The sequence below is a fragment of the Xyrauchen texanus genome, chromosome 12 (genome assembly GCF_025860055.1).
Source record: "Xyrauchen texanus isolate HMW12.3.18 chromosome 12, RBS_HiC_50CHRs, whole genome shotgun sequence".
Lineage (NCBI taxonomy): Eukaryota > Metazoa > Chordata > Actinopteri > Cypriniformes > Catostomidae > Xyrauchen > Xyrauchen texanus.
In genome coordinates this window covers 4,523,579-4,595,667 of record NC_068287.1, presented here as the reverse complement: position 1 = coordinate 4,595,667, position 72,089 = coordinate 4,523,579, and the positions used below count along the sequence as shown (strand labels likewise).

The 72,089-nt window shown below is 39.1% G+C and overlaps 1 protein-coding gene across 1 annotated transcript; it reads right to left on the bottom strand.

The window, feature by feature from the left end:
• Positions 1-50,072: 50,072 nt before the first annotated feature.
• fscn2a (fascin actin-bundling protein 2a, retinal) lies at positions 50,073-58,249 on the bottom strand. Its single transcript, XM_052139338.1, has 5 exons — positions 57,128-58,249; positions 54,665-54,821; positions 54,042-54,163; positions 53,767-53,934; positions 50,073-52,438 (listed from the first exon to the last, which is right to left on the bottom strand). Exons 1-5 carry the CDS (start codon positions 57,945-57,947, stop codon positions 52,233-52,235), a joined length of 1,473 nt encoding a protein of 490 aa, XP_051995298.1. The 5' UTR covers positions 57,948-58,249; the 3' UTR covers positions 50,073-52,232.
• Positions 58,250-72,089: the final 13,840 nt, after the last annotated feature.

Here is a 72,089-nt window from a genome sequence, read left to right as displayed (position 1 = left end):
CTTAAACCCCGTCGTTTCCTCTCTCCGTTGTCGATCGTTACCATTTCATGTTTGTTCCCGAGTGTATGCTGCTGCCTTGATGTTCGCTCTGCTCCCCGTCTTGCCAGGTTTATCCGTTCGGTGTTCCTTTGATGTCTCCCTGTTTTAGTTTCGTTTTACCCACCGTGGTTGTTTTATTTGCTCATGTCTGTTTGCCCTCACCATTGTGTTCATTAATAAAAACCGCATTTGGATCCGCACCTCTTGTCTTCCCATTCTTCAACTGTGACAGAATGACGCCAGTGAATTTACGAGGCGGATGCCGCTGTATATGAATGACGCCAGTGAATTTACGAGGCAGATGCCGCTGTATATGAATGACGCCAGTGAATTTACGAGGCAGATGCCGCTGTATATGAATGACTCCAGTGAATTTACGAGGCGGATGCCGCTGTATATGAATGACGCCAGTGAATTTACGAGGCGGATGCCGCTGTATATATGAATGACGCCAGTGAATTCACGAGGCAGATGCCGCTGTATATGAATGACGCCAGTGAATTTACGAGGCGGATGCCGCTGTATATGAATGACGCCAGTGAATTTACGAGGCAGATGCCGCTGTATATGAATGACGCCAGTGAATTTACGAGGCGGATGCCGCTGTATATGAATGACGCCAGTGAATTCACGAGGCAGATGCCGCTGTATATGAATGACGCCAGTGAATTTACATGGCAGATGCAGCTGTATATGAATGACGCCAGTGAATTTACGAGGCGGATGCCGCTGTATATGAATGACGCCAGTGAATTTACGAGGCGGATGCCGCTGTATATGAATGACGACAGTGAATTTACGAGGCGGATGCCGCTGTATATGAATGAAGCCAGTGAATTTACGAGGCGGATGCCGCTGTATATGAATGACGCCAGTGAATTTACATGGCAGATGCCGCTGTATATGAATGACGACAGTGAATTTACGAGGCGGATGCCGCTGTATATGAATGACGCCAGTGAATTTACGAGGCAGATGCCGCTGTATATGAATGACGCCAGTGAATTTACGAGGCAGATGCCGCTGTATATGAATGACTCCAGTGAATTTACGAGGCAGGTGCCGCTGTATATGAATGACACCAGTGAATTTACGAGGCGGATGCCGCTGTATATGAATGACGCTAGTGAATTTACGAGACAGGTGCCGCTGTATATGAATGACGGCAGTGAATTTACGAGGCGGATGCCGCTGTATATGAATGTGTCACGATTCCCCATTGTCCTCACTGTGTTCTCTGTTTCTCTTGTCACGTCTCCATGTGGTCCGTCCCGTGTTTTCTGTTTCACCCTCGCCAGTCACGTTCCGTGTCGCCCTTCCTTGTTATCCGTCCCATGTTTTCTGTTTCACCTAACACGCTCCCTGTCATTTCTTCCTTGTTGTCCGCCTGTGTTTCTCTGTCTCTGTTAAAAACTACACTTCCCTTCTTCCTCACTCCTCATCACCGCTGTCACAGCGTTATTGTCCGCACCTGTCGCTTGTTTTGTTATCACTGTGTCTGTCTACTTAAACCCGTCGTTTCCTCTCTCCGTTGTCGATCGTTACCATTTCATGTTTGTTCCCGAGTGTATGCTGCTGCCTTGATGTTCGCTCTGCTCCCCGTCTTGCCAGGTTTATTCGTTCGGTGTTCCTTTGATGTCTCCCTGTTTTAGTTTCGTTTTACCCACCGTGGTTGTTTTATTTGCTCATGTCTGTTTGCCCTCACCATTGTGTTCATTAATAAAAACCGCATTTGGATCCGCACCTCTTGTCTTCCCATTCTTCAACTGTGACAGAATGACGCCAGTGAATTTACGAGGCGGATGCCGCTGTATATGAATGACGCCAGTGAATTTACGAGGCAGGCGCCGCTGTATATGAATGACGGCAGTGAATTTACGAGGCAGATGCCGCTGTATATGAATGACGACAGTGAATTCACGAGGCAGATGCCGCTGTATATGAATGACGCCAGTGAATTTACGAGGCAGGTGCCGCTGTATATGAATGACACCAGTGAATTTACGAGGCGGATGCCGCTGTATATGAATGACGCTAGTGAATTTACGAGGCAGGTGCCGCTGTATATGAATGACGGCAGTGAATTTACGAGGCAGGTGCCGCTGTATATGAATGACGGCAGTGAATTTACGAGGCGGATGCCGCTGTATATGAATGTGTCACGATTCCCCGTTGTCCTCACTGTGTTCTCTGTTTCTCTTGTCACGTCTCCATGTGGTCCGTCCCGTGTTTTCTGTTTCACCCTCGCCAGTCACGTTCCGTGTCGCCCTTCCTTGTTATCCGTCCCATGTTTTCTGTTTCACCTAACACGCTCCCTGTCATTTCTTCCTTGTTGTCCGCCTGTGTTTCTCTGTCTCTGTTAAAAACTACACTTCCCTTCTTCCTCACTCCTCATCACCGCTGTCACAGCGTTATTGTCCGCACCTGTCGCTTGTTTTGTTATCACTGTGTCTGTCTACTTAAACCCCGTCGTTTCCTCTCTCCGTTGTCGATCGTTACCATTTCATGTTTGTTCCCGAGTGTATGCTGCTGCCTTGATGTTCGCTCTGCTCCCGTCTTGCCAGGTTTATCCGTTCGGTGTTCCTTTGATGTCTCCCTGTTTTAGTTTCGTTTTACCCACCGTGGTTGTTTTATTTGCTCATGTCTGTTTGCCCTCACCATTGTGTTCATTAATAAAAACCGCATTTGGATCCGCACCTCTTGTCTTCCCATTCTTCAACTGTGACAGAATGACGCCAGTGAATTTACTGAGGCGGATGCCGCTGTATATGAATGACGCCAGTGAATTTACTGAGGCGAGGCGCCGCTGTATATGAATGACGGCAGTGAATTTACATGGCAGATGCCGCTGTATATGAATGACAGCAGTGAATTTACGAGGCAGATGCCGCTGTATATGAATGACGCCAGTGAATTTACGAGGCAGATGCCGCTGTATATGAATGACTGCAGTGAATTTACGAGGCAGATGCCGCTGTATATGAATGACTCCAGTGAATTTACAAGGCAGATGCCGCTGTATATGAATGACGACAGTGAATTCACGAGGCAGATGCCGCTGTTTATGAATGACGGCAGTGAATTTACGAGGCAGGTGCCGCTGTATATGAATGACACCAGTGAATTTACGAGGCGGATGCCGCTGTATATGAATGAAGCCAGTGAATTTACGAGGCGGATGCCGCTGTATATGAATGACGCTAGTGAATTTACGAGGCAGGTGCCGCTGTATATGAATGACGGCAGTGAATTTACGAGGCAGATGACGCCAGTGAATTCACAAGGCAGATGCCGCTGTATATGAATGACGCCAGTGAATTTACGAGGCGGATGCCGCTGTATATGAATGAAGCCAGTGAATTTACGAGGCAGATGCCGCTGTATATGAATGACGCCAGTGAATTTACGAGGCAGATGACGCCAGTGAATTCACGAGGCAGATGCCGCTGTATATGAATGACGGCAGTGAATTTACGAGGCGGATGCCGCTGTATATGAATGAAGCCAGTGAATTTACATGGCGGATGCCGCTGTATATGAATGACGACAGTGAATTTACGAGGCGGATGCCGCTGTATATGAATGACGCCAGTGAATTTACGAGGCAGATGCCGCTGTATATGAATGACGCCAGTGAATTTACGAGGCAGATGCCGCTGTATATGAATGACTCCAGTGAATTTACGAGGCGGATGCCGCTGTATATGAATGACGCCAGTGAATTTACGAGGCGGATGCCGCTGTATATATGAATGACGCCAGTGAATTCACGAGGCAGATGCCGCTGTATATGAATGACGCCAGTGAATTTACGAGGCAGATGCCGCTGTATATGAATGACGCCAGTGAATTTACGAGGCAGATGCCGCTGTATATGAATGACGCCAGTGAATTTACGAGGCGGATGCCGCTGTATATGAATGACGCCAGTGAATTCACGAGGCGGATGCCGCTGTATATGAATGACGCCAGTGAATTTACATGGCGGATGCCGCTGTATATGAATGACGCCAGTGAATTTACGAGGCGGATGCCGCTGTATATGAATGACGCCAGTGAATTTACGAGGCGGATGCCGCTGTATATGAATGACGACAGTGAATTTACGAGGCGGATGCCGCTGTATATGAATGAAGCCAGTGAATTTACGAGGCGGATGCCGCTGTATATGAATGACGCCAGTGAATTTACGAGGCAGATGACGCCAGTGAATTCACGAGGCAGATGCCGCTGTATATGAATGACGCCAGTGAATTTACGAGGCAGATGCCGCTGTATATGAATGACGGCAGTGAATTTACGAGGCAGATGCCGCTGTATATGAATGACGCCAGTGAATTTACATGGCAGATGCCGCTGTATATGATTGACGACAGTGAATTTACGAGGCGGATGCCGCTGTATATGAATGACGCCAGTGAATTTACGAGGCAGATGCCGCTGTATATGAATGACGCCAGTGAATTTACGAGGCAGATGCCGCTGTATATGAATGACTCCAGTGAATTTACGAGGCAGATGCCGCTGTATATGAATGACGGCAGTGAATTCACGAGGCAGATGCCGCTGTATATGAATGACGCCAGTGAATTTACGAGGCAGATGCCGCTGTATATGAATGACTCCAGTGAATTTACGAGGCAGATGCCGCTGTATTTGAATGACTCCAGTGAATTTACGAGGCAGATGCCGCTGAATATGAATGACGACAGTGAATTCACGAGGCAGATGCCGCTGTTTATGAATGACGCCAGTGAATTTACGAGGCAGGTGCCGCTGTATATGAATGACACCAGTGAATTTACGAGGCGGATGCCGCTGTATATGAATGACGCTAGTGAATTTACGAGACAGGTGCCGCTGTATATGAATGACGGCAGTGAATTTACGAGGCGGATGCCGCTGTATATGAATGTGTCACGATTCCCCATTGTCCTCACTGTGTTCTCTGTTTCTCTTGTCACGTCTCCATGTGGTCCGTCCCGTGTTTTCTGTTTCACCCTCGCCAGTCACGTTCCGTGTCGCCCTTCCTTGTTATCCGTCCCATGTTTTCTGTTTCACCTAACACGCTCCCTGTCATTTCTTCCTTGTTGTCCGCCTGTGTTTCTCTGTCTCTGTTAAAAACTACACTTCCCTTCTTCCTCACTCCTCATCACCGCTGTCACAGCGTTATTGTCCGCACCTGTCGCTTGTTTTGTTATCACTGTGTCTGTCTACTTAAACCCCGTCGTTTCCTCTCTCCGTTGTCGATCGTTACCATTTCATGTTTGTTCCCGAGTGTATGCTGCTGCCTTGATGTTCGCTCTGCTCCCCGTCTTGCCAGGTTTATTCGTTCGGTGTTCCTTTGATGTCTCCCTGTTTTAGTTTCGTTTTACCCACCGTGGTTGTTTTATTTGCTCATGTCTGTTTGCCCTCACCATTGTGTTCATTAATAAAAACCGCATTTGGATCCGCACCTCTTGTCTTCCCATTCTTCAACTGTGACAGAATGACGCCAGTGAATTTACGAGGCGGATGCCGCTGTATATGAATGACGCCAGTGAATTTACGAGGCAGATGCCGCTGTATATGAATGACGACAGTGAATTCACGAGGCAGATGCCGCTGTTTATGAATGACGCCAGTGAATTTACGAGGCAGGTGCCGCTGTATATGAATGACACCAGTGAATTTACGAGGCGGATGCCGCTGTATATGAATGACGCTAGTGAATTTACGAGGCAGGTGCCGCTGTATATGAATGACGGCAGTGAATTTACGAGGCGGATGCCGCTGTATATGAATGACGCCAGTGAATTTACGAGGCAGATGCCGCTGTATATGAATGACGCTAGTGAATTCACGAGGCAGATGCCGCTGTATATGAATGACGGCAGTGAATTTACGAGGCAGGTGCCGCTGTATATGAATGACGGCAGTGAATTTACGAGGCGGATGCCGCTGTATATGAATGTGTCACGATTCCCCGTTGTCCTCACTGTGTTCTCTGTTTCTCTTGTCACGTCTCCATGTGGTCCGTCCCGTGTTTTCTGTTTCACCCTCGCCAGTCACGTTCCGTGTCGCCCTTCCTTGTTATCCGTCCCATGTTTTCTGTTTCACCTAACACGCTCCCTGTCATTTCTTCCTTGTTGTCCGCCTGTGTTTCTCTGTCTCTGTTAAAAACTACACTTCCCTTCTTCCTCACTCCTCATCACCGCTGTCACAGCGTTATTGTCCGCACCTGTCGCTTGTTTTGTTATCACTGTGTCTGTCTACTTAAACCCCGTCGTTTCCTCTCTCCGTTGTCGATCGTTACCATTTCATGTTTGTTCCCGAGTGTATGCTGCTGCCTTGATGTTCGCTCTGCTCCCCGTCTTGCCAGGTTTATCCGTTCGGTGTTCCTTTGATGTCTCCCTGTTTTAGTTTCGTTTTACCCACCGTGGTTGTTTTATTTGCTCATGTCTGTTTGCCCTCACCATTGTGTTCATTAATAAAAACCGCATTTGGATCCGCACCTCTTGTCTTCCCATTCTTCAACTGTGACAGAATGACGCCAGTGAATTTACGAGGCGGATGCCGCTGTATATGAATGACGCCAGTGAATTTACGAGGCAGGCGCCGCTGTATATGAATGACGGCAGTGAATTTACATGGCAGATGCCGCTGTATATGAATGACAGCAGTGAATTTACGAGGCAGATGCCGCTGTATATGAATGACGCCAGTGAATTTACGAGGCAGATGCCGCTGTATATGAATGACTCCAGTGAATTTACGAGGCAGATGCCGCTGTATATGAATGACTCCAGTGAATTTACAAGGCAGATGCCGCTGTATATGAATGACGACAGTGAATTCACGAGGCAGATGCCGCTGTTTATGAATGACGGCAGTGAATTTACGAGGCAGGTGCCGCTGTATATGAATGACACCAGTGAATTTACGAGGCGGATGCCGCTGTATATGAATGACACCAGTGAATTTATGAGGCGGATGCCGCTGTATATGAATGACGCCAGTGAATTTACGAGGCAGATGCCGCTGTATATGAATGACGCCAGTGAATTTACGAGGCGGATGCCGCTGTATATGAATGACGCCAGTGAATTCACGAGGCGGATGCCGCTGTATATGAATGACGCCAGTGAATTTACATGGCGGATGCCGCTGTATATGAATGACGCCAGTGAATTTACGAGGCGGATGCCGCTGTATATGAATGACGCCAGTGAATTTACGAGGCGGATGCCGCTGTATATGAATGACGACAGTGAATTTACGAGGCGGATGCCGCTGTATATGAATGAAGCCAGTGAATTTACGAGGCGGATGCCGCTGTATATGAATGACGCCAGTGAATTTACGAGGCAGATGACGCCAGTGAATTCACGAGGCAGATGCCGCTGTATATGAATGACGCCAGTGAATTTACGAGGCAGATGCCGCTGTATATGAATGACGGCAGTGAATTTACGAGGCAGATGCCGCTGTATATGAATGACGCCAGTGAATTTACATGGCAGATGCCGCTGTATATGAATGACGGCAGTGAATTTACGAGGCAGATGCCGCTGTATATGAATGACGCCAGTGAATTTACATGGCAGATGCCGCTGTATATGAATGACGCCAGTGAATTTACGAGGCAGATGCCGCTGTATATGAATGACGCCAGTGAATTTACGAGGCAGATGCCGCTGTATATGAATGACGCCAGTGAATTTACGAGGCAGATGCCGCTGTATATGAATGACGGCAGTGAATTTACGAGGCAGATGCCGCTGTATATGAATGACGCCAGTGAATTTACGAGGCAGATGCCGCTGTATATGAATGACGCCAGTGAATTCACGAGGCGGATGCCGCTGTATATGAATGACGCCAGTGAATTTACGAGGCAGATGCCGCTGTATATGAATGACACCAGTGAATTTACGAGGCGGATGCCGCTGTATATGAATGACGCTAGTGAATTTACGAGGCAGGTGCCGCTGTATATGAATGACGGCAGTGAATTTACGAGGCAGATGCCGCTGTATATGAATGACGCCAGTGAATTTACGAGGCGGATGCCGCTGTATATGAATGACGCCAGTGAATTTACGAGGCAGATGCCGCTGTATATGAATGACGCCAGTGAATTCACGAGGCAGGTGTCGCTGTGTACGAATGACGCCAGTGAATTCACGAGGCAGATGCCGCTGTTTATGAATGATGCCAGTGAATTTACGAGGCAGATGCCGCTGTATACGAATGACGTCAGTGAATTTAAGAGGCAGGTGCCGCTGTTTATGAATGACGCCAGTGAATTCACGACGCAGAAGCCGCTGTATATGAATGACGCCAGTGAATTTATGAGGCAGGTGCCGCTGTTTATGAATGACGCCAGTGAATTCAGGAGGCAGATGCCGCTGTATATGAATGACGCCAGTGAATTCACGAGGCAGGTGCCGTTGTTTATGAATGACGCCAGTGAATTTATGAGGCAGGTGCCGCTGTTTATGAATGATGCCAGTGAATTCACGAGGCAGATGCCGCTGTATATGAATGACGCCAGTGAATTCACGAGGCAGGTGTCGCTGTATACGAATGACGCCAGTGAATTCACGAGGCAGGTGCCGCTGTTTATGAATGACGCCAGTGAATTCACGAGGCAGATGCCGCTGTTTATGAATGATGCCAGTGAATTTACGAGGCAGGTGTCGCTGTATATGAATGACGCCAGTGAATTCACGAGGCAGGTGCCGCTGTTTATGAATGACGCCAGTGAATTCACGAGGCAGATGCCGCTGTTTATGAATGATGCCAGTGAATTTACGAGGCAGGTGTCGCTGTATATGAATGACGCCAGTGAATTCACGAGGCAGGTGCCGCTGTATATGAATGACGCCAGTGAATTCACGAGGCAGATGCCGCTGTATATGAATGACGCCAGTGAATTTATGAGGCATCTTCTCTTGGACTATTTAAAGGGTATTTCACTTCTGGCCACTGTCCTTTTAACTAATTCATGTCCATAACAGAAATATGTTTACTCACAATAAGGGACTATCCTATTGATTTTATGAATGGTTAACATTTTTTCAAAATGAGCAGGTGGTATTACAGTAAGGATTTTTGATTAGCTACATTTTGTTACTCAGTAGCCTATTAAGACTTTGTTTGCTTTGAAGCAGATTTTATTCAATTGGATCAGTTGATTTCAATAGATTTTCAATGCATTATTCCCAGTGATAAGAGTATCAAATCTGTGATACTTTAATTTAAAGAACTCACTGTAAGGAACTATCAAGCAATTATGATAAAATTATTAGACCTAACAGTAGTATTTTGATTGTATCATACCTATAATACAATATGATCATATTAAAAATTACTTTTTCTATTGGCATACTTAGTATTATTTTATAAGATGGTTTTATTACTAATATTATAGGATGAGGTTCCTACATGCAGGTACAAAATATTACAAACATCTTCATTACCACAGCCTATTCAAGGAGAGCTACTTTTTCCCATGAATATTTGTCCTACATTTTTATAAGCTGTTCATAGTTCACATTATGATTCAAATGCATTTCAAATTAACCAGAATGCAGGAAGTATCTCTGATACTCACATTTTCTTGGGAAAAAGTAAGGAAAAAAAGATGCAAATATACAGCTATAAAAGCTAAGCCTGCTGTACTTGTGCTTCTGGACATCAGTTAATATTCTGCCCATGGTTTGAGGCTTATTGTGATGACTGTCAGCCACTGTCAAAGGACAATGCTGCCACTGACCTGCCTCTGTCTGGGCAGCTGCCAATAAATTGTGCATTCTATGAATAGACTGATATCTTTTTAATAAAATATGCAGTGTTATATTACTGTCTTTGAAATGCTATTACTTCTCAGTGTTTAAAACATTATCATATTAGGGGATCTACATTAATGCTATGCCCTCTACTTTTTCAGTCTTGATATTATTATTTTTCAGACCCTGAATGAAAATGTGTATTACAGTTAGGATAAAACAGGAAAAAGAGCACACACCAGTTCTGTATGATGTTATTGCTTTGGCTTCCAGATATTCTGAGTTTATAGACTATTTTAAGATTGTAAAATCTGTCTTTAAGTCATGTACTTTCCCCCAGGATTTATAATTGATATGCTGCCAAAATATGTTTCTTGTAGAGCCCATGGATCCACAGACTTGCTGAACACATCAGACCAATGTGAACCCACCTTCAGCATATCTCTTTAATACAATCTCCTTTTGCATAAACTGTAATAAACATAATTCACACTGTATAAAGACATTTCAGTACAATTTTTCCAAAATATTATTACTTAATGGTTTCAAATGTTACCAATCTTCTTTTAATGTTTTTATACTTTCACTGTCCATTTATTTTCACTTTGTATTTATTACCTTCTTATATTTATCTGTAAATTACTATAAATCTCAATTAGTGGTTTTGTGTTATATTGTATGTCAATTAGCATAGATTGGCTGACATTTGTTCATGTCAATTTGCGTCTGCTGTAGTAAATACAAATTCAAATAGGTTTCTGAAGTGTTTCTCACCTCCTTTATATAGCTAAATATACTCACACACAGTCACAAGTGCAACACATTCACAGTCACATACAGAAGAAACGCCAGCAACAACAGGGCAATTTTGAGCAAGTCTTCATCCCTCAAGCTTCTATTTCAATAAAAATGTCAATACATTTCTTTCAAATGTTTCACACTTGAAAATATTTGTTTCCCAAATGTTTCACTAAGATTTCACACAGTATAATGTATTGTTAATGCTGTGAAATACAATTTCATATACATTTCAGAAGCACATTTTCATAAAGATGACAGTCTGATTGCTGCAATCTGGCCATTATAAACATAATTGAATTTAATATAAGCACATTCTTTTTTACTTTCACTTTAATATTAAATCAATTTTTCATACATGCAAAAAGTAAAACATCACAATAACATGCACTGAATCTTTCTGATGAGCAAAAACACACATATAATGGCATTTCATGATTAAATCCACAAGTGGGCTTCAATTCTCTATGAATTTCTGTTATATTTTACATATAACAGAAATTAAACATATTTCTGTTTATGTATATATTTATCTATTTAGATATTTTATTTAGAAATCATCTTTTAAAATAGTATTGCTTTAGTGTATTTTTTGTATAATTACAATAACAGAAATGATAGCAGTTCAATAAAACATAAGATTTAGAAGGTGCTGCTCCCCCACATAAAAATAAACTTCATCATAGTGGTGTGATTCTGACATTGATTTGACGTGCTTTCTGGTTTGTGTCTTTAATGTTTTGTCTGAAGTGCCTTGATTTCACCACTAGATAGCGTTATTTCAACCCAGATTACTTCTCCTTTTGTTAAATGGTTGTAATGCTCTCACCTGTGTTGAAACACTCCTGATGATAAACCCTATTTAAGGCCACACCGCCTTTTGTTCTTGTTCAGTCCTGATGCTTGTCTTAGTGTTGCCATTCCTAAGGATTTTTTGGGTTTGATATTTTTCCCTGTCTTCTGTTTTGTTCTTGGATAATCTGTTTTTTTTGTGTTACCTTTTGTTGGATTGAGGACTTCTGGATTTATCTTTTGCATTGCGTCTCAAGGAGAGATGTTTGAGTTACCCTGTGGCACATTCATCTAAAGAGCTGCCCAAAAATGTAGTTAATGTTTCGTTTTCCCCTATGAAGTAAAGAGCAAAAGATTTTTGGGGTCTCACTGTTCGTCATTCCTCTGCATTTTAGTTCAACTTCCTCCTGTGGTGGAGTGGTCCGCATGAATGACACACGTACTGTAGACCCGAGTTCGATTTCCAGCTGGATCATAACAGTGGCAGAAATGTTTTATTTTATTTGACAAATAATGTATGGTTGTATGGTTTGGCGGTAAGTGCTTTGAGGCATTCAACTCTTGCTAATAGTTATATATATATATGTGGTAATGGCAGATGCGAACTGGAAACTGGCCTTTGATGTCCCACGTAAGAATATGTATATATGTGATCGATCCATGATAAAATGCTGTTAAATTCTGATAACTGACAAGCATATACAAATCTATGCCTGTATCAAAAATGCTCAGTGGGCAAGGATTAAATATTGAATTACCTGCTTCACAATACTTTCACGAAAAAACAAAAACTCATTTGTAGGTAGCAGTGACTGCTTATTTTTAAAAAGTTGTGATGTTTTCATGTCTTGGTTACTGTTGAACTTAATTTGCAGTTGGGACTTTTAAAAGGCCTGATCCAGATACCATATCTGACAAAGACCTGGAAGTGGTCTTTACTATGTTTACTTCCAGGTCTTTGTCAGATATGGTATCTGGATTAGGCCTTTTAAAAGTCCCAAGTGCAAGTCACTAATAGCGGAAGGACTCCTATCAGGTTTGGACTATGTAGTGACTCTGATCAGTATTATGATAAATATCGAAATGTGTGTTGTCAACTTAACTCTTATAGGCAAGGCTATGCTAAACAAACAAAATGGATTTACAATGCTCTATATCTAACAGGAAACTCTGTGGCAAACCCATACTGCACAACTCTTCTCCACTCCTCTTTGGCACCATTAATGGGAGAGCACACCAGAGTTGGAAACATTCTCCAAAAAACTAAGATCAAAAAGGCAATGGGGGAAAAAACCTGATGACATAATACTCGATCACTGAGTCAAAGAAGGTATACATTGTGTTAATCTTACTAATTTGACAGCATATAGTGACTATATAGATATAACATCCAGAGGAGAAGTTGAGAAGCCTCAATATCTGCCCCATCCTACGAACAGAAGGGAACTCGGCGGTTGCAGAATAGTTCAATCGTGAACTTTCAGCTGTACGATACTCATTGTGCCAACTGAATGTGAAAAAGTTTTATGGCTGAAATGGAGTCCTTGTCCAACACACAGTTGTCTATAGGCCTGCATGGGATGCTGGGATGGCACTCTGTGGGTAAGTTTGCTTTGTAAATAATATAACTTAATTAAAAAAGGTAGAAATTGTGGAAGAACTAAAATAAATAATGTGACATAACTTACAACTATGTAATCCTCACACACACACGCCCCCAGCAGCACAATCATATTTTGTTCTTTGTTAATTTTTAGAGGGAAGGGAAAATCTCCAGCCTAATTTAGGTGGCAGTCTTATCATCCAACCAGACAATGTGAAGTCTTCATTCATAGCACAATCATATGCTATTAATCATAATGACAAGGTAATCAAGATTTGTACCATTTTTCTTTTGTCTTTAATCATGTTATAAATTAAAGGTGTTAACAGGTACTACTTTGATATAATGTGTGCATTAAGGAAAAACTCAAGCACTTATTCACTGGACGTTGTGATAAAAAACAAGTCCTGGCTCGTGCCTTGAGGCGATTTCCTGTGACTATAACGGACATCTACAGTGTATGCCCACCAGGTTTCTTGGAATAGTCTTCATCACTCATGCCATGGATGACTGCTGATGTAAGCGCACATAAATAATCTTATTTTGTTATTAACATCTGAAATGAACTGATCTCTAATTCTCAATACTACTCAAATTTATATGACCAAGTATTAACAAGTGTATTTGATATCAGGCAGTTCACTAGAGTAGCACAACTAGCTCAGGAAAACATGGTAATAGATTTTAATTTTATCCTTTTATTTTTTTTATATTTCTCACCAAAGTTTACTCTGGGGGATTTTGATTCATTTTGTGGCACTGGAAATGCAAGAAAAATGGAGCAGTCTGACCAGGTTGTGAAACGCATCCCTGTAGGTCCTTTTTTTTTTTTTATGTTTTATTTTATAATAAAAGGCAACGTAGATTTTAATAACACATCTGCTCTTAACATGTCACAGACACGATATTCCTGCCAAGAATTGTGGGTCATTATTCTCCTGAGACAGGGAACCATTTTGTTCTTTGGGTGAGACGCCAATAATTAAACTTCTTATTCTATCAATTCACTTGAATAGAACCGAATATGTATCTGTATAACAATTTGGCAGAAATGGTTTTATTCAGCAGCCTATAATACATTTTGCAGACCAAGCAACTGTATGTCAGTTGAGCCAAAAGTCATGTTTTGTAATGCAATGATGGACGTATTTCATTGTAGGTGTTTGACTTCAAAGACAAGCAGATTCGAATCTATGATTCACTTATGCATTACTCAACAGTTGGCGATAATGACATGGACCTCCTCAGGTAAGGGAGAATCACATCACATTACATATAAAATATACCATGTTTTGGTAAAGTACTGTGATAATATGAACTTGATAAATATTTCCACCTTCCTCTTTTGTAGAAATGTCTTCAAATTATCTAGAAGCCTTCAAAGTTGGACTGTGACATATCCTCCACAGTGGACGCAGCAGGATTGTGGAGTTTTTGTGTATTCTGTGAGCTGTAGTGAGCTGCTTTTTGTCTTCAGTGCATGTTGTCTGTTGTTTTGCTCCAAAGGCAGCTGAAAATGAAGTGCTAAATCATGAGGTCACTATGGAGACTCTGACTCAAGCAATGCAGGACTCTTCGTCTGAACTATGCTACTCAAATGCTGAAAGATGTGAATGCTGGAGGTTAGATTGATTACTTTGTTAATAAGAGAAATGCTGTAACAAAGGCATTTGTTACCCAGGAGTCCCTACGTCCAAAAGAAAAAATGGGAAAAAAAGGGAATTAAACTACAGAAAGCTGAATCAAAAACAACAGATTCCAGCAGCCATTGCCTGGCATGGAAAATAAAGTCGTGCTTGTTCCAGCGAGCAACTGGGAAAACCAGGTATGTACAATAGAACTCCCCACTCAACTTTGTACAATACTTTGCACTCAACAGGAATGACAAGGTCAATTATAGCAAAGCCTCCTCTGACTAAAATAATTTTCAAATGGACAACCTTGATAGTACTTAAAAAGGAATTTTGGAATCTTGGTAAAGTTGTCCCACTTCTGTGTTTCAATAGTGTTTTCCATGACCACATAAAGCACTACCCTTAGGTGCAATGCACAACTTGCAAAGACTGGCTGCATTTTCAGTGTGCAGGTGTGGAGGGGGACTTGACTTCGAAGGATTTCTTTTGTGGATGCAACTTTATCCTAGATTTGTAAGAATAATCTCATACATGTCAGACCCATGGCTGCCTTTGAAATCAAGTTAGAATTGTTAAAGTTGCGTTTCATGTTGTCATTAAAATTATCAACAATTATTTGGTAATTTAGTGTGTAATGCTTTTGTTTTATACAGAGATGATATCCTGGAATCTGTTAAAGCATTCTGACAGATGAAGAGATAAAGGTAATAAGCTATACATTTCTTCCAATTAGCAGTACAAAGTTTTGTCACCTAGATGACATTCACTAATTATAAATACTGTTCATGCTGGTTAAAAACTGAATCCATATCTAGATATACATCTACAGTTACAGAATTTGGAAAGAAACCTGCAGAGTGGGCATTTTCTGTCAAACAGAATGTATCCATGGAAACACAGAGGGTTTGATCCAGCCCTTCGAAAACATTACAGTGAACATTTCACTTTATTTAATGAGATAAAGGTATGTGGAATATTCATTTTTGTATTTATTTTTTAATGATATTTGTACACAACTTTTGGTTTTTAAAAGATTTCAAACAATGGTATTTGACAAATGTCTTGAAATCTGGATTTTTTTTTTTAATAATATACCATATTGCAATTCATATGTTTGGCATATTAAAGGGTTAGTTCACCAAAAAATATCCCATAATTTACTCGCCCTCAATCCATCCTAGTTGTATGGCTTCCGGTAATGGCCGTCCGCACGTGCACGAGAGAGAGTTCCGGCGTATGGCGTAGAGCAGTGGTATAATCTCTGGTGAGAAGTGACGAACGTGGAAGCGCAGAGAATGGAGGAAGCCAGTGAACACGTGGACTGCCGTTACCAGAAATCAGTGATTTTATAAAGTTATAAATATGGATATTTTTCTTACAAAAAACGCTTAGGAAAATTTTAAAGCTTGGAAGAGCCAGGATTTTTTTTTAATGTAACTCTGTTTGGCTGAAAGAAGAAAGCCATATACACCTAAGATGGCTTGTAGGGGAGTAAATTATGGGATCATTTTTGGGTGAACAAACCCTTAAATAATTTGTCTTAGTATATTTGTTTATAGGTAAATTTGGGGATACAAAGTTTTTGGTAGGAAGCCATTTTGGGCAAGGAAATGCTGGTGGACAGGAAAAATGACAAGACTTACCATATGCAATACATTAAGGCAGAGGAGGGGGAAATGGAGAAATAGATGGATAAAATGTCATCTTGCTAGATCACACTTTGCCTGTATATCACAGCTTTAAGCCATGTATGGTTAATGTTCTGTATCAGGATGGTATATAAACCAGTTTTTTATGTTTCTTTTACACTTGTTACTACAGACAGGACACATTATACAGCGAATGGAAAAAATCCTGTCAGGACTGTAGCTGAGAAGCAGCTATTTATTACAGCCGTCCTTTTGCCTGAGGTAAGCTAATGGGAAGATGTACCAAATAAACAATTAGTAAAAGAATTTAATTTACTGCAAAGAAATTGATAAGCGAATAATGGCAATGAGACCTGTAAGAGCAACGAGTTTCAATACTTTAAAAGTATTTGGAAAACCCCATTTAGCATCACTTAAAACTTTGTCCATTTGTTGGGTTCCAAACTGCAGTACTTCAGTTAAACTATCAATTTAAGTGAAAACACCTTTCATGTGGTTAAAGTTGTAAATTTTTCACATTATTATTAATACTGAATTTATTTATTTTGTAGGTTTTCATTCAGTGGTTGTAACGTGTTGATACCAGGTGGAATCTGTGCTTCTGAAGGGCAAATATTACAAGGAAAAGAAAAGGGGTGTGTGTGTGTGTGTGTGTGTGTGTGTGTGTGTGTGAGCGTGTATTTATCACTTTGTGGGGACCAAATGTCCCCATAAGGATAGTAAAACCCGAAATTTTTGACCTTGTGGGGACATTTTGTCGGTCCCCATGAGGAAAACAGCTTATAAATCATACTAAATTATGTTTTTGAAAATGTAAAAATGCAGAATGTTTTCTGTGAGGGTTAGGTTTAGGGGTAGGGTTAGGTTTAGGGGATAGAATATAAAGTTTGTACAGTATAAAAACCATTATGTCTATGGAAAGTCCCCATAAAACATGGAAACACAACATGTGTGTGTGTGTGTGTGTGTGTGTGTGTGTGTGTGTGTGTGTGTGTGTGTGTGTGTGTGTGTGTGTGTGTGTGAGCATGTGTGTGTGTGTGTGTGTGTGTGTGTGTGTGAGATCAGAGATCAGAACAGCTGACTCCGAAAGCACAGACGAGGTAAGACATTCAACACTACCAGGGACCCAGTAAGGATAAGCGGTACGGAAAATGGATGGATTTTAAAGCAGTAAAAATATTGAAGCCAGACACACATGCTGTTATATACAGTAGTTTGAGCCCACTTGACTTTCTCAAGAGCGACATCTGATGGCAGAGGCCTTACAGCTCATTCAGAAACATCAGAAAGCTTTGCTCTGTATGTTTTGCAGATTATTTTACATGTATTGTGTGTATGCAATGAAATGGAGATGAACATAAACCTGGTGGATGAATTACATAGCCTTTTGGTAAATCAAAAATAAAAAAGTGGATAGATAACGGTGGGCTCCCTGATAAATGATACATAACAGTTCACATCCGGCAGGAAATGCGAAATCGGTAAACAACCATATAAATCTCATTTAGCCTTGCACATACAATATCATAAAGGTATTTGTCTTTTCCTGATCATAAGACTATACAGCATCACTTCACTACTGAAACATAAAGCAGCTTTTATACACTCTCAGGACACATTTAAAAAAAAAAAAGATTATGCTCTGGGCAAGAGAATTGTTACAACCATTTGTTTTAAGTGATATTTTACATTAAAGTAAATATTATTTAGACTCTCAATGCGAATGTTAGTGCTCCTTTAATCACATTCCCACTACTAAAGTGTTGAATGACACAAATACAGTATTCATTGTTTAACCCTCTGGGGTCTGATGGTGTTTTGGGCCCTGGAATTTTGTGCTTTTTTCAGTTGCTTAAACACATTAATGGCTAAAGTCTGATAACACTGTATTCAGCACAAACTGGGCTACAATAATATCTGAGCAACATGTGAGTACATGTTTGTATTAAAATAACGTTTATGCGTGGTCATTGAAATAAAGCCATATAACACATTTGTCCACAAGACTTTTGAGAACTGGATCTTGTAGCCTAGAGTTTTTTTTACAAAATGATGTGAAAACCATCCTGATAACTCATTCATACAAAACAATATAGTAATTTAACTTTTGTAAGACAATTTTATTGTTAGAAAGGTCAGATACGAGGAGGCATGAACTATCATGAATATTGATTGTAATTCACACCTGAGGAGACAAAGACCCCTCCCCTGCGCCTATCAATGAGGAATGTGACAGAAAGAGAATGAATGTGAGGAGAATTAATGATCAAAATCAAGTTTTAAGTTAAAAGTCTTTACATAAAGACTTAATTTTATACCTACACTACCATTCAAAGAAGTCTCTTCTGCTCACCAAGACTGCATTTATTTGATCCAAAATACAGAAACAACATTGCTATTCTGAACTCTTTTTACAATTTAAAAGAACAGTTTTCTATTTAAATATATTGTAAAATGCAATTTGTGATCAAAGCTGAATTTTCAGCATCATTACTGCAGTCTTCAGTGTCACATGATCCTTCAGAAATCATTATAATATGCAGATTTTCTAATAGTGCATTTTACTAATTTAACCTGAACGCAGATTTTCTAATAGTGCATTTTACTAATTTAACCTGAACGCAGATTTTCTAATAGTGCATTTTACTAATTTAACCTGAACACATATTTGCAAGCACAAGCTTTGTTGATGATAATGAGGCAGCATAAACACTTCTTCTGAGGAAAATTTTAACTTCGTCACTATCCAGGAGTTTTCTCAATTGTGTATCGTTCTGTCTTTCCAACGTGCAGAAAAGTAAATGAACTTTGTTTTTATGGCACAGTCTTGGACGTATACCATTTGCATTGATCGTCTCAGCACATTAGCTTATGAATAGCTCCCTCTGCTGGTGGGTGTGATCACATTAGAGATTATTAGCTGAGCCAGGATCTACATCACTTTGTTTCATACAGATTACATTGCAGGAGAATATTTGTTTTAAATTTGATTTATTTTATTTAATAGACAGTTTAAGCTTTCTTTAGACATATGTTTCATGTTTGTGTGATAAGTATTCGCAGAGTTTCAGTTCATTTTTGTGACTGGTTTCAGATATATGCTCGTGAACACAGATACTGCTGACAGCTCACCCTTTTTATTTTCTTTATTTTACAAAAGCACAAGGTTTTGTTGTTATTGTGAGTGTACACAAATAAAAGTAGACCCTTTATAGTCTCTATTGATGTCTTACACTTATCTGTATACCCCAAAATGATGGATAATTCTGTTGTTTCCACTGTAATGACGAAAAAATCCTGCAGGACGCGCCGGCGTGTCCGTCGACCCCAGAGGGTTGAAAAGATATATCTATTTATTAATGATATACTGTAAATGCTCTACAAGTTTGAAGCATTACTTGGTAACATCAATATACACTAAATACTTTGAACATACTTTCTTATTTACTGCAGGAAATCATTTTATTGAGAAACATTATGGCTGCAGCAGACTGGTGCCACAACACACATTTTGAAGGAGCATTAAGACTTCCTACTGTCCTTTTTAAATGAACAAAAGAGGGCCAAACTGAAACCTTACAGAAAGTTCACCGCTGGAAGGGTGAATACGATGAGGATTCTGCAGCGGAACTTTTAACTTTTGTTTTTGAAAAATTCTGCACAGAAATTGTAGATAAAAGATTTTCAGAGGAATTTTCATCAGATTTGAGGAAGACTAATTCATCCACATGGACCATTCAAATTCAAGGAACTTAAATGCAATTAATATAATTAAAAAAAATACCCAATAAAATAGTTTGCAAGTTGTTACAAATTACTAACTATTTTTTAGGGTAAGTTTTACATGGCAGTTTTTTTTTGTGTGTGTGGGTATAGTAAAGGATTCATTAGGAGTAAAAAACAACAACTGAATAGTTTCTTCACCTTTTCCCCATAAACTGCAGCATTGGAAACTCATGGCTGTATTAACTGAATAACAGGATGTTTTTAAATATATTCACTGCAAATAAATCGTTGTGAGAATTATAATTTTTTTTTGTTGCAAAAGACAATGTACTTTTTTAAAGAAACCTCTAATCATTGAACTGGTCAGCGGCATTCATATACAGCGGCATCTGCCTCGTAAATTCACTGGCGGCATTCATATACAGCGGCATCTGCCTCGTAAATTCACTGCTGTCATTCATATACAGCGGCATCTGCCTCGTAAATTCACTGCCGTCATTCATATACAGCGGCATCTGCCTCGTAAATTCACTGGCGTCATTCATAAATAGTGACATCTCCCTCGTAAATTCAGTGGCGTCATTCATATACAGTGGCATCTGCCTCGTAAATTCACTGGCGTCATTCATATACAGCGGCATCTGCCTCGTAAATTCACTGCTGTCATTCATATACAGCGGCATCTGCCTCGTAAATTCACTGCCGTCATTCATATACAGCGGCATCTGCCTCGTAAATTCACTGGCGTCATTCATAAATAGTGACATCTCCCTCGTAAATTCAGTGGCGTCATTCATATACAGTGGCATCTGCCTCGTAAATTCACTGGCGTCATTCATATACAGCGGCATCCGCCTCGTAAATTCACTGGCGTCATTCATATACAGCGGCATCCGCCTCGTAAATTCACTGGCGTCATTCATATACAGCGGCATCTGCCTCGTAAATTCACTGGCGTCATTCTTATACAGCGGCATCTGCCTCGTAAATTCACTGGCGTCATTCATATACAGCGGCATCCGCCTCGTAAATTCACTGGCGTCATTCATATACAGCGGCATCTGCCTCGTAAATTCACTGGCGTCATTCTTATACAGCGGCATCTGCCTCGTAAATTCACTGGTGTCATTCATATACAGCGGCATCTGCCTCGTAAATTCACTGGCGGCATTCATATACAGCGGCATCTGCCTCGTAAATTCACTGGCGGCATTCATATACAGCGGCATCTGCCTCGTAAATTCACTGCTGTCATTCATATACAGTGGCATCTGCCTCGTAAATTCACTGCCGTCATTCATATACAGCGGCATCTGCCTCGTAAATTCACTGCCGTCATTCATATACAGCGGCATCTGCCTCGTAAATTCACTGGCGTCATTCATAAATAGTGACATCTCCCTCGTAAATTCAGTGGCGTCATTCATATACAGTGGCATCTGCCTCGTAAATTCACTGGCGTCATTCATATACAGCGGCATCTGCCTCGTAAATTCACTGCTGTCATTCATATACAGCGGCATCTGCCTCGTAAATTCACTGGCGTCATTCATATACAGCGGCATCCGCCTCGTAAATTCACTGGCGTCATTCATATACAGCGGCATCTGCCTCGTAAATTCACTGGCGTCATTCTTATACAGCGGCATCTGCCTCGTAAATTCACTGGTGTCATTCATATACAGCGGCATCCGCCTCGTAAATTCACTGGCGTCATTCATATACAGCGGCATCCGCCTCGTAAATTCACTGGCGTCATTCATATACAGCGGCATCTGCCTCGTAAATTCACTGGCGTCATTCTTATACAGCAGCATCTGCCTCGTAAATTCACCGGAGTCATTCATAAATAGTGGCACCTGCCTCGTAAATTCACTGGCGTCATTCATATACAGCGGCATCTGCCTCGTAAATTCACCTGAGTCATTCATAAATAGTGGCACCTGCCTCGTAAATTCACTGGCGTCATTCATATACAGCGGCATCTGCCTCGTAAATTCACCGGAGTCATTCATAAATAGTGGCACCTGCCTCGTAAATTCACTGGAGTCATTCATATACTGCGGCATCTGCCTCGTAAATTCACTGGCGTCATTCATAAATAGTGACATCTCCCTCCTAAATTCAGTGGCATCATTCATATACGGTGGCAGATGCCGTAAAGTCAGCGGCATTTGAGCATGACAGCAGAAGTGCTACTGCTAGATGCAGCAGCCGCGATTTGAGCCTGCCCTTACTGCCCAGTAAACGAGATCGTTTACGGACATGTCCGTCATGTGTGTATGTTTGTCTTTTGTTTAAGTTTATCATTAAAATATTATTTACGTTGTCAAGCCAGTTCTCGCTTCCTCCTTACCCGTCAAATCCCTTTACACTGGTGCTGAAATCCGGGAAGGAGGAGGGATGCCCAACTAAAGACACAGACACATTGACGGACATGCCCGTAAACGATCTCTCTCTCCTGCACCATCTTCCGCAGTAGGCCTTTATCCCTCTCGGAGGCTTGATTAGCCTGATAAGGAACCGGGTGTGTAGAATCACCACCCAGCCCCGCCCTCCGCCCTGCCACAGATTAAAAAAAAATTATCAATCTAAATGAATCCACTGACAAATAAAGTAAACTGTTGAAACTCAGACTTCAGCTTTTACTGGGGCACAGCAGATTTATACTGGGGCACGTGCCCGTGTTTGAACAGTGGTATTTATTTGTAAAAAGACCATGGTAATCTCAGGTTAAATCAAGCATGAATCGTCACTACATATAATGTAATAGAATCTCTATAAAACAAACTTTGGCTTTTAAAAAAGAAAAACTAAAGAAAGAAAACCAGCATCCTAAACATATATAAAACTATAAAAAAATAAAATAAAATAGAATTATAAACTGCCATAGTTGTATAAAAAATTATTTATTATATTTTTAGTTATTCCCTCACTTCCCTAATGTAGAAATTGTATAGAGCTATAGTAGTAATATCATTTTTATTTATATATATCATATATTTATGCCTAAGATACTATAGTCAATACAGTTTGTGTTACTATGGTAAATTCATGATAAAGGTGGTGATGTGTTTAAAGTCTGCTAATTTATGTCTGTGCATGTCACTGTGTTTTCTCAGTGTCAATGCTGTTTTTTCGGGCCATTTAATGTTTGCTCGTGTAGAGGTTTGCACCAGAGAATGCTGTACTGAATTGAAATGTTTCCGTGATTCGCATTGTGCTTCTCATTGGTCCTCTCATCGCTGTAATGTGAGCTGTGTGGTTCAGAGCTTGAGACCGGTCTGCGAGATGCGTAAGCACAGCTGCTCTGTGCTCGGTGTGCTTTGTCCATTGATCCGGGCAGCGAATAGCGCTGTTTCATTCCACTTTTAATGCCTAAGCCATTTGATATTGCTTGACAGAAAACAGATGTGCATAAATGGAGGAGAGAGAGAAAGAGTTGGCCAACTCTCACACGAGTCTATGATTTCGAGTCCAAGTGAAGTCTCAAGTCAACTGTTTACAAGTCAGAGTCGAGTCGCAATTAATCTTTTTGCGTTTACAGATGAACCCTTATGATAAAGGGGGCATGGTTCATGTGATATCCTTGCTGGAGGATAACAACCATGCTTGGGTATGGATGTTAGCTGCGCAATATCTTAGTCAGAGGATGAACAACGTTGTGTTTGCCCAACGCGGTAGGGATTGGCGATACCACTTATTTTCTTTTCGATCCGATGCCAAGTACTTTCAAGACCAGTATCATCGATATAGATACCGATACTTTTGTGAAATGTTTTGTGTGTGTGAATTTATTAAGCATTTTTGAAAGCAATATTAATATTAAATAAACTACAATGGACTTGACTTTTCCTTTTTCTATATTTATTTAAAAAAAAATACTGAGCATTATTAATCAAATAAACTTTTAACAAAATATAACGTCACACAAACCATATTCAAACTATTTATAATTGTCACATTATCTTTCTACATTTCTTCCCCTTTATAGGTTTTTGTGAAGGAACAAGAGAATGTTGACATTTTCCCCCTTGACTCTGTTTCTTCTTTGACTGATCAACTCTCCTGCTTTTGAAAAAGTCTCTCAGAAGGTACAAATGATGCAGTGATTCCAAGATATTTTTTTTTCTAGTCTGCTGAGAGATGGGAAGGTTTGTTCATGATTTCTCCACCAAACCAATGGGTCATGGTTGCGGGAAATTACCTTTTCCTCTGCATAGTGGTGCATTTGAATGATCTAATCAGTGCTTGTCAATTGATGTTGTTGTGCTGACAGGACTTGAAAATCTAAATCTTCCCATATTCCTCCTTTAGCTGTAGCTGAGGCAGAACATGTGGTCATTGGAGGAGTCATTGATGAGGCACAACTTGCTGTAGGTATTGAGGCAGAGATTAGGACAGATGTTGAGGTTGCTTCTAGTGGTGGTGCAGCAGCTAACTTTGATATGGGCAAGTGAACATCCTGTATTTCACATAGGAGTTCCTTTCTACATGATCTTTGTCACGAAATGCAAGATGTTTAAACCTAATGTCAAGGAAGGTGCTGGCAGCAATGCTGTGTATGTTTCAATTCCACAGAATCTACGCTGACATTGCTGTCCTAATTCTGTGGCAAGAGAGCTACCTTGATGCTCACTGACAACAGTTGCTCTAAAAAGGGAATGACCTTTGAGACTGAAATGTATTTTTCTTCTGATACTTCAAGTGTTGCCTCTTCAAAAGGTCTCAAGGCCTCAATAGCCAGGTGGATAACAGATAGCTCTTCATTGGACAAGCACAGGTCACTCTTCCCAAGTAGACAGAGGGCTGTGGTAACTGGTTCCCATTGTTCTTGTAATATTTCCACCTGGTTTAAACTGAATTAATCAGTTTATGTTCTGCCACCTTCAGTTGCTTTTGTATCTGTTTAAGCTTCTTTGTGGCTTTTGTGCTATGGTGGAAAAAGATACAATGCTTTTGCATTTGTCCAGCAGGTGAAACATCTCAGGAGATGCTTTTATTGTGTCTTTGACCACCAAGTTCAAAGTGTGAGCAAAACATGGGTAGTGCATCCACCCAACCTTCTGCACTGCAGAAACCATGTTATAGCCATTGTCTGTGACCACTGCAAGCACTTTTTGAGTTATGCCCCTAATATTTTCTAAGACAAATTCCTGCATTTGCCAGTTGTCAATAAAATGACAGGGCACAGTTAAATATGTGTAACCAGTCCTGATCGCCCCGCTCCGAATGGGAGTCGAACCGACATCTCCGGTGTGGGAGGCAGGTGCGCTAACAAGGAGGCTAAAGGCTACAGCCTCTAGCGTCAGTCGCTAGTGCACCTCTTGAGGTCAGGAGAGTGAGGTTTACACACTGCACAGCTATCTACCAGCTGGCTCCTGTTACATATGCATCTGTGGACCTTAAGGTCCACATGTCCATCGTGAGAATCACATGATTTGCATGTTGTAATGTTTCCATTACTTTGGCTCTACATTCAGCATACATTTTGTTAATTGTGCCCTCCATCAACCTTTTCCGACTAAGGATTTGATAACGTAGATCAAGAGTCTTGACGAATCCAATAAAACCTCTGTCTTCTACAACAGAGACTGGTTGGAGGTCCCTCACAATCATCTCTCCTAGGCTTCTTGTAATTTCTGATGCTCTCTGTGAGTCATCTATAAAATATATTACATATCTATGTCTTTAAAGCTGTGCTACAAGTAGACAAGAATTTATAATGGCAGTAAAACTCCTCTACCACACTGTAAAAAATTACAGTGAAATTAACAGTAAAGTGCTGTTAAATCACGACATAAAGAAAGTGTAAATAGAAAAACAATGAAACCATGCTAAATTTACAGTATAGTTGTGGCAGGGCGGAGGGTGGGGATCATACACACCCGGTCCCGTATTAGGCTAATCAAGCCTTCGAGAGGGATAAAGGTCGACTGCAGAGGATTGTGCGGGAGAGAGAGAGATCGTTAATGGACATGTCCGTCGTGTGTGTATGTTTGTCTTTTGTTTAAGTTTTATATTAAACTATTATTTATATTGACAAGCCGGTTCTCGCCGCCTCCTTTCCATTGATCCCTTTACAATATAGTAAAATTCTGAACCAAATATTACTGTTAATTTTAAAGTAAGAATATGTTAAAAGAATCATATTTCTTAGTAGAATTTACAAATTACTGTAGATTAAACACTGAAAAACTGTCATACCAAAAGCAAAACAACACAGTTAAAATTACAGCATGAAAGTGTAAAAATATTGTTGTATCGGTTGTTTTATACAGAAACAACCTTTACTACATTTGATAAATTCTTAATGTTATACTTTACAGATAAGAGTAGTACAAATACAGTAAAATTAGGTTAATATGAAGTGTTTAAATAACAGTGATGTGTCAGTTTGGAGTTGAGTAGGACTATATTTAACAATATTTCAGTAGGCTAGTAAAACTATAATAGTATTAGGTCACTGTATAAAATAAATAAATAAAAAAGCATTACATATTAACTACTTTTAGCCATTCACCCTGACAAAGGAACTCATGAGTAATGTAACTATTAGCCAAAGGATTTTTAAACATCTGCGTGTTACATGGAAACCTGTACTTTCCTATTTATACGTACTGTAAAAAATGATTGTTATTTTGCCTGCCCATCACAGCATGTTTTAATTTGAGGGTATTTACAAATAAGGTGACTGGTGATGGTGATAGATTTGCAGAAATGTTATCTTTGTCTTTCAAATGGACAGCTGGTCATCTGTTCCATAGCTGTGCATTGGTTATTTTTGCATAATATTAATGGTTAATCAGTTTTAAATGACCAAATGAAAAGTATCTGTGTTTTCATTACAGAATAATGTAATTTGATATTATCTGTAGTGCCATAGGCCCATTTAAAATTTTCAATGTACATTACGTTCATTGAAAATGAAAAAAAAAAAAAACTCATATAGCAGAAGAGTTTGTTTCTCTTAATTTGACTACTTATCGCGGGAGCAGCCATTTATTTTTTTTCGAAGTTGGGTGAGTGGGTGAGTGCACACACCCAGCACATGGAGCTGCATTGATTGGTAACACTGGTAAAATAACCATTTATTTTCCTCAAACTTGGAAAACATGAGTGTTTGTTGTCAGAATTGTTTTGAGAAAGAAGGTTTATTTTGCAGGCATACAATGACGCTGACTGACCGAGAGATTTATGCTTAACGTCATCCGAAAATTTTTAGAATTATTACCTGCTGTTTTTGCAGGAAAGCACTACAGTGTTACGTGCTGCATTGTAGAGTACATCGGAACGAACCCCGTTGTTTTTTCAAATGTGTGGCCACTGACTGCAAGCGGACATTTTGTACTTACGCAGCTTTTAAAGCTCATTTATATGGAGTTCACAATGTGCCCGAACCCTCTGTTACTGCTACCGCCATTGTTACAGATTTTAAATGTGCAATTTTGCTGTGTGAGTGCCAATTTCAAACAGTGAAAGAACTTATATACCACTTAAAAGACCACATAGTGGAGGAACGAGCTGTGGCATGTCCAGTAACTAGTTGTAAAAATGTGTTCACTTTAAAATCATAATTTACTGCTCATATGTCCAGGAAACGTAGAACATGTTCAGTGCATAGCATAAGTGACATATACAGGGAAACGTATATGCATGTGAAGATTTGCTTTGTGCTTTCCAAATAGACGGTGGGCCGAGGGGAGATTTCGTGTTTTCAGACGATCTGTGGGGATGGATAACCCAGTTTTTTATATATAACCACTACACTTCTCAACAAAGCAAATAAAAATTGTTGCCACTCACATACTTTGCACATTACTATAATATCGGTAACTTTCTCCAGGTTATTTTCCTGGCGAATAGAGCAGGCGGCTACGTGTGGGGTCCGACATGCATGACGTATTTGTTGCCTTCATCCAATAGCGTGCGTGGGAGTTTGTCAACACACTGGCGCGCTGATATGAAGTTGCTGTCTGTGCATATCTTTTCGAGAAGTGATTTTAGCCCAGGAAAGATTGAACTTGTTAACTCATTTTGCCCACTTATGCTACATATTCAGTTTGACACAAAATGTCAATGTAGAGGTAACATTATGCATTTTCACTGTTTTTATTTTATGTAACCATCTTTTGTCATACGATGTCCTGTCATTTCGTTGTAATCTTTAATAAATATACCGTTCTGATTTCACACATTTGATCCATGGTATTGCTTGGAAACACAACATCATAAAAACCATAGACATCTACAGCAGGATACAACGTTAAAATAGCCTAAAAATATAATATATATATATAAATGTATACTTTGCCCTCAGCCAAAACGATTTGCCAAGGAACAAATTATAGATTAATGAGACCAAAGATTGCCCGTTAGATATACACAAGATGAATTATATCTCATGTTTAACCACTAGACATCAGAGCCAGCAGCAAACGTCAGAAGCACTAGCTGAGGAAAGGCTGTTCCAGGTGGGGTACATGAGCGCTGAGCGCCTGGATCTCTCACTCCGAAAACGTCAGATCAAAATTTTAAATAGGCTCTATCTTTATGAATAAACCATAGATTTGAGCTTTAGACAACTACATTGTCGACTGAAAAACTATTAAAACTACATTTCGTGACACAATAACAGTAGTATTTAGAAATTTCTAATTATTTAATAATTATATAATGGCCAAATACTACCAGAAACAAATGTTCAGTTTTGCTTGTGAAAGGTAATTCTTCGAGACCTGTTTTCAATTGTGTGGCGATTTGTACAGCCCCAAGCAGCACACGAAACAAATTTTTCTCAATTCCCGGTATGAAAGTTATGGGAAAGTTGCCCTCCGCAATGTGGCGGCACCTTTGACATACGCTCCAGCGGGCAATTGGGCGTCCATGTATTTATTATGTCTATGATAAAAACGAGCCAGACAATACTCTTTTTCCTGCACATTTTTACTGTGGAAGAAATGGCAAAAACATGAAGTGCTGCATGCATATATGTGAGGGAAATGGACCCACCATTCCCTTCACAGACATAAGTTGGGAGTATTAAATCGTTGTCTCTGTGGAAAGACCTTGAATGCAGAGAAAGTCTTATAGCAGAAGAGGCAGTACAGGCATACAAGTTACAAAGCCAGTTAGTCAAACCAGCTAACATTGGCTACCAGAGGGAGTGCTACAGCCATTTCACAAATATCACGGAGATAGAACGAGCACAAAGGAGAAGAGAGAAGGCAGTATTAGTTGAAGAAACTGCAAATTAAGGTTGGTATTATATTGTATAGATAGGTGGTGCAGTTTAAGACATTCGGTACAGTGTAGACAGTAGTATACATTTAAGAAAGTAGTATGTTTTACAGTAATATAAATTACATAAGTGCATAATAGCTCATAATAGAAATGGATATGCAGTATGAACAAACACATACAGTTATGTGCAGTGTAGTAGCAGTAACAGTATAAATAATATAGATCTATACAGTGTATTAACAGTAATATAATAAAAACATCCTGCAAAAATTTACCCTTCCAATTATGTCATTATTAACATCAACAAGGCCAGACACCTGAACACTGTGAAACTGGTTTATTAACCATGTTAAGGGAACAGGTGAAACCAATATATGGAGCATGAGATTTCCCCTGCTGAAAGTTACAAACCATTTTTCTTTAATCAGTGATGTGGGGAAGGGTGCAGAACCTCAATCTATTGTTTTGCACTTTTTTTTAGTGGTAGAGGCAGAGGATGGTGAGGCAACTCCAGTAAAAACACGGGCTCTGAGGTCTAATGCCCGTGATCTCTACACGTCCAAGCAGGCCCCACACCTGCTTCCAGTACAATGCATTATTTGCAAACATGAGAAGTACAAGGTTCAGACACACAGCAGGAAAAGGGTAAAAGAAAAACTAACACAGTGTGAAACACTCCATGCCGGGAAATTGCTTCTCGCCGCTGAAGGGAGAAGGGATAAGTCTCTCCTTCTCCATATCCAAGACAGGGACTTGGTGGCTAGTGAAGTACGGTATCACTTCACCTGCTATCGCGATTATACCTGGTACCTGACCACACAATAAAATGAGAGAACAGAAACAAACATATATGAAAATGGATACAAGCACTTCTGCAAAACAGTCATTGAGGAGAGGCTTTTAAAACACTGCGAAGTGCTTCGACTGTCAAAGCTGAATTTGCTATTCAAAAAAACTGTGGAAGAAACAGAGGGAGTGAACATTGCAGCTTATAAGGCACATTCACTTAAGGCAAGACTTTAAAAGTCTCATCCGTTCTTGAAATTCCTGAAGGCATCCACAACCTATCTTGTATATGTGGACAATCTGTCAGCTGACGAGATGCATGAAGTTGCTGTCATTCATTTTAATTCCAAAATCTAAACCAAGCTAATCTCAAATATATATATATATATATATACATGCTAGCTACTGCTAGTTAGCCAGCTGAAACTACCCTACTTAAAACGACACTAACGAGACACTTACATACGTTTGAACAACACAGTGTACAAAACAAACATTTTTTATAGATATCATATTAAATGAATACTTGCAATCACAAAAACAATGTCCTCGGCGATAGTCACTGTGCTGCCGCCGCAGATGCTGCTCGTGTCTGACAGCTGAATCATCCGTGTAATAGCTGTTCTAAATATGCTACATCTGATTGGTTAATAATAATCCTATGTCAGTATCTTGCCACGCTATTGGCTTGACTGATATAGTAGGCAACCGCGTTTGCCTGCATATTTACGGTCGTGCATTATGATTTTGGGGGAAAATGTGCAATAAATGGGAGTGGCAACACTTTTCATATCGTTGAGAATAAAACAACGGTCCCAACTTTACAAATTCACGTTCTCCCTCCATGGGGATCATCCATTTTCGAAAAGTAAAGCAGAGACGGGCCCTCGGCCCACCGTCTAAAAGTTCAAATGATGCAACAAAAACTGAAAGCACTGAATTGCCAGAACATTTCTGTGAGACCTTTCTTAAGAATGTATGTTTATTATACCTAAAATTGAAAGGGCAGCTCCTTATCCCAGCTTCAACAATACAGACTAGTGTCGAAGAGATGCAAAATGTGCATGAGTTGGGACAGGATTATACTTTTTAGTAAAAAATCACATGTCCCTAACAGATGATGCTGTTGCTCAAATCTGTGATTGTGTGAAGGATGCTGATCTTTTCTCTTTCTGTCATGAAGGACCACTGAGAACAACATATTCAAGAGCTCAGGCATTCCACAAGATGTTCAAATACATAGAGCCTAAAAAAAGTCACATTAGGACATGATGAAAATATGACACAAAGATTTACTACACACCTTTGAAACAAACAGTAAAGGGCTTATTAGAATCAGAATTATGGAAGAATTCAGTGTCACAAAAGTCTTGTGAAACAGTGACATAAGTGATGGACATAACATTAAGTCCAACCAGTTCTTTATTGAAAATCCAGGATGCCTGAAGCTAATTCTGTACCAGGATGCTTTTGAAATTGTCAACCCCATTGGCTCTGCTAAAAAACACACAAAGTTGTTGCAGTCTATCTTTCTGTGGCAAATTGTCCTGCTCATGTGCGGTCCAATACTGATCACATGTCCCTTTTCTTATTGTGTAGAGAGAATGACCTAAAACAATTTGGATGTGCTAAGGTTTTCTCAGAGATGTTAGTGGATTTAAAATGTTTGGAGGAAAATGGAATAACTGTAGGCTGTGAAATGGTCAAAGGGGCTCTGTATTGCATTGCTGGTGATAATTTGGGCTCACACAGCATTGGTGACTGAAAACTTAAGTCGTTCTCAGTATTTTTGTAGATACTGTGAAATCACACGAAATGAGTTTCATAGTAATGATCCAAGTGTATGTGGTCCCCTGAAAGCGCACCCCTGAAAGTTATGATTCTGCTGTTGGTGATCTACAAGCTGAAGATCGTCAAGGCATCAAAGTCATAAAGGTAAACTCTGTTTTCAATACTTTGAAATGTTTTCTTGTTTGTCAGCCTGGTCTCCCACCTTGTTTAGGCCATGACACATTTGAGGGTGTTTTATCCTATGATATTGCACTCTACTTGAAGTATTTCATTAAGACAAAGAAATGGCATACATATTCACTTTTGAACCGACGTAGCAAGCAGTTCAAGTACAAAGGATCTGATGCTCTCACAGATCCATGTGCTGTCAACTCTGAGTTGTCAAGGCTTTCAGGTCAAGCCATGCATAATTGGAATTTCTTAAGGCTTCTGCCTGTATTTATTGGAGACAAAGTGCAAAAACCAGAAGATGATGTGTGGCAGTTAACACTCCAGCATAAAGATATTATAGATGTAATTTGTGCGCAAAAGTTTTAGTTGTCACAGGTAGCTTATCTTGACATTATAATCCAAGAATATTTGGAAACAAGACAGTGTTTATTTCCAGAGAGTATACTAAAGCCAAAACACCATTTCTTGCGGCAATAATTTAGAAATTTGGCCCCTTGATCAGGTTATGGACTATGCGTTTTGAAAGTAAACGCAGCTATATTAAGAGATGTGCCAGGCATTTGAAAAACTTCAAAAACATTTGTCTAACTTTATTCGAAAGGCATCAGATGTTTCAGGCATATCTTTCAGCTGGGCCAGGATGCAGTCATCCTCTGCAAGTCAAAGACAGTTGTACTTTTTACCCCAACCTTTATAGTGACACAATTAAACATGCAGTGAAACAGTTTGACTTTTCAGAAAACAATAATAGTGTTTCCACAGACATACAGTATAAGGTACGTCATATAAAAAAGGGCATTTCCTTGTGTCAAAAAACGATGAGTCCATAGAACCTCTCCTTATCTTAATTCAGAATGATGCAGCTATGTATTTTGTGATCGATATACATAAGGCTGACTATCATTCTGTAATCTGTGGCAAAACGGAGTACTATGTTGCAGTGTCTTAACATTAACGACTTGGTCCATTTTGGTCCATTACCATCATACATTGTTAACGGGCTCCAAGTCATTCCACTAAAACACGATGTGTTGTCGAAATAAACATGATCATGGCCACTGTGTTGGAGAAACCATACTAAAATACACATGTATGCTGGTATAAAATACTATTTGAAAAATATGAAAGTGACAGCAGAATTCTCACGCTGTATACTCGAAGTAGAGGTTCCTCTTCTGTATATATGTACGTTGTTACTTGACTAAATGTCTAGTTTCTTTGTTTTCTTTTATTTGGAATATTGAAAACTGGTGTCTGATGTTATTCCTTGATTTCAGAAATGACTGACTTGGACATTTTTACGCACCGCCATTTCTGAGATCTTGCCTGACGTTCCAGAAATGACGAAAGATATTATAGAGGAGAACTAACGATCCCTTGGGGTGAAAACATATGATGATTTTCAATTTATTAAGGAAGCTGATTTGCTGTCAGCCTTGAGACCAATTCAAGCCCGAAAAGTCCTTGCTGCTTGGAAGCTGAAATGAAAGCTAAGTATTGCAGTACTGCATGCAACCAGTGCCTAAACTAGCCTGTAAAAAAGATAAATTGGAAATATAGAAACATTCACATTGTGTTCTTGATCATTCTTCTTGTACGTGTGTGTGTTGTTGCAGGCAGGACTCCTGAAACTAGCAGCTCATCTGTTGATGCCTCGCCAGGACCTCCAACATCCTTGCAGTCTCTTTCTCCCAGAAGTTCACCTTCCACATCTTCCGACAGCCCCCAAAGCCATGATATAGACTGGGTGGATACCTGTATGATACCGTGGGATAAGTTCCCAGAGGAACTGATGCAGTCATTGGAGAGAGGAAAACGACCAGGTCCAAGAATGAGAAGGGAGATGGTCCGGAGTGTGGTTTGTGAGATGATGCGAAAAAATTCTTGCATAAATAAAAGGAACTCTACTGAAGTTGCTAGAAAGATGGTGGCAAAATATCCTAAATCTTTGCAAGAAGTAATAGAGGGAGACGTGATTGGGCCAGGGTATCATTCCCTAGTCAAGCAATTGCAATATAGGATAGAGAATGGGAGGTGATTTACAACCCCAAAAATAAGAAAGCGAAAGCATCGCACTGATGAGTCTGACACGGATGAAATCCCTCCAGAACAGAGAGCAGCAATCCAGGACACTTATGGGTGTATTAGGTGGGAATTAAAATTCCTGCCCCTTGGAGAGACCACAGAGAGTCAGCAGGAGAAGAAAGAAAAACTGAAAAAGATGTTTGAGCAAACTGATGCAAATCCAGAGGAGGTCAAACATCTAATGAAGTTGACTTTCTACACACAGCGTAAACAAGTAAACCAAGGGAAAAATATAAAACACCTCCTGGAAGAGTGGCCATTTTGGTTTGATGAACTTGGCATGGGAGTCCACTTCAAGGAACTCACTAGAATTTGGCTTAAAGAAACTTTCGTACGGAATGTGGATCTGAAGGGGAAACGGCTCCTGAACTACATGAACAGCAAGTTCCTACAGGCTCTAACAAAGTTTAAAGTGATGAGGGGAGAGCTGAGTGGTTGCTCTGAAGATGTCAAAGAGATGGTGCTGCTGCTGCTGCTGCTTTCGTACTTTGATGAGAAAGAAGACGCAATGTTCTGATATGTGGAGAACACATGCCTGGCAGGAGAAGTACAGATGGACCAAGTTCCCTTGACTCCCACCATTGTCGTGTGTGGTAATTAAAAATGTCTTTCTTTCTGTTGTATTTCTGTTTTTTATTCCTTTCTCTCTTTTCTGTCTACTTGGATACAAATTCATTTTGCACTATGTTTTTGTACCGTTTGCTATAGCTCTTAAACACCCAAAAAATACAATTCTGTCATTTACTAACACTGATGTCATTCCAAACCCATGAGACTTTGGAACACAAATAAAGATTCTTTGTAGATACTTAAGATATAAAGACATCGTCAGTATAATCTATGTGACTTGTGTGGTTTACTCCAAGTTTTAAGATTAGATTAATTTGGGTGTGATTTAAAATACATAAATTAATTTGTTATTTGCACTTCAACTCAGCTCTCTAATATGTGATTTAAATCGCACTAGTTTAGATTGTGTACAGCAACTCTTATAAAAAATGCAGCACTTCAGAGAGCTGAGTGGAAATGCACTTAATTTAACAACTTAATTTGTTTTAATAACACCCAAATTAATCAAATTGCTTAAAGACTTTGATTACACTGATAAAACCTTTTTAGTCTTTTTTAGAGAGTTAAAGTTTTGGTTCCAAATTCCAATTATCCTTTGTTTTTTGGACATAAATAGCTGACAGCTGACTAAATGCAAGTCATATGGGTTTGGAACAACACAAGGTTGAATAAATGATGACGATTTTATTTTTGGTAGACTATTCCTTTAAGGGTTAGTCCAAGTGGCTTTAAAAGGCCTTGCATTATTCTCCACTAAATCTGCACATACACTGATTTCTGTACTGATGGTAAGCAACTTAACTGACATTGAAAAGTAAAAACATAAATTCCCATTGTTATGTGAAATGTTTCCGAAGCACACGTCTTGTTTTAATTACATTTACATTTATGCATTTGGCAGATGCTTTTATCCAAAGCGACTTACAGTGCAATTATTACAGGGACAATCCCCCCGGAACAACCTGGAGTTAAGTGCCTTGCTCAAGGACACAATGGTGGTGGGTGTGGGGTTTGAACCTACAACCTTCTGTTTACCAGTTCAGTGTTTTAGCCCACTACGCCACCACCACACTATTCAAACATATTCAAATTATGTTTGAATAGTTTTGTTTTGTTTTTCAGGACGGTTCGTGCTGAGTGTGGATCGAAACATTATACAAAATGACAACCCCTCTTTCGTTTCTACCCTCTGCATGATGTTTGGAAGCTATTATTGCTTCAACATCCATTACCCATCAGAGCTGGCATCAACCCTGGAGTTTTTGCAGAGGTGTGTCTTTTCAGATTAGCTTTATCCAACATTTACACTTTATTGATCTGAAACAAATCTAAAGTAGCTGCTACAGTGAATTGGGAGTTAGGGGGACTTGTCATTTCACCTTTTAGCTTTAAAATAGCTTTTAAATAATAGGTTGAAATGAAAAAATTAGGATTTTTGTTATTTTATTACTAATGCTTTATTACTAAAAAGGTTATTTTATCTGTTTTTCTTCTATTTCCCTAGGTGTTTTTTTCCATCAACCCAGAAAAGGGCACTAAAGTGGAGAAGACAAACACATCCTGTCTTCACGTGAATCCTAGCGTCCTTGATTTGGGAACTTTCAGATCACATGAGTGGCGTGATGACTAAACTCATAAATAAACAAAATTGATGTGTTTAGACGTTACTTTAACTGTAAATCTCTGTTATTAATACTGCAAAAGAGACTTCGTTATAAACAACTTTTCAGTAAAATTTGCAGAAAAATTCAGTTAAATTTAAAAATTTAATACAATTTAATAAAACTTTTACAGTTAAACAATGTTGTTTTTTTTGGTAGTTTTCAGTGAAATTGAGTGTGATTCAATGTAAAAAAAGCAACAACTTCATGTAAACATTACTGAAAGAAATGGTTTAATAGCGTCATGGTCATGCTAATTTGGCAGAAAAGGGCAGCTGGTTTTACAGGTTTAAAATGTAATTTTGTAAATACATTTTGTAAATAACAACAGGTTTTAACTGTAATATTCACAGGCTGTCCTGTAAAGTTGTTTACATTTTTACAGTATTTTTTACAGAATTATTCTGGCAACCACAGCTGCCAAATATTTTTTGTAAAATCAACAGAATTTTTTTACAGTGCAGGTATTACTTCACATTTTAACTACGTAATTTATTTAATAAATAATTTTTAAATGATCTATAAATAATGTATAATTATTTCATTAAGAATATCCACCATTAGATACCAGGTGAAAAAGATAGACCTAGGCTAATGCAAAATTAATTCAAATGTATTGATAGAAATTTTACTTGAAATAAAATGTCCATTCTAAACCTTTATACTCAAATACACAGCATCTTATTACTGTAATATTTTTATTTTTTTTATTCAAATTATTAAAATAATCTTATATAACACATTTGTACCTGGATAATGCCTGCCTCTCTGAAAGGATTATGGTAAAGAACTCTGCCTCATGCCAGAAGATGGGGATCGTGTCTGTGTAACCACATCTGTTCGCCTCAGCTGTACTTCGTCGTGCTCTTTAGGATCGTTTCATTTTAGATGCATTGTCATATTTGTGTATTGTGCTTTGACAAATATCACATTTAGCTTTATCATTGTTAAGTGGAGTGTAATACCTCCAGATTATGCTTCTTTTTCTGTCAGCCATGACCTCAGTCATGCCCTTGTATCCCTCTTTAAAACTGAGCTGATTGCGCTCTCTGACTCTGACAGTGTGAACGCTGTGACTGATGCACGTGCATAATGAGCAGAACGCGCAAAGAATATGCACAGTGGAAGAATAGTTCCTATTCACATTAAGTGCATACTGTATTACTACAGTATACAATACTATATAAATATTCACACTAAGTAAAAATCACTTGTATTAAAAATCCCAAGTAAGATCAATACTTCAATTTGAGAATCGATCCTTTCGATACATCATCAGTATCGAAAGTATCGATACTTTAGGATTGATCCGCCCCTCTCTACAATGCGGTTGCAATGTGGCAAGTCTTAGACACTCTGCCTGAGGAGAGAAAATGGCAGTGAGCACCAGGGTACTATGAAAGTGAGGAGGAGATTTGCAGTTGTAAAGGGATCCTTTCAGCTGTGAAGAAGCACGACATAAATACGATGAAAATGTAGGAATGGAAATCTTATTATTGAATTCTTAGATAATTGAAATTGAAGGGACTAATGAATAATGAGATGTTTGATGCTGAAGCTTCTGTTGAAGCCTGTGTTAAATCGCAAAGCATAATACATGATCCATGACGTGTGAAACTTCAGTCGACTGAATATTCGGTATCTGGTTGAAAGAAGCACTTATCTGGCACAGTTTTATCCTTTAATACACAAGTGATGTGAATGCCTTACTTATCTGTTGCTAAATCTTACTGCCTCAACCATGAGCACATATGAAGAAAACAGAGCAAAATGACAGAATTGCATTGATAACTTTAAATAAAATGTACTGCTGTTAAACTAACATAGAACATAATGGGGATCTTCAGTTTTGAGCAGATATGTAGAAAATGTATTTGGAACTTGAGTAATGTTCAAAGCTTCATGGTCCTATCATTAATAAAATAATTGTGGTTTGCAGTACCCTTAATATTACAAATTTCTACATTGTAGATGCCAGAATGACTTCTAATGAATGAAACATGTAACATAACTGTGATTAGGAATGGTAACACTTATTTTAATTTGATTATGCATTGTGCTGTTAAAGAAATGTAGAAATGAAATGAGCAATGCCTACCACCAAGTGTCAGAGGGCATGCAGCTACAATAATACAATAGTAGCTAGGCACAAACCTTTGGTAGTAGGAGGCCAGCCCAAAAAACTGACTCACCTATTTTTTGGTCTTGGGCACTAGGCAGGCTACGATCGATGCGGTCTGTTAACCTGTGGACGCACCTGCCTGTGATCCAAGTCTAACCCCACATACCTAACTTCCACACGCTTCGGGTTGGCCGTGAGTCCCGCCTGTTGCATCGCTCTCAGGACAGCCCTCAGTTGTTGGATATGCCGCCGTCGGTCATTACTATAAATTATAATATTGTCCAGAAATGCGGCAGCATATGCCGTGTACAGCCTGAGGATCTTGTCCATAAGATGCTGAAACATAGCTGGGGCTCCGAACAAACCGAACAGAATTGTCACAAATTGGTGTAATCCGGACAGTGTGGAAATAGCTGTCTTTTCTTGGGATATTGGAGTTAAAGGGATCTGCCAATAACCCTTTGTTAAGACCAGCGTCAAATAAAATTGAGCCATGCCCAACCGATTCGCGGCATTGGATAAGTGTAAAATTTTGGTAACACATTCACTTTCCAGTAGTCAACACAGAACCGGACCAAGCCGTCATTCTGAGCTGGCCCAATCTCTGTGCGACTCCTGTATTATGCCCATTTCAAGCATTGCCTCTGTAAGAGACCTACTAACAAGGCAGTTCAGGTCAGTCAACTTTTAATGTTATCCACAATGTCACACAGACAGCTTCAAAGACATACAAAACAGCACTGAGCCTTCAGCTTCACACATATATCAAAATGTCCATTCTTAGTGGTCATTTATCTACACCACATCTCATATCTGTCTGTCTCTCTCCCTTGGAGGCTCTGTGGCTGCTCTCTTATGCCGCTCTCCCCGTGCTCACTGAAATTAGAGACAGGTGTTAGACATAATTTAGCTCAGGTGCAAGCGCCCTTACCTCTTCCTCTCCCGGACGGGCGCTTGACCACGCCCCCGCTGCCACAGCCTCTAATTCTTACTGAACAACCTTTATCTTGTGTTCAGGAAGACAATAGGGGAGCTACGATCCACCACCCCTGGAGTGGTCTCGATATGGTGCTCTATAAGCTTCGTACGACAGGGTAGGGATGAAAACATCCACGAATTCCACTTGCAACCTGTCAATGTCTGTAAGCTGCGACAGTGAGAGGTGGTATCTGCAAGGGACCGTGAATGAACTTGTTTTTTTTTATTTATTCTTTTTATTTAACCTTTATTTAACCAGGAAGTCCCTTGAGACTGAAGTCTCTTTTTCGAGGGAGACCTGGCCAAGACGGCACACCAGTTACAATTTAAATACAAAATACAACATAGTCAACAAACAAACAAGCGTCACACATAGAAAGGAACAGGTCACATATGGCAGTTACATTTTTGAGTTATATGGCATTTTAACATGGCCTTAAATTCATTTAATGGGACTAGATCAGTTAGATGTAGCAAATTTTGCAAGTTATTCCAAGACCATGGCGCAAAGTAAGAGAAGGCTTTTTTTCCCAGCTCAGTAAAAACCCTTGGAACCTGGTAAGAAAGCCACCTCGTGGATCGGAGATGAAAACTGCTGGAATTCTTCATCAGGAGATTACATAGATATGCCGGCAATTTACCCAACATGGCCTTGTATAGAAAAATATGCAAATGAAGTTGTCTACGTAGACTTAATGATGACCAGCCTACCAGTTCATACAGCGTACAATGATGAGTACGGAAACCAGAGTTAGTTAAAAAACGTAGAGCACTATGATACACCGAATCTAAAACGTGGAGAGTATTAGAGGCAGTATGCATGTAGACAACATCACCATAGTCCAAAACACTCAAAAAAGTAGCCTGCACGAGTTTTTTTCTAGCTAACAGATTAAAACAAGCCTTATTCCTAAAGTAAAACCCCAGCCTTAGTTTCAGCTTTTTTACAAGTTTTTCAACCTAAACTTTAAAAGAAAGTTTGTTGTCCAGCAAAAAACCTAAATACTTATATGATGAGACATTTTCGATTAAGTCCCCAGTTAGTGTATTAATAGTTATATTATCTTGGGTTTGGGAACGAGCCCTTGAAAACGTCATAGATTTGGTTTTCTTAGTATTAAGCACTAACTTGAGGCCATGTAATTAAGTTTGTAGCTGTTGGTTTGGGAGATACCTACGGCCCGAGCTCCGCCCCCTCTGGAACTACCGTCGCCAAGGCTGCAGGCACCACCTCCCTCCATGGTTTGAGGAGGTTGATGTGGTAGATTTGACGTGCCCATCTTCTATCCGTTCCCCTAACCTCATAATTGAGATCTGCAACTCGTCGTGTGACTTCAAAGGTTCCTTGCCACTTGGCGAGTAATTTGGAGCTTGAGGTGGACAGCAATACAAGCACTTTATCCCCCTGTGCGAATTCCCGTTGTCAAGTGCCCCTGTCGTACAGTTGACATTTTTGCTCTTGGAGCAAATTCTCCAAGTAAGTGGTTCTTCCAAGAAAGCCATCCTTTATTCCTCGCCTCGCACAACATGAGATCTTTATTGGATGATCTCAGAAGTTTGGCCAGAATTGATCGGGGTCTGTCTCCCTCAGCAGATTGCTGAGCCAGAACCCTGTGAAATTGCTCGATTTTAAGAGTACGGCCCATTATGTCAAGCAGATTCAGAAAAAGACCATCCAGGAATTTCACCATATCCCAACCCTCTTCAGCTTCAGGAATTCTGATGATTCTGAAGTTATTCTGGCGGTTGTGGTTTCCAAGTCCTCCAATTTCTCCCATACACCCTCCAAATCCACCTTGGTCGCTAGCGGATTAGCAGATAATTTTGTCTCCATAGCTGTGATCAATCAACGTATTACAGCAAGATCCTCCAAGTCAGCAACGACCTTCGTCACCATTTCCGACATGCTCAACAATTCTCGCCGAATTTCCTTCAACTCCCGGGCTTGCGGCCTGCTGCTTAGTGGCGTCAGCTTCAGGAAATAAGTATTTTAATGTCTCCAGAGCTCGAAGATTTTGACATATTGTCTTCATAGAACATTTATGGAACAGGGTGTATCGAATAGCACCGATTTATAACATAAAAAGTATTAAAACTAGCAAAGTGCGCAGAGCTCGCCGTTCACACTTCCAAACCTTGAGTGGTGTCACGTGACATCCTATATATGCCTAATTAAACACTTATAAACATGGTTAAACAGTAAGTATGGCCAGCTTGCATGGAACCAGTGTTACAGTTTCGCCATTTCTGGCCAGTACCGAGTCACTAAATCTTCCGTTGATCTTGTAAATGTGTTGTACATGTGTCCTAGTCTGATTATAAACCACAGCAGCCAGTGATTTAATTTAAGAAATATCGTTATCTTGTGTTGCATGCTTCAAAGTGATGTGTGAAGGCGTTGACCTGCAAGAAACATCACATTATGACTTCTGTAATCTGTGTATTAGATAACAGAAAGCGAAACGCTAATTTAATGCAAAGTGTACAGCACATTCCAGACTATTTATTTAATTAAATTTCAGCCTCTTACGGTGTAACAATCAAATGAACACATAGCAAACTGATTATCCATAAGTGTGAAACTTCTGTCAAACAGACACAGAATCTGACACAGTGATCCATCAAAATTAAGTTTGGTTCAAAAGAGATTTAACAGCATAATACTTGTAGCTACCTTAAAATGTTTAGCCTATCACACGGTTATAGCCTGTGTGTTCATTGTTATGTTACTATTTTCATTTGTGTCAATCTTGATTAATCCTTTCTAATGTTGCAAGCCCCGACTCAGGAGACCTGGCTGACAGATTACTGTTACCTGTGAATACAGGAGAAAATGAAGAGACCAGTACAGGTGAAACTCGAAAAATTAGAATATCGTGCAAAAGTTCATTAATTTCAGTAATTCAACTTAAAAGGTGAAACTAATATATTATATAGACTCATTACAAGCAAAGTAAGATATTTCAAGCCTTTATTTGATATAATTTTGATGATTATGGCTTACAGCTTATGAAAACCCCAAATTCAGAATCTCAGAAAATTAGAATATTGTGAAAAGGTTCAGTATTGTAGGCTCAAAGTGTCACACTCTAATCAGCTAAACACCTGCAAAGGGTTCCTGAGACTTTAAATGGTCTCTCAGTCTGGTTCAGTTGAATTCACAATCATGGGGAAGACTGCTGACCTGACAGTTGTGCAGAAAACCATCATTGACACCCTCCACAAGGAGGGAAAGCCTCAAAAGGTAATTGCAAATGAAGTTGGATGTTCTCAAAGTGCTGTATCAAAGCACATTAATAGAAAGTTAAGTGGAAGGGAAAAGTGTGGAAGAAAAAGGTGCACAAGCAGCAGGGATGACCGTAGCCTGGAGAGGATTGTCAGGAAAAGGCCATTCAAATGTGTGGGGAGCTTCACAAGGAGTGGACTGAGGCTGGAGTTACTGCATCAAGAGCCACCAAACACAGACGGGTCCTGGACATGGGCTTCAAATGTCAAACGTCTTACCTGGGCTAAAGAAAAAAAGAACTGGTCTGTTGCTCAGTGGTCCAAAGTCCTCTTTTCTGATGAGAGCAAATTTTGCATCTCATTTGGAAACACAAGGTCCCAGAGTCTGGAGGAAGAATGGAGAGGCACACAATCCAAGATGCTTGAAGTCCAGTGTGAAGTTTCCACAGTCTGTGTTGGTTTGGGGAGCCATGTCATCGGCTGGTGTTGGTCCACTGTGCTTTATTAAGTCCAGAGTCAACGCAGCCGTCTACCGGGACATTTTAGAGCACTTCATGCTTCCTTCAGCAGACAAGCTTTATGGAGATGCTGACTTCATTTTCCAGCAGGACTTGGCACCTGCCCACACTGCCAAAAGTACCAAAACCTGGTTCAATGACCATGGTATTACTGTGCTTGATTGGCCAGCAAACTCGCCTGACCTGAACCCCATAGAGAATCTATGGGGCATTGCCAAGAGAAAGATGACAGACATGAGACCAAACAATGCAGAAGAGCTGAAGGCCGCTATTGAAGCATCTTGGTCTTCCATAACACCTCAGCAGTGCCACAGGCTGATAGCATCCATGCCACGCCGCATTGAGGCAGTAATTAATGCAAAAGGGACCCAAACCAAGTACTGAGTACATATGCATGATTATACTTTTCAGAGGGCCAACATTTCTGTATTTAAAATCCTTTTTTTTTTGATTTCATGTAATATTCTAATTTTCTGAGATTCTGAATTTGGGGTTTTCATAAGCTGTAAGCCATAATCATCAAAATTATATCAAATAAAGGCTTGAAATATCTTACTTTGCTTGTAATGAGTCTATATAATATATTAGTTTCACCTTTTAAGTTGAATTACTGAAATTAATTAACTTTTGCACGATATTCTAATTTTTCGAGTTTCACCTGTAAGTCGCATCTGCTCTCTCACAGCTCATCTGTTTATGTGTTTATTTTTAACAATCAATTAACTTCAGTTACAACAGTCATTGTTCATCTGTAATATTGAAACATTACTTCACATTTCTTTAGTCTTAGAATTTTCACTTCTCCCTTTTGTTCACATCTCAATAAACGTATTTATCACTCTCATCAATACATTGTATATAACATGCATTAACTCACCACAGTAACAATATACATTTGTTTTGGTTAATTTCACCTTTTAAATGGTATCATCTAAATCTTTTCTTTCCCTCATGAGAACATTTCTACTGGATTCGCATAAATCCGCAGGCTTAATACCTTTTTCCTCAGATCTGATCACGTGATCACCACTCGCGCCAAACGCGATCACAGAGTGAGCTTTGCAAACACATTAACACTTCTCTCTAAACTGCTTAACATGAACAAATAAATGTTTTTTTTTTAAATCAACACCAGATATTCACTCGTTATGATTAATTTATTGATTAATGAAACTATTTACATCACATAATTCACAGACCACATGGACGGGACATTATGAATCAAAACAAAACTTAAATAATTACATGTCACACGACTTGCACTCTCAGTACATTGAGATTATTTGAATGTCATCACATTTCAACAGGTTGTTCTAATAAATGTTATTTGCAGTGAATACAGGAGAAAATTAAGACACCGGGAAGTCGCGTCTACTCACTCACAGAACATCTGTTCATGTGAGCGAGTATGTGCAGACGCGCTTCTGAATGAGCGATCCCTCAGCAACCCGTCAAAAAAAGAGTCTTTTCTCATAATGTCCATTTAAAGATGACAGTGCTTTTCAAAAGTCCACACGTAAGTATGTATATAAAGAAAACATAGTTATCATTTCAATACACTTATAACACTACTCACCAACACCAAATACAATTGTAAACACATTTTGTGTGTATCACAATAACAATTCATTCAAATGAAAAAATAAATAAACATACAAGATTTATACATGCTTATAAGCCTCTGAAATCAATCTCAGAAAACATTGTTTTCTTAGGTGTAAAAATCAGCCTTCAACATGCTCCAAGTGATCAAGGATTAAATGTGTTCCAGTTAAACCCATTGCATGTCTTCCACTAGTAGTGGACACTCACGCAACGTAAGCAGTGACATACATCCAAGTCCAGGAGACGGAGTGAAGTATGCAAGGGAATGTATTGTATTTGTATTGTTTGTTTTGAAAAAAAAAAGCATGCAAGGGAAGGGGATACAAATTTGAAATGGAACGCAGCCCAAATCTTAGGACAGTAACCACAAACTACTGTTATTGTTCCATCCGGCCCAGTGCCGAGAAAAGTAAAATGTACGCCGTGACAATGTCGCTTATACACTTCAGTAGCATAGTAATGAAACTTTAACTAATGAAGTTTAATAGGCACTGAATTGGCAAAATATAATTTAAAGCCTACTGTCTGTTTCCAGAGCATGCGCACAGACTGTATGTTGATCTTTGGAATTTCCTTTTGGAATCTGATTAAGTTTAATGAAACATTTATAGTAGGTCTACTGGTGAAACTGAATTAAACATTTTAAAGTCATTTTAATTGGCAATAATGAGAACAAGTCTGCTCATAAAGCTTAAAAGAATGGAACACGCTAAAGTGGCGTTTGAGCAATTAGAGAATATCTTTTAATAAACTGGATTTTCCTCTCTCACTATTATTCATGTCCGTTATTATTTATTTATTCATTATTTAATTTTTAATATCTCCTACCTGTATACAAACCTGTAGCGTAAAAACAGCCACCAACTACAAGGTTAGTAAGGAAATGGTCTGTGGAAGCCAGTGAAGCTTTGAGGGACCATTTTGAGTCAACTGACTGGGAGGTGCTTTATAAGACACATAAGAAGGATATTGACAGTCTGAGAACACCATTCCTACTAAGAGGGTTAGGTGTTTTTAGAACAATAAACCCTGGGTTACCTTAGAGCTGAAGAATCTGCTGAATTAGAAGAAGAGAGCATTCAGGTCAGGAGACAAGAATGAGCTGAGAAGAGTGCAGAGGTTGTTCAAAGGTAAGATAATGGGGGTAAAGGATAGTTTCTGAAGGAAGACTGAGGAAAGACTGCAACAGAACAATGTGAAGGAGGTTTGAGAGGCATGAATTCAATCTCTGGATGTGCCACACAGACAGAGGGATATTCAGTCTTTGGTGACCAGGGGTGGGAAAATGAGTTGAATACATTTTTTTTACAGATTTGACTCAGTGACTTTACTCTATTTGATGATTTCATGTATTTAAGCAGTGTGAAATATGTAGGATCCATGCCATAAAAGTAATAGCCTTGTAATTGTAAAAACTGACCATCTAGACTCAAATAGACCTTCATGATCTGTGAAATGTTTTACTGTACAGCTTTTGTCTTCTAACCCTTATTTAAGACTCAATAGCTAACAAGAAAATCAGTGTTACTGGTCTTTGGAGGTAATTTAATGAAACACAGTGCTATTGATAAAACATTGTCTAAAAATAAATGATTTGTGAAAACTTTCACAAATTCTGTTTACTCAGTTTGATGGCTTCATACATTGGCAGTATGAAATATGTATGATCCATGCCATAAAAGTAGTAAAAGTCTTAATTCTTAACAATGATCACCCACACAAGTCATACTAGGCTCAAATGGACCTTCATTATGACTAATTTGACAGTCTTATACATACAGGTAGCATGAAAACTTAAGGATCCATGCCTTAAAAGTAATACAAATCTAATTATAAGTCTGAGCTTACTCAGTTTTGCTAACAGAGTTTTTAAAAAGGGTAAACAAACATTAACTGTACTGTGAAACAATTCACAAATCAAGATGGTATTTGCTCCTATAGTTGATCCATTTTTGGAGTTATAAGCGGCTGTTTCTTCGGTGACATGGACAATTAATCTGATTGCACTGCCTCTATGTATGAGGGAAAACATACAATAAGTCAAGTCATTTTTAGTTGTATAGCACTTTTCACAACACATCATTTCAAAGCAGCTTTACAGAAAATGAAGCTGTAATATCTATAATGTCTTAGAGTCATCATTGTGAGTCTTAAGAGAAAGAATTAAATAATATTAATAATAATAATTAACTAAATAAGTAAATAATAATAAATATATTTAGACCCTCAGTGAGCAAGCTAAAGGTGACGATGGCAAGGAAAACAAAACTCCATAAGATGTTGGTTAATGGAGAAAAATAACCTTGGGAGAAACCAGACTCACTGTGGGGGCCAGTTCCCCTCTGGCTAAATAACATGAATATAATGACAATATTACTTATGTATAGGGCAAATCATGGTTTAGAATGATTAAACTAAGTATGTGTTAAGTGTCAGTGTTTAAACAAAGATTTTAAGATTAATGACTGAAGTCCTTCCTGGATTAACTGCGGAAGTTTACATAGATAAAATTATCCTTTGTTATTTGGCTGTTGAAGGATCTATATAATATCTATGTATTCCATTTTAAGAATGTAGTCCATCCTTTGACCAAGGTGATACAGGCAGAGGTCAGTGAGGTGCACTGCATTTCCACTGGCAGCTTGTGGCAGTTAATTTCGGTGAGGTCCATCCTAAGTCTAAGGTTCAAGCAGTGACAAATGAAGTATTCCATGTCTTACGGTTGGATTTGGCATTGATTCATCCTCTTTGAATTCCATTGTAGTAGATATATGTTGGCACGGGCAGCAGGTTGGTCATCATCACTCAGCGGCACGAAGCATTGGGAGTCAGACATCAGGCAGAACCAGAGCTGGATCTGGCAGGCTCTGGTAAACTCAGGATATGTATCCCGAGGTTAAGGCAGGGAAACACTAGAACAATATTAGCGTAGATGCCATTAACTTTAAAACAGGATTATAGAGTATGATAAGTGTTTTGGTTACGGCAGACCTAACTAAGGCAGCATAACTATGAGTTTATGGGTAAAATGAGTCTTTAGTCTAGACTTAAACTGAGTGAGGGTGTCTGAGTCCCAAACAGTGTTAGGAAGACTATTCCACAATTTAGGGGCCAAATAGGAAAAGGATCTACCTCCTTTTGTGGATTTTGATATTCTAGGAACTATTAACAGGCCAGAATTTTGTGACCGTAATGAACGTGATGGAATATAGCATGTCAGAAGGTCACTTAAGTACTGTGGAGCTAGACCATTCAAGGCGTTGTAAGTAGTTAACAGAATTTTAAAATGAATATGAAATTTAAAAGATAGCCAATGTAGCGATGATAAAATTGGACTGATATGATCAAATTTCTTGGTTCTAGTCAGCTCTCTGTCAGCTGCATTTTGAACCAATTAAAATGTATTTATACAAACCTGCTAGACATCCTAGACATCATCCCAGTAATGCATTACAATTCATTACTCTTGCATACGGTCTTGAGGTCATGAACGAATAAATTAGTTTTTTGGGATCAGCATGTGTCTTAACTTATCAATATTTCTGAGGTGGAAGAATGCTGTTCTACAAACATTGGAAATGTCATCTTCAAAGGACAGATTGCTGTTAAATATAACACCTATGTCCTTTGCTGTAGAAGATGGCGTAACCGGTCCATACATCCATTGAGAGTCAAATTATATTTTAGCGGTTGGTCCAATAATTAGTACCTCTGTTTTGTTGGAATTGAATAGAAGGAAATTTCTAGCCATTAAATCTTTGATGTCATTGATACACTCTGCTAAATTGAGATATTTCGTCAGGTTTTGAAGAAATATAAAGATGTTATCATCCGCATATCAGTGAAATCTAATTCCACGATTCCTGATAATGTCTCCAAGGGGAAGCGTGTATATCATAGTTTGAGCAATAGTGCAGTGTTTAATGAAAATGGCCTATTAAGGCCTCAATCCCTTTCTCCTTAATTGATCATGTATACTCTAGGGACCTAAACAAGAACTGAGAGTCTAAAGTTCGGCTGTTAAAAAAATTCTCATGTCATGATGGTCTCACCTCGGTGGTCTGGCTTATTTTTTTAATGTATTTTTTCTAAGCCTTTTTTTTTTTCTTACAGTTTATACTTAAATCTTAAATCTATCACACTGTATTGTATGAATCCATCAAATATGGAAAAAACTATCTGAGAATGTTTAGGCAACATGCTTTATGAAATGGTGTAACAAGGCCTATAAAAAAGTTTGACATAGGAATTTAAATGAGGGATGACACTAAAAGAACTTTGATACAATTCACAAATCAGGATGGTCTGTTTGAGCTTCAAGTAAACTCTCTATTTTGTTATGAAGTTACACTGTTTATATGCCATTATTTCACTGACTAGGCAATAACAAGAGGACTGTATGGAGCAACCAAACACAGTGATATGAATTTGTGAAATCTGTGAAAGTTTCCAGAAATCCAGTGTGGTCTGAAACTAACTTTGGTAAATTTCTGAATAGCTCGCCCAACACTGAATAGATCCTAGTAAGCCATATATATATCTGTAAAATATAAAACATGACTGGTTAGTTTGCACTGTGCAGTGATAGGCTATATTAGACAGCCTGCATGTTATGTCTAACTTGTTATTGATCTCAAACTGCAAAAGCTGTTTGTTCACTTCAGATGCTGGCTTCACATTTCAATATACACCCTCATTTTATGTCACTGCCCCTATTCTTAACAGTCTATATCCAGGCCAGTTGTGAATGATGCTAACATGATGTCCAAAAGAGGGCATACTTACATCACACAGCACTGGCCTACTGCAAAGGGAAATAATGAAACACACCTGAAAGCACACCTCACTGCTTACTGACTCATTCACTGTTTTTCTGAGATATTGTAAAAGACCAGACCCATGTAATATGCCAAGAAATCATGTCAGCGAGCTTAACCAAATGACTGCATTTTATAAGGTCTATAGTTTCAGAATGTTGAGACCACAACCTTCTTTTAAAGGTGCACTCAGTATCTTTTGTCTTTGTGTCATCTTGGACACACACTGACATCTAGTGGTTTGGATGCAGCATAATTTAAAATCAATAGTTTTCAGTTTCAGATGTCATTGTAGAAATGTAGTATTCACAGTCAGTCATGATTACTTTAATCAATGAGTGAAAGTGTCAAATAACAGGACAGTTACTGAGATTAAGTGAGTAGTATTCAGCTGGTCATGTGATTCTAAAATGGCCGCCTCCATGTGTGGACCCTCTCCATGTAGAATAAAACAGCATTTATAATGTTACTGATATGACTGGAGTCTTCATTTTATTGTGAGTGCTCATGATGTCATACATATATTGCAAAATTACAATTCATGTCTTTATGAGGAAAACTTGTTTGATGAGGACACTGTGATCATCTGGTATTTCTTTAGAGCTTTACAGAAAGAAAGATAATTTGAATACTTATTTATTGAGAAATCATGTCCATTTATATAATTGTAATAACTTTGTTTAATCAAACATAAATAATGTGTATGAGTAATCACACAGAAACACATTAAGATATTCACCTTATTTTGTTCAGTCTTAACCACACTGAATGTTTGAAAACAATGTAGCAAGTCATATGTTTAGAGACTAATTTATTAATTAGTAATAAATTAATAAATATTAATTAGTAATATTCACTGTATCTGTCAACATAAAATTGCAAGGATCCTTTCAGGATACAGGAAACAATGAACAAATATGAGGGCATGTTGGGAATTGTTAAGGCCTCTCAGGAGGTTTACTCAAAAGCAGTTTAATTTATGGGACAAGATTAATCCTTTTAAGAAGTTAATAACTGCTTTTCCACCATCAATCTGAATGGTCACCATTGCAGAACCCTGAATGGATTTGGGCTTGTTGGCACAGGTACAATTTATTTTCCCATTGTGGTGCTGCAAAGACAGTATTGGACTTATTGGGCAAGTGACCAATCGTGAGTTGCCATGTCACTATACAGTAGTCGTTCCACCAGCGCAGTTAAGTACCGTGCTGAGAAATCTGGGCCTGGAACCATTACATTGTTTGGCCTGATGGTGGAAAAGTGGCTTAAGTGACGTTCACGCTTTAGTGTATAGTGAATGAGAGAACGAGCCAGTGGTTTTGTACACAGCACAGTTTATGCATGAATGTGTAAAATGCACTTGATGCTTATGTTCTCTTCTCATGCAGCACCATGGCGAGATGTCATGATGGACTTGAGCAGAGGCAAAATTTCCAGTTTTCAGTCTTTTGTCTTCACACTGACCATACAAGATATTGACTACAATCTCAGAACAAACAGATCATATGTCATCACTTGCAAAATGACAGTGTGGACAGTCAATCTATAGATCAGATTTGAAAACCAATTTGGATGTGTGAAACTTTAAATTGTTCCATCATGTGCATAAATGGATATGACTAGTTGGTTATTGAGATTGTTGTACTGAAGAACATTGGCAATTGTATAAATATTAATTTATAAGAAGGGCTTTTCACACTAACACAAAGAAGAATATCTCAGCTCTGTAGAATATCACAATGCAAGTGAATGGGTGCCAAAATTCTGATGCTCCAAAAGCAAATAAAGGCCTAAAAGTAATCCATATGTTAAAGTGGAGATTGACTGAGCAGGGAATTCATAGTAAAACAATTTACTAAAATATTTATCTGTTTCTCACCCACATCAAATTGCTTCTGAAGACATTAATTTAACCACTGGAGTCATATAGATTACTTTTATACTGACTTGTGTGATTTTTAGAGCTTCAAAATTTTGGCACCCATTCACTTGCCTGGACCTACAGAGCTGAATTATTTTTCTAAAAACCTTAATTTGTGTTCTGCTGAAGACAGAAAGTCATACGCATCCAGGATGGCATGAGGGTGAGTAAATAATGAGAGAAATTTCATTTTTGGGTGAACTCCCTTTAACCCCAGGCTTAGCAATATTTCACAAAATATGAAAGGGGGTTCACACCGATTTTAACCCTGGATTATGAAGCGCATCTCCAGAGCAGACTTAGAATTTATACAGTGTGAAACGATGCAGTGCTAAAATGTCACGGCCAGTTGTTCCGCAGACAACCAATCAGAAATTGAACAGCAATATATAAAAAGAATGTTAACTCAGGGTTTACATACAGTAAAAACAGTGCAATGTAAAATCTCGAAACACGAATACCCCAGATTCATTCATTTACCAGGGTAAAGTATGAATAATGTAAAACATGAAACATGATAACCCAGAATTTTGGGTCAGACGCTGGATTAAAATTACAATTGTGGAAAGCCCAAGATTGGTGAATCAAATGCTGAAGCAAAAAAAAACTGAAAGAAAGAAGTTGAGAGGAAAATGTATTGCTAAAAAAATCAGCTTTTAGCCAGTGTCATCATGGGGACTCTTCATCAGTCTGTAGCTGTTTTCATGTGATTCTGTGGTCAGCACTCAGTGTTCCCACAGTGAATTAACATCAACACTGAGACCATCACCCATCAGTGTGCCTCCCTGATCTCCACGCAGGTACTTGCCATTTTGACACTTGATGGCGACCCGTCCATACTCCACAAACTCAAAGATGAAATCCTCAGGCTTGTCCCCATCTGTGCACACCAGACCGCTGCTTGAGACATACCAGAACTTTCCATTTCCACCTGTAAATAGAAATGAACAGATAAATATTATATAATTAGTTTTGCAAAGATGTGCCCAACTGAGTCTGTGATGCATAACTTTGTTTGTTTTCTGAGTTATGTCTGTCAAATATTTATTTCATATTACTTTTGGACTGACAGAAATTCTAAATTCTATACACCTTTCTCGATATTTTTTCAGTATTTTATTGTTCACAAAAGGTGTTTTTTAAAAGCTGGTCCAGTATCACCAGTTTTGGTGAGCTTGTGCCCACTGCAGCCTCAGCTTTCTGTTTTTGGCTGACAGAAGTGGAACCCGACATGGTCTTCTGCTGTTGTAGCCCGTATGCCTCAAGGTTCGACATGTTGTGCATTATGAGATGCTATTCTGCTCACTTCAGTTGTACAGAGTGGTTATCTGTGTTACCATAACTTTTCTGTCAGCACTGATTGTTGATGTGAACATTATCTGAAGCTCCTGACCCATTTCTGCATGATTGTATGGATTGCACTGCTATCACACGATTGGCTGATTAGATAATTGCATGAATATGTAGGTGTACAGGTGTACCTAATAAAGTGGTTGGTGAGTGTATGTTTTCAAGCAGATAATTATCTTGGGACAGGGATCCTAAATAGCAAGTAATCCTAAAAACAATGGTTGGTCACTGTACATGTCGTTTAGATAATCCTTGTCTAAGTGGGCAATTCTTGGCTAGAATTAATTGCAGTGAGGGCCAGACTTTTTGCCACAAGTCAAAAAATGTCTGGCCTCGTGAGACAAAGACAAACAAACAAAACTACTACTCAAATACCTTCAAGAAACACATGAAGATGCTTATCTTCATTGAGCACTTTAATAATTCATTACCAAACAAAGCTACTGCGGTACTATGAGTATAGTTGGCTCATGTATGATGAATTGCATAAAATGCATACAAACCAAATGCACAGACAACATTTGCGTTTACTTTTTTGACCAAAAACAATTAGCCTTTGCCATTATTCTTAAATGCATTCGATTTTTCAATACTTTTTCCTATCCAAGCTTAATATGCAAAGACAACAATTAGCCAGCAATTCTTAGGTTTATATCCTCAGATAGTGTCACAACTGTGGCTCTGTTTGTTCAACCAATAGCAGACAGAGGGAGTGTTTGAGAAACCTGCTTGAAAGCAATCATTACTTTTACAACTGTTTGGTGACACTAGATGTCCCCAAGTTTCTCACATTGTGGCGTTGTTTATTTGCACTCATTACGTACAGTTGTAAAATAAATAAATAAATACTACAACATATCTTGAAAGAAGCAATAGAGTTAAAGCTCACACAAAAACACAATGGCTCACTTTTTATCTGGTATGCTCCATCACTGAACACCAATGAGAAGATGTCATAAACAGAGCGGTTGGCATTCAGTGTGTTGGAACTCTTGTGGTGACACACAAAGCCATTTTCTCCACGCAAGACCAGGATAGGACGATTAATCAGCTTTAGCACAAACTTCTCATCCTCCCCTGCAGGAAACATTCATCTGCATCAAGTTACATGGGTACTAGTAGTGACACTTGAGGAAAATAATATGCAAAAGACCAGAAACGAAAGCTGATCGCTTTGCACTCACCCAAAGAATCACTGACAGCAGCAAGCTGTCCATTTTTCTTCGTGCAGACATATTTTCCATTGCTTGCCCTCAAAGCGATGCTCCGGCCCAGCCACTCAAAGTCAAACATGGTGTTTTCCTCTCTGTCAGTCACAAGAGCACACATTGTATCTTAATTATGAATTTTGTTGTATGTATCATTGTTAAATATTTTGTGATCTACATACATATCTAACAATTATTTGAACATGTAGGAGGCCACTAATGAAAATGCTTCTATTTTGCAGTTATATCATAACAATTGAAAAGTTCACTTGATAAAAAAACAATATGAATAATTTCAGAATTTCCTACATGCACTCGAGCTGTCATGGATAAAACCTGATGATCATGTTATTAAGCATGATTTAACAATGTTCCAACATTCCAAAATGTTTACATTTGTTTAAATCCTAAAAGATCTAAGATTTAAATGAAAACATCAAGATTTTCAATGTGGTCTCCAACTTTTGAACCCCACTATATCGTATGCTTCCACATTTCTCTCCATTTCATTATAAATGGTTAATAATTGACTTTTATTATGAAAGATTTACCCTGCAGTTTTTTAATTGGATAAATGAATTGAAGAATAAACTCCTTACGGTTCTGTGGCCGTGGACAGAATGCCTCCATGAGTAACGAGTGTCCAGTAATTTTCACCGTTGGTTCTGAACATACACTTCTTTCTGTCTTTGTCAATCTCCATCAGAAACGTCTCCGTATCTGTCTCATCATCCTGATTAGCTGAGATGCTAACACCTGGAATGAAATACATTTTAGCTGGTCTCACATTCTGGCCAAGATGGTGCTTCGAGATTAGCTAAAACCAGCATATCAGCTTTGGCTGGTACGAGCTATTGTTTTCTCAAATTTATCTTGACAACACAAAGTAGGTTCCAATATGTTGCACTGGTGTACAGTAAAACTTGCTTGAAAGCCATACTAATATATAATTTCATATTGAAAATTTTAAAAATCCTTAACCAGTATGCCTATCACCAAAATTCATTGGAACCCTGCTTTATACGCTTTTGCCACCTGATCCAGTTTTAGCTTTACCTGTGGTACAATGCTCCAGTACAGAGTCTTGCTAAACCAGTCATCGCCCCTTTTGTCTTTGTCACTCTCCTCTGAAACTGTGGTTTAAATAACACGATAAGCAACCTGATGTCTATCCAAAATAGGCAAAGTGGACAGACTGTGTGGGCTGAGATTTTAAATAAGATACTTCAGAAATATCCCTCAACGTAAGCCTTTAACTGGAGTAATCCCTAACACACTTACCCCACCACTCTCAGGCTTATTTGCCTGCTTTCTTAAATCCTTAAGTGGTAAAATACAAATCTGCATGTAGGGGCCTAATAAGCAGCTTTTGATGCATTGCTATAGCCAACATTTCTTTGGTCACATCCCCTTTTAAATACCTCCACAAACCCCTTAGGGAGCGCACTCTGTGCTTAAAAAAAACACTGCCGTTGACAGACACTATTGTTAGCTATTTAATGTTGCATGCCGATTACTGTATAATAAAGCTGATAAGTGCTTGCAAATATTTGCTAAAAGTGCATTTGTGGGAGTATGGAAAGCTTGATCTTTTCAGTATCAAATGTCAGCCTCCTCTTTTGTGTCAATGCCAATTCAATGTGGATAATTCCCTATAAGAGATGTTGATCCCTGTTTCTTGAGAGTAGGATCCAGATTTGTTTGCGTGGTGTAGGTTTAATTACAAAAGTTAAAGTTAACTACAAAAATGTTTATATTTTCTTGTGCTTGTTAATATATAGAGTGAGAAAGAGAGACAACTCCGATTTCTGCAGATTTAGGTGACCGTCATTCACAAATTTCCACATATCATTCACCCCCTATTTTGGCTAATTTTATCATGTTTTCAGCAGCCATTAAGACAGTAGTACTCTCAACTCAGTTTAACACATTTTCCAATGTTTAAATCTATTTAGCAAAATGTACAATAAAAATTTAAACATTTTCCAATAAAACCTGCAGATTCCATCTGGGCCTGCTGATGGATAGTCATTAAAAGCGCAACATCACCCTCATGACCTGTTATTTCAGGAGCCATGTGGCTGTCAATGGTTTTCTGACATCTTGTACTTTATTCTTATATATGTTGATTCTGTGGACTTTAAAATCAATAGGTCTGCTCTGTTCTCTTCTAGAAGTCCCAACCAACTTCATTAGCACCTGTGAAGCTACACCTGTCAGATAACTCTTGCAGTATACATGTTTTCAATGTCAAGCCAAGGTTTTGTTCATTAATGGTAATTAAGTCAGTGCAAAGAACATATCTGACCAAAATCATTTGTAGCTACTTTAAACTGCACTAGACACACAATGTATAAATCCAATTAATTTCTTCCCTCAGAGGTTGTATTTTAAGACTTTTGAGATTTTGTGGCAAAACTTTTTGCCTTTTTCATACTTTTATCATTTATGAAATTCCCACATTGTCAGACTTGAGGAAAGCTGTGTTGCCACTATGTGTTGAAGTGACTTAGCAATCAAGCCAGGAATGTAAATAAATAAAGTTCTTACCCAAATTTTAGTCATTGAAATCTTCCTTAACACACAGAATACCATCAAGATTCCTGCTTCAGTGCAAGATTAATCTAGATGTCCTGTTATGCCTTTATCTAATGTGGTGCTTTGTGATTTCCATGTTGGTCAAGGCTGGTTAGCAATGGTTTAGTGCTGGTATAGCTGGTGGACCATGGTTTTCACCTGCAAAAGTGCTGGTCAACCAACAACCAAAGTTTTTGGCCAAGGATGTCTTGATGATTAAGCTAGTTAAGAAGCCTGTTAGAGATACCAGCACACTAGCATCTACAAACAACATATGCTGGTGACCAGCAGGATGGTCTTTTCAAGAGGGTTTTTATTAGTTTTGCACTTCACAGCTTGGCCAGATTTTCCTTGTGCTCCCCCCAGAAACTTCTGAAGTCCCCCATTTCGATAAAGAGTTAGCCACCCCCAAAGATCAAAATGCCCCCCCCCCCAAAGATCACATCCTACTGTATTACCATAACATGTCAAACAGCATTGGTTACCTTGCCGAATGGATACGTATCTTTTGTTGGCTGCTTGGAAAACAACTTGTGGGTGACTCTCTTCCAGATCAAACAGTTCATCTTTCCCTGGCTTTGAACAGCGCCCAGACCTGAGGGTACCTGTGGGTCCCGTTGGGGTTAGGTACTTCCCCTCACAGTCCTTGAAGGCCAACTTGCCAGACTTGAGCTCCAGGGTAAAACTGGTGTTAGGCCCATTGTCCATTACCAACTTGCCATCATTGCTGAGAAAGCGGTTGTCACAGGTCTTCAGACTGTATTTCCCATCCAGGTAGACCAAGGTGACCAGGGAGTCCACTCCCCAAGGTATGTTGCTGTCCATGCAGAGCTCGTCAACTTCACTGGACAGGTGAGCGTAGCGTTTGCGGGCAACACTTAGCAGGTTGGCTTGTGGATGGAGAGCAAGATGCATTGCCCACAGCTCGGAATCCCCAATGGTCTGGGCAAAACAGGACAGGTATTCTGCAGAACCTCCAAAATAACGAGAGTATGGCTCGGACTGCAAAGCCCAGCGTCCATCTGACTGGATCACAATCAAAAAACGGCAGTCAGTGTCTGGCACTTCCGCCTCACAGCTTACCTTGCCATCTTTATCTGAGGCAAGATAACGTCCAAGATGACTACGCAAGAAAACCACCTGGCTATCCTGGTCCTGCTCCAGGGTCCAGGTCTGCTTCTTCTTCATGCTGGTTCCAGATGCATTTACCTTGAACCCAAATGCCTCTGCTGTGAGGTAACCACTTTCGTGACTGATAAGTCCAAACTGGAGCTTTAGAGCTGTGTTTATTCCATTTGTGGACATTTTGACTATGCCGTTCCCAAAGGATTGTATTTCAGAATAAAAAATTGTAAAAAGGTTAAAATGCTTGATAATAAGTCCTGAAGAAAAGAGAATCTCTCCTCAGCTGCTATTAAAAGGTCATTTGAAGTTCATTTAGTCCTCTGAATTGAAAGTTCTTGCCCTTTCCTTCCCTTTGTGACGTAACTCAACTTAGTGTTGTTGTCCTTCAAGATGAATTGTGTCAGATTCTTTTGCACTAGAGAAAAAAATCCCAAGTACCAAGTTACATTTATGTCTTGGAATTTGCACAGTACACTGCTTGCTGCTTCCTAATCAGCTGGGATAAAGTCAGCAGGAGGTGGCAGCTCAAACCAATGAGCTGGTGACATCACACACCAAGTCCCTGACTCCTCCCCTTCGTTCCCTCACAGATTGAACTTGTATCTCACTCTCTCTCTCTCTCTCTCTCTCTCTTTCTCTCTCTCTCAACCCAACCACCACGCCCTTGTCTCGCCCTCTCTCTTTTTTTCTCCTTATTCCTTAAACAGATTTTGACTTGTTTTCACTTCCCTTCTGCATAAAATAGTTTTTTTTTTTTTGCAGTTGCTATTCCATTATATCTTGTTATGTTTAGAAGATGTATAGTTAGATAAATATGTTGTTTCTCCTTGCCCTTATATGGTACCGTCAGAGCCTCTAGGAAGCTTTTCAAATGTTGCTTATTTGATGCTCCTAATTTACCAGTCAAATGTGTCTTTTTAGCTTGTAGTTCAAGTAAGTATGATAATGACAAATGGCTTCTCACATAGCACCTGCTGTTCTCTGCTCTAATATGGACATTACTGACCTCACACTACCAGGTTTCAGGCAATTCTGCTAAAGGGGTACACATTGGTGTCCCAATACTTTTATTTTAAACAATCCAGGTTCAACTGATTTTTTAGAGATAGAATTATATGATATGTTAGATAAATGATTATATAACCTTTTTAAAAAAAAAAAAGATCTTGTCCTCCTCAACTGTACCAATAAATACAATGTTCCTGTAGCTCAACTAGTAGAATATGGCTGTAACACCATCTAGGTCATGGGTTTGATTCCTAGAGAACACGCATATTGCTAAAATACTGTATATCCACTAAATGCAGTTTTAGCATGATCTGTAGAATTGCTGTTCAATTAATTGTAGTGAATATATTTTTAAATATTAACTTATTTTAATCCGGAAAATTTGTATACTTAACTATGTCCACATTATGTGAGCGGCACTGTCACTGCATGATTAATACATTTTGTATTTAACAGACAAAATTGTCTGCAAACCTACTTGTATCCCTATTACACATTATGCTGTATTTTTGTTTTATTTGGCAATTATCCTTATTAACCGTTAAGTAAAATGTTTCTTTCAATTTTAATTTTTTACATTTTTGTTTGCTAGAAAAATGAAAGCGCCCAAAGCAGTGTTTTGTTATTAACCTGTATTCAGCTATGTCCCATATTTTGGTATCAGGGTTACAAAAACCATTGACATCATACACAATAAATGTAAAGCAGCAGCAGCAAAAGAACAACTGAAATTGATATAATGGTATGGAAGGTAAAGCAATTCCTTTCACTAATACTTTGAAAAAGAGCAAACATTAGACTACATTTACTGTATTTATCTTTTCAAGTCCTATTCTGCACTCTATTCAGGGAAAAGCCACCTGCTGCAATAAAGTGCATCTTTACAAAAGGAAATACTAACAACAACAAAACACACATAATCATGGATAAAAGCAAGACCTATGGTAGGTCAACACAGACAAATATAAAAGCCATAATGCAAAAAAGATGATTTCAACTGAATAAAAATAATCAAATATTTACATATAATATAGGTAATATAAAACCCCTGGTATTATATTACATGAAAGCAATGTACTGTACGTGTAGCCTTTCTTCAGCATAGTCCTCACACTTTATGGTCTAGTGTCACTTTGTCAGCAGCCTGCAGTGTACAGTATTACTATATCTTGATAATCAGATAGCTTCTTATCTTCTATATAATATAGCTAAAACCTCTGGTATTATTTTAAATATTTAATTTCCATTTATAATACCATTCAAATATTTGGCCTCACTTGAGTGAATGTATGTTTCACATGATCTTTAAATATATTTGATATAAAGAGTGCTTAAATGGTTTAAATGAATTTTGTAGACAGATATAAATTGTGCCAACATATGAATTTCTATAAAATAATAAAATTTTAATGTAAAAAGAAATGGCCATAATTACCATACATTCATTTGTGCAATTTCATAGTTTGGTTACTTTAATTCTGAAATTGATAGACTTTTCACTGGTAGTGCACATTTATGTGTTAGCAGATGCTTACCAGAACATATAGCAAGTAAAGTTACATTTATTTATCAAATACCCAAGAATACACAGTGTTGAGAAGTAACAGATTACATGTAATCCGGATTACCTAATCAGATTACGAAATCAAATACCTAAAATTAGATTACATACTATATAAAATGCACGTAATAAGATTACAGTTACTTTTTATGGATTGCATGAAACATTTTTGAGGCCTGAGGGTTTTGAAATGACTGCAGACACACATGCATGCTGACTCTCTGTGACACAGTGTTTGGAAGCAGGGATGTAGGGGGGATATAATCATTTAATAATCAACCATGTAAAAACCCAATATCAGTAGTCCACTATTATGAATACTGGGGGGGGGGACATGTCCCCCTCGATGTCAATGGTGGTTATGGCCTTGCTCAGATGTATCCTAATTTCTGCCATAAAAACAATAACATAAATGTTTTGGATGAAAAAGGCTACATATCACTTCTGCCATGACTGCAATGTGTAACTTTGAAAAGTTACTGAAAGTGGAACTGAAAATAAGGCCAAAGGCTTTTTTCTGGTCACAAACAAACATGCCTGAATCCCTGTTCACTTTTCAAATGCCACATTTGCATAATTTTCAGCTCAACTGTGACAGAACATTCTGGCCAAATCAACATGAAAACAACCCACACCTGGCCAAGAAACTGAGTGTGTCTGTGGTATTTCTTAACCTCAAGCTGTCATTGTATTTTTTTGTTTTTCAAAAACACTGTCTCCTATCACATCTTAAAATGTTCTCATTAAACACATAAAGACATGAGTTGTAATTTTTCAATATATGTATGAAATCATGAGCACTCACATTAAAATGAAGACTCCAGTTATATCAGTAACATTATAAAAGCTGTTTTATTCTACATGCAGAGGGTCCACACATGGGGGCGGCCATTTTAGAATCACATGACCAGCTGAATACTACTCACTTAATCTCAGTAACCGTCCTGATATTGAACACTTTCACTCAATGATTAAATTAATCATGTCTGACTGTGAATACAACATTTCTACAATGTCATCTGAAACTGAAAACTATTGATTTTAAATGATGCTGCATCCAAACCACTAGGTGTCAGTGTGTGTCCAAGATGACACAAAGACAGAAGTTACTGAGTGCACATTTAAAGTTGAAGAATGTAACTTTCGGTGTTAAAATACTTTCTCCTATCCCAGCTTAATATGCAGCAATTAATAAAGTAAAATAACTTTAAAATAAAGTAAACCATTCATAGGTTAATAACTATGTTGTTTTTTTTAACTATAAAAACTACTTTTTTTGTTTTGAGGGACCCATCTCAAGAGAGACAATAACATTGAGTCAGCCAGTGGTGTGAGTTGGGGGCAGGACTATCTCTTTCTTTGACCAATGGAAGATGGGTATTCAGAAAGCTGTCTTGAAAACAATGTTTATTTTTGCAATTCCGTTTGGTGGCGCTAGTGGCGCAGAAATGTCATACTTCAGCTTTAATATGCAAAGAAAAGTGTAATCACTTGTGGCTTTACCAAAACATTGGTCTGTTTTTTGGAGCATGACATATCAACATTAAGCACAATTACATGTGCGTTCTTCCACCAATTACGCTCAATAAGCTGACAACATGTGTGGTCATGTAAATGCATTAAACAATGCTCTTTTATCGGCGTAAATTCATAAGCGGTGAAGGAATAAACCAGTTGACACGAGTAGATTATCCCATTATGGCAATTTCGCGTTGTGTGCGTGCGAGTTATGCGCAATCTCCTTTACGGTTTGATTTCAAAAGCAGACAATAACACGATTGTTTCAAATATCATGGAAATGTGGATTTTTTGCATTGTTGGACTTTTAAATAAGCTGATTTTTGAGAGTAATCATATATTGGTGTGCATGGCTCAACCAACATCTTTGGTTATGATTAGTTCTATTGTTTTTGTCTGTATGTTCTGGTCAGGAAATTATCAAACTGCTTTGTGATTGGTTGTATTTTATTTTTTACCGACAATAAATAACAACAAAGATACTAAGCATTTGATTACTTATTTTGTAGGAAGAGAGCTGTTTTTTTTTTTTGCCTTATGTGGAGAAGGCAAATCAATGCTGTAAGCTCATGAGATGATTTAGGGAAAAGAGAAATTAACCTAGGGCATTGGGCCTTTCAGTTTTCAAATGGACATTCAAATAATTCCTTTTAGGATTAGATTAAATAAACATCAGCAAAATTCCACAAATTAAGGAATGGACGTTTACTTGTTTGTTCTTTTTCATGATTGGTCTGTGACAGGAGGTGCATGACGTTCAAAGAATGGTGATTGTCCACCTAAGAAGTTAACAAAATTAAAATTGTATAGGCCTATGTGCTGTTTTTTTTATGTAATACATTTACATTACATTTACATGTATTTATTTAGTAGTCAAAGTGACTTACTATTTGTTACGTCTGAATAATGAGGCTGACGAAGAGATGCGGATCCAAACGCAGTTAGAGTTTATTTGATAACAAAACACTAAATGAACGACCCACGATGGGGAAAAGAAACATAAACTAGATAAGGTAATCACGGTAGAGACAAACAGAGAACAAGGGAGAGACGCAAACATCAAACAACGATCGATAAAGACTTGAACAAAGACACGGGGTATAAATACACAAACATGGGAAAAGGGGCCAATGAAAGAACAGAACTCAAACAAGATAACAGGGTGATTAACAGAAACCAAAGGCAAATTAACAGGGGCAGGTGTAAACAATGAACGGTGAACACGAACGCTAACAAGGACTATGGAGTTACATAAGGGACTAAAGTGAAAACTAAGAAATAAAAAAGTGACAACAAATGGTAAACAAATGGGCAACAGAGAAACAAGACAGGGTAATCGTTACACTATTATGGGATGTTACAACACAAGGGATTGATTATAATCAGGAGGTAACATGAGAAGTGCTGCAAATCAAAGTTCCAAAATTTCTTACAAAAGTTAGAGTGAATAAAACAGTGAAATAGCAGGCAATATGTTATTCACGGTTAAAGTGAAAGTGTGTTAGTAGTTGGGAGTCACATACTCACACAAAAGATCATCACTGAAAGTGAAAATACATTTATATTGATGTTCTCACCACAGCCATATCCTGGCAAAAATGTGCACAAGGTTGTAGATTTAGGAAATCATGCGACTAAATAACGTTTTACAATGAACTAAATAACAATTCAACAAACTATGTCAAAAGACACTGTTCTCTCGTGAACACATGGCCATTATGAATGAACTTCTCTCATGCATTTGTAGGGTGTGTTCTAAAGCTTGTTGTGTCACTGCAAGGTCAGTCACTGACTTCACAGGCAGCAATTTGCATATGAAGGCACATTGTAGAAGGCTAGTTTCAAATGGCCTTCCAAGGCACCATAACATATTGGCTAATGATCTAAACAAATTCAAGTGAGCTTTAGATATAACCAAGCAAATATTTAGCAACTACAATGATTCTTTCTCAATAAGAGGTCATAATTCAAAGAAAATTTTAAACAGGACATTTAATTACTAATTACTGCTAGTTTATCACCTGCTCCATCAGACAGCAGGTTTATTCTTTTATCCAACCACCGAATCGCACACAGTGGGTTTTGGGAAATCAGAGATCCCATTTCCACCTGGTATTACGATGTATTCGAGTGATCCTATGACATGTGGTCAGGCAAAAACACGTTGCTGTTTACACCTGGATGCTTAAATGTATCTCCTGTGACCACTTGTGCTCAGATTTGGAAGGGAAGGACTCTGATTCATGACAACATACATCAATCGCTCTGTCAGGTTTTTACTGAATGATAATTAACCTTAAGTAAGTCATAAAAGACTTCAATTGTAGGAAATACATTTTTGTGGCTATGAACATTATCCCACAAATGCTGTTGAGCTTAATTTGTATTGAACCCAGAATATTCCTTTAATCTAAGAACAAATTCAACATTTCAAGCAGAATTCTCCATTGCTTTTGTGTATTAACTTAGCTTCAGATGTGTGTGCTTGTCATCTGTGTCTCTGCATGTTGATATCAGGCGCACTGAAGAAGATCCATTAAGTTCCAGTGCTTCTGTATGTATTAGCATTTTCACATTTTCTGATCGGGCAGTTATTTCCTTTTAAAGCTGTTCATACCTGGCAAAGTTTAAACGCTTGTTTAAGTGCAGCGAATGATTGACAGGTGAGGGCTGGTGCTATGCTGCTTTCACAGTTTCACCACCCCTGCTGCTATGCTGCTGTCACGCATCAGGATGGATTAGCGTTTACACCTCAAATGTGATGTGGCCACTGACTATGTCATGATGCACTGTTGTTTTGCCTTGTGTTTTTCTCCTGTTTGATATATTGTTTGTTTTTGTTTCCTGTTCCTAGTCTTGCCGTGTTCCAGTGTTTACCCTGTTTTGTACTTTGGTTATTTTTCAAATAAATTAAGCTGCACCTAGATCCTGCTCTCGTGACCTCCTTCATGCATTACAGAACAACTCACTGCACAAATGGATCTAGCAGCATACTTTGTCCAATGAGCCAGGTCGGACTCACAGCTCGCCAGTGGAGGAAATTACCGGAGACCGAAAATCACACGTGGGAGGAATACGTGAAGCTAATATTAGAAATAATTGGTTCAGAGGACCCTCCCCTCTCAATCCTGATCCCCTGCTTCCGAGCCTTCCACGCCTGAGACCGCTCAACGTCATGTCACAACCACGTCTGAGTCAGCTCCACATCATGTCACAGCCACGTCTGGGTCTGCTCCACACCATGTCACAGCCACGCCTGAGTCTGCTCCACGCTATGTCACAGCCATGCCTGAGTCTGCTCCATGGCATGTCACAGCCAAGACTCCTTGCTCCAAGCCTCCTGTCTCCAAGTTGAATAATCTGCCACTGATGTTGGTGAGTAGGGCCATGAAGACCCTACCTCACAAAACGTCAGTGCCCATGTCTGCCACAGCCAACGAGCCAGCATCCACCCCTACCACACCAGATCCATACCAGAGCCTGCGTTACCAGCCTCGTCCAACCCAGAGCCTGCATTGCCAGCTTCGTCCATCCCAGAGCCAGCGTTGCCAGCCTTGTCCATCCCAGAGCCAGCATTGCCAACTGGCCAACAACCACAGAAGTCGTTCCAGAGTCTCTTGCCACAACCACAGAGGTCATTCCTGAGTCTCTACCAGTGTTCACGGCATTAGAGGTCGTTTCCCAGTCATCCAGGACTCTTTGTGTCGAGCCTCCCATGGTTCCACCTTCCACGGCTTCTTCCCTCAAGTCTCCTACGGCTCCACCTTCCACGGCTCCAGTCTCTAGTTTGTGACCACCTCCCAGGCCTCCTGACCCTATCTTGACCCAGTGGTTGCCACCCAGGCCTCCTGACCCTTTTTCAGCCCTGTGGCCACTAACCAGGCCTCCTGATCCAGTCCCAGCCCTGAGGTGATCTCCTGGTTCTCCTTGCCGTCCACCTGATCTGCTCTGGTCTCCTGGCCATCTGACTGATCTGTTCTGGTCTCCTTGGTCTCATGACCGTCCGCCTGATCTGGTCTGGTCTTCTGGGTCTCCTGGCCATCCGCCCGATCTGATCTGGTCTCCTAGCTCTCCTAGTCATCCACCTGATCTGTTCTGGTCTCCTGGCTCTCCTGGCCGTCTGCCTGGTCTCCTCTGGTCTCCTTGGTCTCATGGCCGACCCCCTGATCTGCTCTGGTGTCCTTGGTCTAATGGCCATCCGCCTGATCTGCTCTGGTCTCCTTGGTCCCTCGGCCATCTGCCTGAGCTGCTCTGTTCTCCTTGGTCTCCTGGCCTTCCTCCTGATCTACTCTGGTCTCTTTGGTCTCCAGCTCCATCTGGGCCCTGCCTCCCTTACCAGCCTGCCTGGGGTGTAAGAAGCCGACCATTGGGAGGGCGGAGGAGGGGGGGTAGTTATGTCATGAGTCAGTGTTGTTTTGCCTTGTGTTTTGCTCCTGTTTGATATACTGTTTGTTTTTGTTTCCTATTCCTAGTCTTGCTGTGTTCCAGTGTTTACCCTGTTTTGTTCTTTGGTTATTTTTCTATTAAATTATACTGCACCTAGATCCTGCTCTCGTGAGTTAGGGTTCTCGTGAGTTGCGTTCCCCAAGAAACTTTGCTTCCTCTCACAAATTATTTTGTGTACTCTCGCAAAACTTGCTCTCGTATTTACATTCCCATGCCTGAATCCTCACTGAACCTAACCAAAATGACCTGCAGGTTGAACTGAGATGCACCTCATTATTGATCTTTGCCTACATCACCTTTATCTATTGATGGAAAACACTCTTGAAATGGAATACATAGAATGTCATTTAATTGTCAACAAAAGTCTACATCAGCCAACTAACAAAGGACAATGCATCTATTGGGGATTTTCCACTGCATGGTACAGCTCGACTCAACTCTGCTTGATTTTTGGGGGTTTTCCACTGTGGATAATACCTGGTACTTTTTTAGTACCACCTCGGTCGAGGTTCCAAGCGAGCTGAGCTGATACTAAATGTGACGTCAAAACCCAGCAGATCACTGATTGGTCCGAGAGAATCTTCACTACCAGCATTACTGGATTTGTGACACGGGACATCAACCCGCTAGTTTTAAAGTTAGCAACAGCAATAGCAATATCATTTGTTCACACGGCTCTCGAATTGTAAAAAGAAATAGCTGTGTGCAAAACCGCGTCGTGGTCAATAAACGAGGTGCAGACTTTCCTCTCATTAACGACGAACGAAACGATGAGATACTAAAAAGTTTTCAGGAAGTGTCTCTGCTGGTGGCAGCACACCGCTACCACTGATCCTACCAGTAGTGTTGGTAAAAAGTAAAAAAAATTTTAAAAGTGACTACAGAACCATCAAGGACCACAACAGCCGTAAGTTCAAACAGAAGTAAGTGGAAGTGGTTCGAACAAATGGATAATATGGCAATAGACAGGCGAGCAATGGGAGGGAGAGTGTTGTTGGAGTCCACGATGGAGGACGGTACGTTAACTCTATACTCTGCTTGAAAGCTTCACTTTATTTAGTTGACCAGCTACTGGAAGCTTGCTTCTAAAACAACTACGGCAATTTAACTGTTACACTTGTGTAAAATCATGCAGAACAATGAGCTAGTAGTTAACAGCTAAGCCGTGTTATTGTTTATGGTCAGTAATGTTTGTCGCATTTAAGATGATGTCATAGCAGTTGAGGCGCCGCAACTATGATGATCAGCCTATAATCCCACCCACGTTGAGGCGGCACTAAACTGCATTGGAAAAGCAAGCTCAGAAAAGTAAAGCGAGAAGAGTCGAGTCGACCTTTAAAGGGTTGTTCAAAAAACAAATACAAATTATTTAAAATTGAGTTCTGAACTGCAGTTATTTTAAGGCCAAAAACCTTCAGTCACCACACATAATGAAGCATTTATTATTGCTTTATTAATGGAGAGGTACACCATCACAATAACAACAAAAACAATAATAATATGCGATTCAAATGTGTGCCCCAGCATTCCATTTCATGTCCACTTGCATTTAATGTAATTTGAACTGTGTTGTCTTTATTTTCACACATTCATAAATTGAAGATTATGATTTGTGTATTAAGTAAGTATTGTCTTTTGGACTTCACTCTTTCATTGCACTGGCTTTCCCTTCTTGTTGAACTCAAAAGCAGGAATAATGCTGGACTACACATAGCAAAGCTAACAGAAGACTTCATTGTGATGCACATTTTGCAAGAGAACACAGATAATTTGTGAAACAATGCAAAATAATTTGAGAGAGAATGCAAAAGCATTTTTTCCCCACCACCTTGACCCTTTAGGGGCTCAGTAAAAACATCTTTGTCACTGAGGATTTACTGTTTTTTTTAATTTTTTTTATAAAGTGCTCCACACATAGATCCAACTAATTCTGATTTACACTGACATAGGGATTGATGTATGTTGTCATGAAATCAAAGACCCACCCCTCGAAATCTGATCAGAAGTGGTCATAGGAGACTCATTTGAGAAGCATGCTAATCCTGCCTTCAAGTGCACCTGGAAAGCCTGTACCTCCGAGTTGGTCATTCTTTACTATGACAAGTCATGCATTCAAGTGGGAAACAAAATACAGAAGAAGCCAAACTTTAACAAACATGCAATGAATGACCGAATTAATTTTTCTGAATATACCTGCATCATTTATACACAACATATGATTTATTAATGCATGGTATCTAACAAGTTATAAATTAATTTGCTTAATCTTGTGCGACCCCACGTCCACATGTGTGGACGATGTATTTTGGCTTTGCTATATGCAACATATGTGGACATTTTATTTGCTTGTTTATTAGGTGCGACAAGTTACAAATCAAAAAGGGATATGGAAAATGCACACAGCAGTCATGCTCTGGTCTCAGGAGGTCCAATTTGGTGAACCAAACTGCGAAGGGTGAATCATTAGTTGTAATCATCTCAGTTGTTAGGATGTGACTCAAATATTGGATTTGTTTGTGATGCCTTCCAACCTCGATACAGCTTCCAAAGGCAGCATTTTCAGCTTTTGGATGCAGCCATGAACACACACAGGAGAGCTTTGGCAAAAGTCAAGATTTTCACTGTAAAATAGCTTATATTTCAGTTTGTTACTTACCAAAACCTATCTTCATAAGACTTGAAATATGATACATGTCACATTGACTACTTTTATGAATTTGTTGGTGCTTTTAAAGCACTTGTGAGTTTGAAGTGCTTAAAGTGTCAGTAAAGCTATCAACTGCTATTGAATAGAATGTTTCGCAACATTAGTGATGTCCAGTTTGTAAATGAATCAGCTTTTGAAATCAGTTTCACATCAGTGAACTGGTTAAACCAGTCCACCAAATCACACTCAATTAACACTGATTGATGAGTCATTCAATCGGTGGACCTTTCTCTCTGAAGTGTCTGGCACTCCAAATAGAAATGAGTGGAATATAACTATAAAAAGTGATAAACAGTGACATGTGCCTACATATGACTTTGTTTAAAACGTTTTTAAGCATGTATGCCAAGACGCCAAGAGTTACGTAATGAAATAAAATAACTGCTGAATTTGACTTTTCTTTTTATCGGATCCTAAAATTTACATTTAAGGTTGAAGATCAGAAAAAAAGCAAGTCATATAGGGGTTTGGATTAACATGAGGGTAAATGGTGACAGAATTTGCATTTTAAGATATTTTTAGAACTATTCCTTTAAAAACAGTTTTTAGATGTTGTAAGGCAGGGTGCCAATGTGTTTGCATTCAAAGGCAAAGAGCAAATGTATGATCTTTGAGAAAATCAATTTCATTCACAAGGCAAAAGGAATCATTTAAAATGTCTCAGTGCGTCTGGTATAGTGCTCTTATTCCCAGGTTTGTAAACTTAATGACAACAAAGTTATAAGGTCTTTGCCAAATGCTTTATAATTCTGGTCTGTCTTTGGGTATTTAAGGAGGTGTGACACATTGCTCAGGGTTCTCTGTAGTCAGAGGAGCCCACACAGTTTACTGTGTGTAATTTATATCAGGTGATTGCAATTCGAATTTCTTATGTTTTGATAAAATGTCTAACTTTGACTTATCACTGTCTAATTGGAATTGATGAATTGATTGTTACCTGTTCAATAAATTGTCAACATTTGATTTTATTCTGACTGACTCTGACATTGTGTTTCCCAAACAGATTAAACGATTCGTATGTTACCGCAAGTCTGCGTCAGATTAGTGACGACTAATATTTGTTGAATTGATTCAAGTGTACTTGGTTTGCAAAGACAAAAAGGAATTTCCGTTTAGAACAGCAAACGCTAATTGACCAATCTAAATTCGGGTGTCTTACCTCTGTTTTAATTTGATGTTTCTCCAGATAAGTGTACGTGGGAAACCACGCATGGCCAATCCAAAGCTATTATAAGAGAAGTTATGTTGGTCAACTTACATCTGTAATAGTGGCCGTGACCTCTACTGAAGAAAACGTTAAGTTACATTCAAGTGTATGCAATTCCATGGGGCTATACTGAAGTATATTTGATTGTGTATACATGAACGTGACCGATCTCAGGTATATAGCAATTACCTCTGTTTGATGATCCAATACTGGCCGCTTGTGATCGTGAGACCCGCGGTGTAGAGAAAAACACACAAGGACCTCAAAGCGACATAGTTTCTTAATCTAAAAGGGTAAAATATAATTAAAGGAGTTAAAAGAATAATCAAACATTCGCTCACTTTTAATGATGGTCAGATATCATTAAAAACCTTTTTCATTTATGGAGTCAGATGAAATAACGAGGTAATACATAAGAGAAAATGTATTTCATTGAATCTTGTTGTGTTGCGTACAAGGAAAGACAGTAACGCGCAGAGACCTTCACCCGTATTATTGGAGACCGCCATTGGACCGATAAACGGGCTTACAATGTACAGTGGCAAGAAAAAGTATGTGAACACTTTGGAATTACCTGTATTTACATTAACAAGAAAAACTATGTGAACCCCTAGGCTAATGACGTCAATAAAATCTAATTAGAGTCAGGAATTGGCAAACCTGGTATCCAATAAATGAAACAAGATTGGAGGTGTGGGTTGGAGCTACTTTGTCTTATAAAAAGCACTCAAACATTTTGAGTGTGCTATTCACAAAAAGCATCTGCTGACGTGGACCATGCTTCACAAAAATATATCAGAAGAACTACGATCAAGTATGGTTGCGATGCATAGAGCTAGAAAGGGTTACAAAGTTATCTCGAAGAACTTAGATATGTATCTGTCCACATTTAGACTAATTATCTATAAATAGAGACGTTTCAGTACTGTGGCTACTCTCCCTAGAAGTAGCCGTCTAGCCAAATTATAACCATATTTGTAAACAGTTCCATAGTTCTAATGCCCCATTGACAGTGTAGGTGTCTGCTCACTGTGGATGCAGTGTGTTTTTAATAGATGTACTTATATGGCACTCACTCTGCCACCTCTGTTTTACACATGGACAACAAAGTGAACAACATCTTAATTTATCCCCCAATCACAGAGCGTCCTTCACAGGTAACCTATTGTCCTTCAGCTATTTTTCTGGTCTTTTTTCCTTTAAGATGATGCAACCAGAAGCCTTTGGATTATCTTAAAATAAATAGGTCCAAGCTTTTGGAAATTTTAAGAAAGTCTTCAAAATGCAAAAGCTCATTATTAGGCTCATTGGTCTTATTAGTAGACATGATCTTAATTGGAATAGAATGGTCCAAATAATAAGATTTTATAAACAGATTTATTTACATGTAAAAGTGTTCATTATTGGAGGTAATGGACAGATGTTCTTTCCCAGATGTTCTTTAGTTTAAATCTATTTTGAGAAAGAGCACAAATAATAAGTGAAAAATTGGGCCATGGTGTTGTGGTGTCAGGTTGCGAGAAGCTGAATGGATAAATTATGCACAACACCCCACTGCTTGAATTGCAAATTGACCGAGTGCTCTGGTTTGTTCAGAACTTATTTTCCTAAACTCAAAGCACTAACAAAAAAGCACTGTGACAGCACCATGGACTATATTGATGGGTTCAGAGGGTGATACCATGATACTTTGATACAGGGCTTTAGCAAGGTATTCTGGGGCCCCTAACTGTATATTGCTCTGGTCCCCTTTCCTATTAAAAAATAGAGTTTAGAATTTGATGTGAGGGCCCCTTGAACTGTGGGCCCCTAGATTCGTTTCCACCTTTCACCCCACTAGCCACGGCCCTGCTACTTTTACTATGGCGCATGCCA

Coding starts and splice junctions, on each gene's coding strand:
- fscn2a (XM_052139338.1), bottom strand. CDS start 57,947: ATGTCCACAAATGGAATAAACACAGCTCTAAAGCTCCAGTTTGGACTT. Junction 54,822..57,127: donor ATACGTATCCATTCGGCAAG/GTAACCAATGCT, acceptor ATTTCATTCCAG/GTGTTAGCATCTCAGCTAAT. Junction 52,439..53,766: donor TGGAGCATACCAGATAAAAA/GTGAGCCATTGT, acceptor TTCTATTTACAG/GTGGAAATGGAAAGTTCTGG.